We start from the raw sequence: 72,089 nt of genomic DNA, 5'->3' as shown, positions 1-72,089 counted from the left end.
TTGTTAACGTCTATATGCCTACAAGCGCCTATGATGATGATGAGGTAGAGTGTGTATACGAAGAGATTGATGTAGCAATTAAACACGTAAAAGGAGATGAAAATTTAATAATAGTTGGAGATTGGAATGCAAGCATTGGAAAAGGCAAGGAAGGAAATATAGTGGGTGAATACGGGCTGGGCAAAAGGAATGAAAGAGGGGACCGACTTATAGAGTGCTGCACGAAGTATAATTTAGTAATTGCCAACATCCAATTTAAAAATCATAATAGAAGAATATACACTTGGAAAAAGCCAGGCGATACTGCAAGGTATCAGATAGATTATATCATGGTTAAGCAAAGATTTAGAAATCAACTCGTTGACTGCAAAACTTACCCTGGAGCAGACATTGATAGCGACCATAATTTGGTGATAATGAAATGTAGATTGTGGTTTAAAAACCAGAAGAAAAGGTGTCAGATGAATCGGTGGAATTTAGAGAAGCTTGAGGAAGAGGAGGTAAAGAAGATTTTTGAGGAGGACATCGCAAGAGGTCTGAGTAAAAAAGATAAGGTAGAAAATGTAGAAGAAGATGGGAGAATGTAAATGATGATGAGATGGGAGACCGGAATAAAGAGAACCGGTAGAAAACCTTGGGTTTCAGACGATATATTGCAGCTGATGGATGAACGTAGAAAATATAAGAATGCTAGAAGAATCGGCAATTAAGAAATGCTATAAACAGGAAGTGCAAACTGGCGAAAGAAGAGTGGATTAAAGAAAAGTGTTCAGAAGTGGAAAGAGAAATGAACATTAGTAAAATAGACGGTGCATACAGGAAAGTTAAGGAAAATTTTGGGGTACATAAATTAAAATCTAATAATGTGTTAAACAAAGATGGTACACCAATATATAATACGAAAGGTAAAGTCGATAGATGGGTGGAATATATTGAAGAGTTATACGGAGGAAATGAATTAGAAAATGGTGTTATAGAGGAAGAAGAGGAAGTTGAGGAGGATGAAATGGGAGAAACAATACTGAGATCTGAATTTAAGAGAGCATTAAAAGATTTAAATGGCTGAAAGGCTCCTGGAATAGACGGAATACCTGTAGAATTACTGCGCAGTGCATGTGAGGAAGCGATTGATGGATTATACAAACTGGTGTGTAATATTTATGAAAAAGGGGAATTTCCGTCAGACTTCAAAAAAAGTGTTATAGTAATGATACCAAAAAAAGCAGGGGCAGATAAATGTGAAGAATACAGAACAATTAGTTTAACTAGTCATGCATCAAAAATCTTAACTAGAATTCTATACAGAAGAATTGAGAGGAGAGTGGAGGAAGTGTTAGGAGAAGACCAATTTGGTTTCAGGAAAAGTATAGGGACAAGGGAAACAATTTTAGGCCTCAGATTAATAGTAGAAGGAAGGTTAAAGAAAAACAAACCAACATACTCGGCGTTTATAGACCTAGAAAAGGCATTCGACAATGTAGACTGGAATAAAATGTTCAGCATTTTAAAAAAATTAGGGCTCAAATACAGAGATAGAAGAACAATTACTAACATGTACAGGAACCAAACAGCAACAGTAATAATGGAAGAACATAAGAAAGAAGCCGTAATAAGAAAGGGAGTCCGACAAGGATGTTCCCTATCTCCGTTACTTTTTAATCTTTACATGGAACTAGCAGTTAATGATGTTAAAGAACAATTTAGAGTCGGAGTAACAGTACAAGGTGAAAAGATAAAGATGCTACGATTTGCTGATGATATAGTAATTCTAGCCGAGAGTAAAAAGGATTTAGAAGAAACAATGAACGGCATAGATGAAGTCCTACGCAAGAACTATCGCATGAAAATAAACAAGAGCAAAACAAAAGTAATGAAATGTAGTAGAAATAACAAAGATGGACCGCTGAATGTGAAAATAGGAGGAGAAAAGATTATGGAGGTAGAAGAATTTTGTTATTTGGGAAGTAGAATTACTAAAGATGGACGAAGCAGGAGCGATATAAAATGCCGAATAGCACAAGCTAAACGAGCCTTCAGTAAGAAATATAATTTCTTTACATCAAAAATTAATTTAAATGTCAGGAAAAGATTTTTGAAAGTGTATATTTGGAGTGTCGCTTTATATGGAAGTGAAACTTGGACGATCGGAGTATCTGAGAAGAAAAGATTAGAAGCTTTTGAAATGCGGTGCTATAGGAGAATCTTAAAAATCAGATGGGTGGATAAAGTGACAAATGAAGAGATATTGCGGCAAATAGATGAAGAAAGAAGCATTTAGAAAAATATAGTTAAAAGAAGAGACAGACTTATAGGCCACATACTAAGGCATCCTGGAATAGTCGCTTTAATATTGGAAGGACAGGTAGAAGGGAAAAATTGTGTAGGCAGGCCACGTTTGGAATATGTAAAACAAATTGTTAGGGATGTAGGATGTAGAGGGTATACTGAAATGAAACGACTAGCACTAGATAGGGAATCTTGGAGAGCTGCATCAAACCAGTCAAATGACTGAAGACAAAAAAAAAAAAAATTTTCTACAGTATGTCTAGTACGGTACGTTGTTTGTTTTTCAGTATAAATTTGATACTTCGTTTAAGGCGGCCTTCAGCCATTGAAATATGGTAATCTATCTGCCTGACATTTTATACTATCTAACTATCCTGTATCACTCCTGAATTCATTACAGTTGCTTGTACTTTTACAAAAATTAACGGGTTAAATTGTACCAAGAGAATAATTTAATCAAGAGTGGTTTAAATTAACTGCTAGGATATTCTTTGGATCAAATTCCGTGCACATAGTCTATCTAAAACGCTTGTCACTGTATTGTTTGTTGCGCGTACATTATTGCTAAATTTTCTTCGTTGTCAATAATGTGTCTAGTGAAGTTCTGGATGCACATTTTTATCGAAAAATAGACTATCTATTGCGGAAAATCATAAACTTTTGTGAGATTTTTTGAAGTAACAGTAAAGATTAGATAACGGAATTAATATTATTTATTATTTTTTTTTGAGAAAAATGAATTCTATTCGTGATGGAAAATATAGGAGTTACCTACTCCACAATAGATCGCTTCACATTTTTTAATTATTTACCGTAAAAAAAATCGATTATTTGAAGATAATTATGAAAATTTTGAATTTTGAAATTCGAATATGTGCCAGGTGGATTCAAAAGAATGTTATCTGATTTACTCGAGATAAATTTTTTTGCTTCAACTCAAATAATTTTGTAGAGTTATCAAAATGAAGAAAATCATTTCTTTAGCTCTATTTTTCTTGGAATGAGACCTGCATAATATATTGAGACGTAGATCTAAAACAGCTGTCAATCCAACGGTCGTTCAATATTAATAAGAGATTCAGCAACAAGAATGTTTTTTCTAAAATGGAAATATGACTATTATTGAGACTCAAAATGGTTCTTTACTGTTGAATCTCTCGTTTATTGATCGATTACACGTGCCGTTACGTTTTAATAAAACTTACTTTGACGAGCTTCAAAGCGTACAATGTTTTTCGTAAAAGCATCTTGGAAAAAAATTCCCAGATATTGTTGCGTATATGCAGTCACTGATTACCATTTTTTTTTTTTTGCTTCTTAAATAATGGTTTACATCTTAGAAATTTGAAAATGATAAAAAATAAGACTTGGCATTAAAACTATTTTAAAATTATGGCCGGGAGAATATTTTTGAAGATAAAATAAAAAAAAAATCTGATGTGGACATCACATGACTTCCGTGTACACCTATTAAATTACACATACGGTTTTTTTTTAAATGAAAAGTACGTAAAATTTTATTTCATTAATATACAATCAGAGGCTAATAATTATTTATAAATCAATATATTAAAATTAAAAAAAAAAGTAAAAAAAAGGAGATGAAGTGGGATTTGAACCAATGTGCCTTCCCGTTGTAAGATCCAAATATTTCATTAATTAACATTTTATTTGGTTATAACTCTGGAACCGATGAATATAAGTACCACTTATGATATATCGTTGAAAGCCTCTCAATGAGGGCTTATTAGTGCAGTTAAGGAAAAGTTCTAATCAGATATTTTTGGAATTTGTTTTTTTTTTTGGACACTTGTGGTTCAGTCGATTGCAATCGAAAGAATAGATGTACAACAGTCTTAAATCCACAATTTTAACATCTTACGGCTATTCGTTTTTGAGTTATGCGATATACGTACGTACGTCATGCCGAAACTGATTAAAATGGATATTGCTGGTGAAATCTGAAAACCGAGATTTTTCGCGATCACAATACTTTCTTCACTCCGTACAAGGAAGTAAAAAAAGAGAAGAATAAGTTATTATCAAAAAAATGTTCAAGTTAATAGATAACTTGAAACAGTAACACATATATTTTTATTTTATGTTTCTATATGTATATAATCAAGTATTACTTATCTTCTTATTTTAAAACGATTTTATTTTTGAAAAGATTTTTTATCTATTTCATATAAACTATATATTAGATGTTACTTGCGGAAAGTAATTACTGCGAGAGTAATAAATTAAGATTCTACGTTTTATATTTAATAAATAGAAATGACAGTATTAAGTACGAAAGTGAAATTGATATTAAGTATTATTTATGATAGTTGTTATAAAAACATATGTTTTTCTTGAACACATAAAGGAAATGTGAAATATGAAAATATTTAGATTACTACAAAATGTAATTTACCATAATTTTCCTTAATTTATACTAATAATAAATGTAAACAAGTATACTGCACTACAACGGTAAGAGAAATGTCATGTTTTTAGAATGTTTGTTACGAAATGAGAGACGGGCAGTAATTGTAATGATAAACGAGTCCTGTAGGATTATCTTACTGAGAAGCAAATAGCAAAGAGCGACGAAGAGAATACCCCTGTATTCACTCAGCAGCAGTCTAACATTCACCGTAGAGGTCGTCCTGGGCAACTGAACACGAGTAACTAAAATGTGTTTCCTTGTTAATGCATTAGTCTCGATATCTTGCTGTCTCCTCTTTACCATAGACCTGCCTCCTTCTCCTCCTCCTCCACCTCTTAACATCTTCTCCCTTTTCATTTTGTTACTCTTACACCTTCTTGTTGTACTACTACTTTAACACCGTCTCTTCTCTTGTTATTACTGTTAGTAGAAACCTAGAACCCCAAGGGTGTTGCGGTATCTTAAAACAACCCTTCTCATCAATCTATCGGTGTATCTTAACTATTCAATGAAAACAGCTACACGCTATTCACGAATGTATTCCGTTCTATACCTATAGTTTTGTTTTACTAAGAATTTCACTCGGTTATTTAGAAACTTCTCTGTACAATACGACCGATAATTCCTTAACAATTTCAAACATAATTTCGTGTTTACAGGTTTTAAATATATGTATAATATGTTGATAAAATTGATCAGCATAGTACAGTAAGTATTTGACTTAGAGCAGGTATTATAATTCGTTGTACACCTTCAAGCCCGCTTTGGTGGTGAAGGAGAATGGATAAATAAAATATTTTAAAAGGAAATAAAAATATCTTCTTTAAAATTAATAATTTTATCCGTTAGGCAGATGAAATTAATTTTTGTTTGACGTAAATTATTGTTTTTCTTAATTAATTATTGTATTGATTATTAAAAACTCGATGATCCCAAATATGCAAATCCAATGTGGATAAAAATTGCTTTGATCTCCCGAGGAATTGTTATGATAAGCACACGATATTGTTTCAGTACTACTTGCTGTGCATTAAGTCGGTAATTTCTCACTGTCGTTTTTCTGAGGACAGGTCAACTTTCTTCTCTATCCATCTCGTTACCTTATCCTTGATTTCCTATTTACCTTTACTTTCTTCTGACTTTTTACCTGCAGGTTGCAGTCTGCTAGATTCATATTGAGGATACTTAAATCTATTGTCATTTCTTCTTTGGTGTGATATCATGGTATCGATACGGTTTTTCACGGATCCGTATAGGAAATGTGTTTCCATTCGGGTTTTGCAGAATAGTTTAGATTAGGTTAGATTTTATAGCGATTAGGAAGTCTGGATTCATCCAGTCAGCTGCTATTTTGGCTTCGGTCGATTCCTAGAAAAGAAACGGAGTCCTTAGGAAGTTCTTCAGGTAGAGAGCGTCTCACTAAAGGTAGAGAGTGTTCCACTAAACTTCAATAAAGAAGTATATGCCCGGCCAGCTATTAGAACGTAATTCCACAGAGCTAAACAATGCGGCAGGTGACCTAATTGCCGTGGAACTCGCTCAAATAAGTAGAAATAAAGGACATAAAAACGGGACGATCAACTCACAAAGGGAATGTCTTTGTTCAGGGTATTTTACCTTTAGCACCCGCTGCGTAATGAGCCCAGGGGCTGAAGTTTTGCAGTTTTAAATACATTTGAGAAAATAAAAATGCTAGATTTAGATAAAATAAATGTTTCACTTTTTGGGGATTTTTAAAAATTAGATTTAATGCAAAATTACCGTTTTTGAAAGAAAAGAAATACTTAGCGCAAGTATTTCTAGACGGTTGATATTCCTTTTGTACTGTAAAAAAAACCTCTCATGAATCTTTGCACTAGCACACCAACTTTTTTTCTTATAAAGGGTTTTTATAGTAGTAAATCAATAGCGCTTCAATATGATGGTGCTCTCATCTATATTATCAAAATAAATGTCAGTGTCAGTATTAGAAGGGATTTTTCTTTAAATTGGAAAAATTAATTTTCTAACTTTTGAAAATTGTACTTTCTGGCCCCAAAACTGTAGAAAAGCTGGAATATATTATCCAAGAATAAATATATTTAAAAATCAATAAAATATACATCCAAAATTTAAATGTTATAAATCGTTTTAGAATTTTAAAACTTTGCGCATATAAAACAATAATCTTTTGTAAAAATTTCTTGCTAGTTTTTAGAAGTATATAATATGTAGGAAATAAATTATTTTATAAAAATAAAAAATAATGTATTAATAATCCCAAAATTAATTAATGCAATTTGCATGTTTAAAAAGCCAGAATTTGAATTTTATATAAGATTAGAATATTTTAACAATCATTGTTTTAGTCTTATAAAAATGATTAAAAAATATGTAACTTAGATTAGTTCCAGTTAAGATATTTAAATTAGCCCCCTACTCTTTTCTAGTCGCCGCTTATCCGAAACGCTGAGCATAATTTATAACATTTAAAAAATATGTGCTCAAATTCAGACAATTATGTTGAAAAAAAACCTAAGCGTAATATTTTATTTGCAATTTATAAGAACTTTATGGGACATCCTATACAATTAAAAACCTCCAAATTTAATCGGTTAAAAAAAATCCTTTTAAATACCTTTAGGGATTGATCTAAAATTAAGTAAATGAAAATTTTAAAGTATTTTTATAAAAAATAAAATACACTATAAAAAAGAGCCGGTTACTAATTTAAATGCTAAAAAGATTTGAATATTATTTATCCTGTTGCTGGTTTAAATCACCATGTAAACTCTTGTAGTATTATTAATTTATTTTCGGATTAGTTATATAATTAAAGCGTATAGTTATTTAAATAACTGAACATTTAAATATTTTAAAGATATTCTATAGTATTATTTATGGGAAATTTGGTTTCTGTTAATTATTATAAAACTATTTTTTTTAAAAGTAATTATAGATTACTACAAGACAAACTCGTTTCTATCTGGGTTATTATTAAACCATAAAAGCGTATTTTAAGTTACGTATACATTTATGAAAAAAGATTAGATTTATGTTTTTAAAGGTGTACAAAGATACCGGAATAAGGTCACAGGGATTGGAATCCATGTAATTTGCGATTTTTTTGTTGAAATTGATTTTGATAATTAGATTTCAACCGTAGAAGACTTCTTCATTTTTTTAAAATTGTTTTAAGCATAAGATTATAGCTTTTGTAAAACCTTTTTGTAGGGTAACAGCCTATAAAAGGATCATCAGCCTACAGCAGGATCATCATCCTGCTTGCCTTTCAATATATTCTAATTATTTTTTAATATGCGACAGTTCCATCACATGTAGAAGTTGTTATATAGTTTCTTGTTCGCCCTTGGAATCCTTAGTATGTATGTTATCTTTCAAATTGCTAGGTTACATAATGACTTATTTATCGTTTAAATATTAAGCAGCTAAATCATTGTACCACCACTGCTCAAAGATTTATTTCCGAGTTGAATTTTTCGTTTGCATTTAAAAAAACCGACTATACAATTGTAGGACTTAACTACAAGTAAGGGGTTTTCAGATGCACGGCTAACACACACATATACACTCGACTTAATTTAAAATCTTTATCGTTTTATTTAAATATAATAATTTTCGTTTATTTAATTCAGTGATTCTTAAAGCGCGCACGCATACTGTAATCCCACAGGTGTAGCGGTGTTAGCGATGGTCGGCGTAAACTAAACTAATATAATTTCCCAACTTACATAAAACAAATTTCGCTGGTACGGTGGACTGGTGTAGCCGCGAGGCTTAACATACCAGATATCGAGTCAATTCCATCGAATTCGAGACCCAGCAAGACCGAATTACTTTTTTACGCATTTATTTAATTTTACCGCTCACATCTGACGTCACAACACAGCAGAGACTACAACAAATAGTTTTTAGCGGAGGTGTGATTTTTCAAAAATATTTTTTTGGAAATATTGTTATTTTTTAATAGTTAACAAATGTGCTTAAAAAATTATATATGACCTTAATTAGGCAAAATCTCGAGATACTGAAGGTGACCTTGCCCTAGAGCCTCACCCACTTGAACTTTTAAGTTGAAAATTTATTGAGGTCAATGCTCCATATATAGACGTAATCTGACAAAGTTTGGTCAAAATCGGTTCAGTAGTTCTGGAGATATAGGATGATTTAGGGTGCGACCTCTAACACCGCGCGCGCACGCACACACACACACACACACACACACACACACACACACACACACACACACACACACACACACATACACACACACACACACACACACACACACACACAAACACACACACACACACACACACACACACACACACACACACACACACACACAAACATCCGGAAAATTTCATCCGGTTTTTTGGGATTCCATAGTTGTCAAAACGACAAGATCCGGTAGAAACCGCATATGCCCAAATTGGACCGATTATTTTCTTTTCTATACGTATAACGCTAGTAGGGAAAGTAATAAACTCGATTTAAAAAGATACAAGAACTTTTACTGTTCTTTAAAATTGAAATGCGTGAAAAGATTCTACGTTAGGGGGTTAGTAAGTTGTGTTTAAATCAATTTAAAAAAGTCTACACTGAAAGCGTGAAACTATTGAAAAGCACGTTTTATTTTTGTTTTTTAATTCATGTAGTTTTTAAAATTCGGTTTCATTTTATTTTATTTTATTACGATTTATAAAGCGAGGATTTATAAAAGTGAAAAATGTCAAACAATATAGGTGTAAGTAGACAAGTTTTATAAAAACCGTTTCAAATTTTTAAACTTTTTTTAATTCTTACATCGCAGTAGAAGAGTGTTTTGTGTTCTATTTCGTGTCGTAGAAATATCATTAATAAAATGATTTCAGTGTCAATACAAAATTCGAATAAATAATATTCTAGGAATAATTTTTAAAAGGTTTTTTCTTAGGATTGTTTCCCTTCTGGATAATAGATAAAATGGATGGACATATACAGATTACCGTTGGAATGCCGAGTGATGTAGCTTGATTAAAGATATACTGATCTTCGTGGTAGATGGGTAACGTCGCAGCCTTTCCAAAGGTTCCGGGTTCGAATCGAGGTGTGAGGTGACATTTTTCACATAGTAAAATATTCATTATCATCCTCGAGCGACTGTTTTTTTGGTATCAGCTTCTTGTTACTGCATAAATAAATAAATTTTAATATATACAAATCAAATATAACAAGAGATTTTCGTGGTTTAGTTTTTTGTTGTAATTGAAATTCATTAAAAAAAAAAAAATAGTTCATTAATTCCTGCACATAATTACTATTAATAGTTATTACGGTGCTAATCTAGATAATATGTATTGTCGGTCAGTAACTGTGTTACGCAAACACTCTTATCGCTCCATTTGCATACTCATCGCTCGATACCGAGGTTTCTGTGTTAAAACTGGCTATTAAAATTGAAAATTAATTTTATAACAATTTTATGCATGAACTGTGCTGAGTTTTCAAAAACAAGAAGGTATGGGGAATTTTTAAAGCAAAACATTTTCTCGCATTATATTCAGCACATGCAATATTATTGTAGTGTGTTAATGCGTTCGTGATAATATTGCAAGTTTTGTAGTATGTTTTAAATTCGTAATTTTTTTTTAATATAATTTTTATTACATTTATACGGTTATAAAGTTAATAATAGCTTTTGTATTAATTCTCCGTTCATTAATTAATAATTCTACAGTTATTCAAGCAGTTGATCTTAATTTCGAATAAGTTTTTAATTACATTATGTACGCGTATAAATAAATTGAGTATAACTGTAACAAATCGATAGCGAGTAAACATCAATCCTGGTTGAATTAAACTTAGTTTGACAACGGTTAAATTAAATCACAGGATGATAGCTGTGTTACCGACGTACTTTGGTTTCAGATGAAAGAAATGTTTCATTTTACTTCCACAAAAAAAAAGAAGAAATTATTGTGTAGTATATTCATACGTTCAGAAAAGAAGAGATTAATTATCCAAAAAATAAAATTTATTTTATAGTGTATAAATGATATGCAATCATTTTTTTTTGTTTACTTTTGAATCTTTGCTTTAAACCTGCTTTTAATCACGTAAGTCGTATTTTTCAAAATTTTAATAACTGTATAATTGTCCTCTGTATGATATTGGTTAGTCTTTAGTTAATAATTTACATTTACTTAGTATTTGTAAATATATATTTATAATTTAAATAAAACAATTTTTTCTTTCTTTTTGCTATGAAAGAGCGGGCATCAACAGCTATCGTCAGTAGCCCGGTAGAAATTCGTATCTTTACAGCGTTGCATACCATGGCAAAGACTTACAAATTTCGAGCGAACAAGGTGGGAAACAACAAGAAAAGACAGTATAAGCGACTGAAATAATACAGTAAAGTCCCAGGAAATATGCGCCTTTAATACATTCAATTTTGTAAAACTGTTGTATTTTTTTATTTTTATTTTTTATTTTCAATCGGTTGCAATGATATTTTCATTTCCAACGTCGACATATTCTTTAAAATCACCATTTTTTTATTAAATATAAACTTTATGTTATTAATAACATTGCATTACATCGTAGAAACAGTACGAACAATATATGCTGTGATTCGATTGTAATATTCATTAATACATATTTCATTGCTTAATAAACAATAACACATGTTCAAACATATCTATTAACCTTCAAGCATTCGCGCCTTGGAGAGTTATAGAAGCGTTCGCGTGGCGGCAATTTGGCCACCCACCAATTCCTGCTTATATTTCACGTTTTACACACTTTTTCAATATGAGTAACGGAAACTTAAATAAAAATCAACATTTACACATATTTTAAATAAAAATGTTTAATACAAATAAATGAATGACGTTTGTTTACAAGCGTAATAAATAAATAATCCTAAATAAATGATGGCAACATATGAAAGGTATCACATAAATGAGAAAAAATGTAAATACAGTTAAACGTAATAAAAAAGCAATGACAATTAAAACTGTTTACGAAAAACAAGCAGAATTTGTAGCGTTTCTTGCACTGAACCAAGCAACATACACATCAATATCCTGCCTCTCTATTTACAGTTTGAGGAAGTATTTTATTGCACAGAATGTTTTTTACATACAAATCTTGGGCAGTTATGACAAGCTAATTTACTGTGATTATTTCCATCCACATTTATAAAACATTTGTCGGGTGTTTGATACAAATGTTTGTGCTGGTTGCAATCTGTAGTTTTAAAAGAAAACCTGAAGATTTTTTGGTCATCATTTTTGCCCTTCCTTGTAAGTAACATTCCATTAGTTTCATTTCCAATTTGAATGTGTATTTTCCTCTAAGAGGTTTTTGTTCAGGGTTGTTTGCATGAATAATGTTCATCGAATTTATTCCGGCGATATTTAGTAACCAAAAAGAAATAAGACATTGGTTTCCGCTGAGTCTTTCTAGAGGTCGAAATTCTTGAACACATTACATCGACAGAGTCCACACCCAATTTTGTGGAATTTTAATCCATTAAATGCAACGGCTTTCTAGTTTCCTCTTCTACATCATCAGCATCGTGCATTTTTGATGAAACCAACACCTTTTTTTTTCTTTGTCACCAAAGAAACCAAAGTTGTGTCTAGTTGACGCCCAAACTCCCTAATTGGGGCTAGTTTGTTGGTGTTAGTACATTGAAATCCAGTATTTATACCATAGAATATGTTAAGACTCAGGGTTATTCAAATTAATTATTTAATTTTTAAATATTCTTATAAATATCGACTTTTTTGTTGCCCCTGTTTAAATGTTGTTAGTTTAATTTTTATTTAGTATTGGACTATCTTCGGTTTCACTCGGATTCACTCGGCTCCTAACCAATCAGCGGCTCCAGCAACATTATACTCGTATAAGCAAACTATTCACCAAATTAGTGTCCAATCTTAGGCCGGTTCTACTCCAATTCGACGTCAGTTCTGTTCCACTTCTACAATTCAGTTAAAAAGGGTTTTCAATAACAATGAAACAATTATAATAATTAATGTTATATTTCATATTCAATAAATTAATGTTATATATATATATATATATATATAAAAATAAATAATATTTCAATCACAATAAAGTATTTATAATAACAAGAAATCAAGACTTAAGTTATTAAAAGAATCAGCGCCAACTTTCAACAGAATCTGAGGCTTCTCAATAAAAATCAAAAACGATTTTCACTGAAATTTTCCTGAAGAATTGTTAGCCCAGTGCCGTTTCCACTAAAAAATTCTGACAAGTTGGGCAATTGCCTCGTTTTATTGTAAAAAAATCATTTTCCACCTGAAAACCGATCACTATATTTTTTGTTTTATTTTTGACACTCTTGAAACAGGATCAGAGGCCGATAATGAGTAGCCGTCTTTACGTATGAAGAAGCGAAAGTCGGAAATTTGGTCGGCATCTTCATTACTGTCAGTGCCCAAATTGCCTTCAGAATTACTGTCGCGTTCAACCACTTTGATAATTTGCAGCTCAAAATCTATACCGCGCATTGTCTGTATCACATGGGTTTTTTTTTTCGTTTTCAAGGTCTGCCGGTTCATCAAAACTTAAAGAATTTCATATGGTTTATGGAATCGTTCCCTAAAGATACCAGAAAAAACTATTTTCACGTAAAACTGTTCTTAATAAAGTAGAATTAAAAACTAATATGTTTATACAAATTTTAATAAATGTAACTATGAACACATTGTAAAAAAAAGTAGAGTTATTTATTTACAATTTAGTTTAACAATAGCATACTAGATCGTGGATACCGGTGTTCTTTGGTGGTTGGGTTTCAATTAACCACACATCTCAGGAATGGTCGAACTGAGAATGTACAAGGCTACACTTCATTTACACTCATACATATCATCCTCATTCATCCTCTGAAGAATTATCTAAAAGGTAGTTACCTGAGGCTAAACAGGAAAAAGAAATAGTTTAACAATAGCAAGGAGTCATACTGGTAAGAGTGAACGCTCGGTTTATAACACAAGGGATCGCGTAGGCAGCAGGTTGGTCGCCCCCAGCCTCTTTTGAAATTACTTTTTGGTTCCACTCCTTCACTTGGTCAACAGTCAATAATGTAACGGGACCTTGTCTATGAATAGTTCATTTGAAAGGACCGAAAGGCTCAACTGGCGTATAAAATTCCTTAATAAAAAAATAAAAAGGCAGCCAATCTGCCGCCTACGCGAGTGCTTGGAGAATAACCTATGAAAACACACATTCTGCAATCAATATCGGTGACAACACTTAATATGCACCGCCTTCGTAGATTTCTTCTGTAACTATCCAGTTACAATAGCAAATCCGATAAAATTTAAACCAAAGATAACACACGTTCTTCATTCAACATCCCAGATTACACTTAAAAAATATACCGCCCTCGTAGATTACTTCAGTAATTATCCAATAATATTAAGAAAGCCGATAAAATTAAAACCAATGTAAACACACATTCTTCATTCAAGCTGTTTACACTTAATATGCAACGCCGACTTTAACAGTAGTTAACAACAATAATAAAGCCGATAAAAATCAAACCAATGAAAACACACAATATACATTCAATATTGCTGATTAAATTTAATATGCACTGCCCTCGCAGATTACTTCAGTAAGCATCCAATAACAACCGGAAAAACGTAAAAAATTAAACTACAGAAAACATACATTCTACATTCAATATCGAAGATTATTCTTAAAATGCATCGCCTTCCTAGATTAAATTAGTAACTTTCTAATAACAATAGGAAAGCCGATTAAATCTTCTTTATTTTCACCTTCTCCCTTAGAGCAGATCTATGTAAGCATAAAAAAGGCTCGCGGGAGTGTCCGTTACTGTAATGAGCTCACTCGTCTACCGGCTGTAGAGTATGTCTCATAGGTCTTTTGTTGTTTTTAATTACAAGAACTAAATAAAATATCCCTAAGAAAATTAGTTTTTTTAGTAGTAATTTTTTGAAGAAAAAAAAATAGGATAAAAAATAATTCCTCGGATATAAATTCGTACATGTAAAACAATTTGAAAACCATTTAAGAATGAAATCTAATCGCGTTAAGAGAATCTTTTCATAATTTGTAAACCGCGTTTTGTCGAAATCGCATTAATCGTTAAATATAATCGCATAGAGCTGTGATCATTTAAAAAATTTACCACATTTATTATTCATCAGCTATCAGTCCCATCGTATTTCTGTGTGCAGGCATGTATACCATTCAAGGGAGGAACCTTTTTAAAATTATTTTCAAAGGGCTGAAACTTTGGTGAAAAGAAAATTAAAATCTGCCCACCCCTTCGCTCAGTAGATTCGTAAAACCATTTGGGGTAGTACTTTTTTTAAATTTCAGTCCGACAAAAATAAGTATAAAATTACTTCTAAAATCCCTTTGAAATAATCATAATCTGCGGATTAAAACTGTGAAAGTTATTTTTTAAATTACCGCCGCAAACTTTCGCTCTTAAATGTTTTCTAATTTTTCGGGGGTTGACAACTTATTTTTTTTAAAAGAGGAGATGCTGCTTATGACATATCATTAGAAGGCCCTTTGAATGACAAGTAATTTGGTACAAATAAAATAAAAATTAGTTCACTGTTATTGAAGTTATGATTAAAAATGAGTTTTTTTTAAAGTTATGTTAGAATACAGTGTTACTGACCCAAAGCATTAGGTCTGAAATCGTCCGGTCTTGTTAAAAATATGGGTTTTAGGTTTTTCCAGTATTGTAAAAAACGTTTCATTAGATACAGCATTATAACATCAGTTAAATGTACGAAAATCCAATAATAAGGTACCGAATTTTTTAAGAGTTTAAGGATTTTTTATGGGGTACAACGGTGTACGGCGCGGTAGCTCAACCAACACTGTCACTGTACGACGCAACTGGTTGCACCTGCCTCCAGTTATTTAACTAAAAACATAAAATGAAAAAAAAAACCGTGGCGGGAAAAATAAATAAGCATACAGCGCGGGCAAAGCCGCAAAAATGAAAAAAAAAATAAGTTAGAAAACATAAATAAAAGAATATTAACAATAATTTTCAGTTCAACTGAAATGGAGTAATACATTATAAATACTTAAATTATAGTACTTTTTAGTTAACTTGAAAAAGAGTATTTTTATGTATATTTATAAACTTAGAAAATAATACAATTGTTCTTTTATAAATACTGACTACTTATTTATGGTTTTTACAGTCGCAATGGGCATGCAATTTCAAATTTTTATTTTTTGTATAAGTAGTTTTTTATACTTTGTCTATTTTTAATTTACAATAACCGTTTTTTTTAGTTTTTTTTTATTATTAATTTGTGTTATTAATATAGTTTAAAATTATTAAAGATTCTTTATGCCAAAAATTAATATTACATTATTCTTTACCGGTTTATTATATGTCACAAGATTTTTTTTTTTTTTTTTTTTTTTTTTTTTGAGAGAAATAATTGAATTTATCATTCAATAAAAAAATCAGAAACCTTCATTTCATATATTTGAAGAAAAATAATGAAAGTCAATATTAATGTTGTATCATAGGTGCCGGTTCGCAAAGTATAATAATAAATTAGTAACGAATTGATAGGCAAATTAATTTCCACGATCAAATTTCAATTTTGTTATCGAGATGAGAGCCCAACTTAAACGATATACATATATGTAGTTTGACTTTAAATGTAACCTAACATGATTAAAAAATAAGAACTGGTTTTATTAGAAACTAATGTTCTCACAAAAAAAAAAATATTAAAAAAAAAAAATTATTTAAATATTCATAAAAATAATCTGAATTTCTTTTTATAAATTCCGTTTCTTCATGTTAAAAGGATGACCTTGATAAAAATAAGTTTTATAAATTTCCTTCTTTTTTAAAATAGAAATTATTTATACGTTTCTAAGCTGCCGTATTTTCAATTTAACTTGGAATCCAATCTTTATTATAAAAGTTTATTAAAAATAAACTGCAGATAGATCGGTTTAAATAATTTATTTAATCGATTTTTTTCACGAACAGCTAAATTACGAGCTACTTACAAAAGAACTTAGCTTTGTTTATTCTTAGGTTAAAAGTAAAAAATTCCTTTCGTTATTAAATTTACGTTAAGTAATGCTAATTAAAGTAGGGTTGATTATATTAAACAGTCGACTATTTATCAGAGAAGTAATAAATTGTTCAGACGAATGAATGTCTTGCGGCTCCTTTAATTGTAGGGAAGATGTAAATTGTAAAGAGCGAGAGGGCGGCGCACGGCTCGGCATGCATTTCAGTTATGTTGAGTTGCAGGACTGATAGCTGTTGTTCTGTAGACGTTGACTTTTCACCGGAATATTTGCATGCCTACTCGTACACGCAAACGACAATCTACGTACTGGACCTTTGTTTTACCCACATATGGTTAAATTACCGGCTGTCTCTGATATAACGTTATTTCTGTCGTCAACCCGCTTTTCACTGTAAACTCATTAACGCGTCAAAGAATGATATAGAATATTAGGTGATCTTTCATTTATCGATTAAAATACTCTCACACCCGCACGCGTATCACACACACATACACGTACGAGTAAAATAAATTTTGTGTGTGTGTGTGTGTGTACATGTGTGCACGGTAAGAAATATAAAACGTTTTTATCCTGAAAATAAAAGGTAAAAAGAAACCGGGATAAATTAATACATTAAATTAACCGGCAGTATAATACATGAATATTACATTATAATATTATCTGAGGAGTATCTTAGTACAATAAAAAAAAATTTAAAAGTGCTATAAAATTGGTTTAGAAGTGAATAATATGTATTATACATTATACATTATTATCTAGCTTTATTTATGCATAAAATCTCTACGTCCAAATTGATTACACTTTTTAATTAAGACTAGGGAATAACTGCACGACTTAAAATAAAAAGTAAATGTCACTAATAAAAAAACCACGTTTTAACCGAAAAAAATAAAAGGATTTTTGTTTTAATGAAAACGATTATACAATGAGTTTTTGTAAACAAAAAGTTAAGTAAAATCTTCGTTTACTTCAACACTTAAATGTTGACCTTAATAATAATAATCGATTGAAGTTTAAATTCGACAAAATTTATAACGATAATAATTTATTTACAGTGTTACATTTTAATCTTATATCAGCACGTAAAGAAAAAGACCATAAATAACTAAAGAAAACAAGATGAACGCAATCCGGAACCGGGCATGACCAGTTGTCGTGTGCCACGTTGATTAGCCACACCCGTGCAGAAAAATAAATTAACTCATTCTTTTCAGTTATTTATAAAGAAAAGTAAAAAAAAATCATAACTTGTATATGTAACGTAAATTCCGATTTAAAACATGTTAATCGAAATTAATGTTGTCTAACGAAACACTACGATATCACCTCTAATGCTCACGCGTAAACTCAAAAAGTACATTTAAATTTTCGGTTGTTAAAATATCAATAAATTCAACAAAATTTTTCGGACTTTTATATGAGGAACGGTAGCGTCTCAGCCTTTCATCTGGAAGATTCCCGGGTTCGAATTACGGTAAGGCAAGCCATTTATACACTACAATATTCCATATCCTGTATTCTTTACGTTGTGAATTAATCATCTACCAAAAAAAAACAATTAATAAGATGAAAATACGTTTACCAAATCGTGCTTTTCTAATTTCACACATAACGGTACATTTTCCTGAAAAATGTATATCTTCCTCATGTCTTTCATTACACAGGAGACTCTGCCATTATGTTTTTTCTGTACCTGTCCTACCATTTTTTTTGCTTTTTTTTGTTTAACCTCAGGGACCACAGTTAGGTATTGCTTCACAGGATAAGAAGAATGATTTTTAGCGTATGTGAAAATGCCGTGCCTGACCGGGATGATTGTACCTGTCATACCATCCCTATCTGTAGGGATAGATATTCTATCCCTACGAGAATTTAAAAAAATTACACTTATAAAACTTGTAGGATATCTGCTGTTAATAGCTCTTAAACTAAAAGAAAAATGGCTATTATTTTCTGCGATAACCAATAATATCTATCCTCGCACCCATTTTCTCGTGTAACCCAACAACTTGTAAAACAATCGTTTAATTTGTTTCCTTCCTTCTGAAATAGTTACAACCGGGCAATGTATTTTACTGTTAATTCAAACCGTATTTTATATCAATCCTTACTGTGGGAAATTTCGATAGTTACTTTGGTAAATGAGTAACGGTAAATCTGATACGTGTAAAATATATATATATTAAATCGTCTTAATGAAACTTCCTGTATTAATGAAGTATTATTTTCCATATAATTATTATTATTATTAATTATTTTCATTCTTCCCTTCCTGTCGAACCCCGCTTACGGACTGTTCTGCATGCAGCATCAAAGAGAAATCTCTTTGCCGTTATAATTATAATCGTAATTAATAGTATAATAATAATAATAATAATAATTTAATACAACGTAATCGGTCAATTGGTTCTGCCTTCTGTTTCTTCTTTCACCTTCCTTTCCTAATGTTTATATTTTAACACTGAGCGACGGTACACTCTAGTAGCTAGGTAAACTTAGCCTTCCTTAATTCCTTGTGTAGTGTTCTGAGTATCTTTATTTTCGTGTTAAAACCATCCTTCACCGTTTTACCTCTGTTGTACAACACATATTCTCAGTCGCTGTGCTTCCTGTATGAGTCAGTGTCAGTGTTCTCTGTCTTCTTACACTTAATATTTTACCTTTTCGTTATTTCCTAATACTACTGTAATTTATTTACGTTCATTAAAACAATAAAAGTAATAAGACGTTTTATTATAGACGAATTATTACGGTTAGGACGTTTTATTATAGACCTATTATTAAGACCTATTATTATAATAGGTTAGAATCATTCAGAATAAAAGAACCCTTAAATTACGTATCGGTAACTACATTTTGGGTCAATTTTGGATGAAAGTTTTCAGGATTACGAAATAAAAATTGCAATAAAAGGTGTAAAGCAATGGTATTTTATTACAAAAATATTTTTAATTTTTGGAGGTGACTTTTTTACTTTATCGGAAAAGTTTCCTTCGTTTCCTATCTACAGAAAAATAATTGTTCCTGATATGCATGATATCTGTAATTCGTTAAACACAACAAACTGATATTTTTTTTTTCATTACGTATTATTTAAAAAGAATTCTTTTATGTATTTTCTTTGTTGATAATAGAACATCCTAATCGTTATTGTGGTTTAATGTACACCCATGTAGAACTATGCAGTTATAGGTTTTTTAATTGGAAAAATTGAAAAAAAAAATTGAGCGGGTAATAAATAACATTCTGTATATTTCTTAACATTTATTCCGATGAAAATTTTTCGGGATCAATGCTATAATTCTAAATCGGTTTACTGCATAAAAAAGTATTTCCAAAATATTGTCAAATTTGTTTTATTTTATGAAATTTGTTAACAGAACAATGTAACAATCGGTCAGTGAAATTTCATTTTCAGTCTAAATTTAAAGGTTACATCGTAAAATTATATAATTGGGTTGAATTTTATCATAGCCTATTTATTTTTTTGGAGATTTTAGAATAGTTTCATCATCTATCAAACAGACACGACAATCGATTTACTTGTCGACAATCGACAAGTCTTTGTCGGTTTACTTAGTTTATTAAAAATACGTAGATAACATTTAAGCGGGGTGTTGAATTACGTGAAAAACCTTTTAATTTTCTACGAAATTAAACGTGCAGTAACGATTTATAAATTTTGATTAATTCTGTAACTGTTCGTCCAAAATCGTATTTTGCATTTAATTTGATATTGACGAAAGGAAAAAAGTCCTTTTTCTAACTCTATTATTTTGAAAGCTGGTTCGAGGGATAATGAATTCTAAGGAACGCTTGATTTACAAACAGTCATTTGACTGAAAAATATAATTATAATAATAAAATAAATACAAAAAAATTATAATAATATGTAAGTATTATAATACAAAAAAAGCCGAAAAGCTTAGTTTACTTACCGGCTAACCAACATTATGTAATTTTAACATAAAAATTTATTTTTCAGAAATGGTAAATCGTACCAAGCTGAAATTTTATGGACTGCTAGGATACCTACAGATTTACTTGTATAAAAATAATGAATCTGATCTTTCATTTTTTTTCAAAATGCTAGCCGGCACCAGTATCAGTCTTCTGTAAACGTATGGGGTAGTACTGCGGGTGACTGCTTTTTTTTTTACGTGAAACGCTCAATACTGAAAAATATTTACATTTCTTGACGCATGATCTTCCACTTTTACTCGAAAAATTTTCACTAAATACACGCAAGAAAATGTAGTTGGCGCTGGGTGGGGATCTGACTTATTACAGATTATAAGGTCGAGGTCACCTAAATGAAGTATATCCAAACAGATAGATTGTTAGAAGAGGCGCAGTTTCATGACCTGCAAAGTCTCCCGAGCTAACTAGTCAGTTTGACTTTTTCTTATGGAACCATTTAAAGACATTTGTATATGATACCTCCGTGGATGCCGTAGAAAAATTGCGCACAAGAATTCTAAAATGGGATTTGGAGGAATCGTCTGACACCTGGCATGTTTGAAAGAGTCCGGCAGTCAGTGAAAAAATTCCTGGGTGCAGGTGTTTTAAATGAGAGCTGCCATTGTGGACAGTTTTTGTAGTTTCTTTTATTATCTGATGAAATCAGTTATTTTATAAAATAAATTTTAATTAAAAGAACGGTTTTTTTTTAATAACCAATGCCTGTTTATTAAACGAACAACGTAATGCAATTATTTTTCAATATTCATATTATTTACTATTATAATATTTTCACGATTTAAATAATATTTTATTTTATTGTAATATTTTCAATATTATTAAATTATTATAATGTATTACAAGCTAACATTAATAAAATTATTCCAATTTAGATCTTCTCGAGTTACTTATTTTATTAGGAGGGAAACGAAAACCTTTTTTTTTTTAATGTAGGGATTCATTTCAGAATCTTTTACTGTAACTTTGATGTTTATGAACGGATTTTAAAAATAACCTGTCATTTTTTTTATCGTAAAACGTTTAACATTTATTGTAATAAGATAACATTTAAATAAACCAGCGGTTTCAAAGATGTTAACAATTAAAATGTTTACAAGACTACCATTTTGAAATGGATTAAGAGATCGGGTTCATTACGTTTATACAAGTAAACTTCTAGATAAACCCTAGCGGTATACAAAAATTTCAGTTCGATACAATCGGTAGAATTTAGAAGTAGTGTGGACTGTATTTTTGATAAGACTGTAGATGATGAAATGAAGCAACGCTATGTTCTTCTTGAATCGTTATATTTAATTTCTTGTCACCCTTGACATTTTGAATTGCAATAGTTACATTAAACTAAAGAATGTATGACACGGTAGTCATAATTGAACTTCATCAGAGAGAAAACACACACACAGAAAAGAGTGAGAGACGGAGAGAGAATCTTTATGAAAATTGTTTCAAGAACTCAGTGGATGATCTCCCACATCAACATAAAGAGAATACTTCATATCAACATATCTCCGGAAACGCTTTGTTTACCGGCTCTCCACCATTTTGTATTTTAATATAAGAATCTTATTTTTTAAGAACGGTTAATTAAATAAATTAATAATTAATATAATCCATCTTACCAGCACGTTGATGTATTTTCCAGATCTTTCGGCTTACTTGGCAGCCAACATCAGGAGTAAAATTAACGCTTTTAAAATCAAAAGTTAAAAGATCATAGTTAACATTTTTACTATCATTTTTTAACATTTTACTTTAAACTCATTAATTTTAACTCCTGATGATGGTTTCTAAATAAGCCGAAAGATCAAGAGAATAAATCATCATGCTGATAAGGTGGATTATATTAATTATTAATTAATTTATTTAACATATCGTATCAAGAAATATGTAATTAATATGTAATATCATATCATATGTAATTAATTTACATAACATATTAAGAAACTATGAGTATTCTTTGACTGAAATGAAAACACGATCGCTCTGTGCGGGATTCTTACGTAGAATGGTCATATTAGATTAACTCGCCGGTCAGGCTATTAGATGCTAGATTGCAGCACCAACCGGCACAACATGGAACGGAACAACAATTAACCATTAATTTCTCAAACATGGTACCGCTGATATGTTAAATAAACAAATTAATAATTAATATAATCCACCTTACCGGCACGATGATGCATTCTCTTGATCTTTCGGCTTATTCGGAAGCCATCATCAGGAGTTAAAATTAATGAGTTTAAAGTCAAAAGTTAAAATTTAAAAACAGTCATGACTGTCCGGTCCTATAAGTATACTAGCAGGACCGGACAGTCATGACTGTTTTTAAATTTTAAGTATGTTCTTTTAACTTTTGATTTTAAATGCGTTAATTTTACTCCTGATGTTAGCTTCCAAGTAAGCCGAATGATCTAGAAAATACATCAACGTGCTGGTAAGGTGGATTATATTAATTATTAATTTATTTAATTAACCGTTTTTTAAAAATAGATTTTTATGTTAAAATAAAAAATGGCGGATAGCCGGTAAACTAAGCGTTTCCGGAGATATGAAGTATTCTCTTTATGTTGATGTGGGAGATCATCCACTGAGTTCTTGAAACAATTTTCATAAAGATTCTCTGTCCCTCTCTCTCTCTCTCTGTGTGTGTGTGTGTGTGTGTGTTTTCTCTGATGAAGTTTTGATGTACTGAAGCTGATTGAATTCTTTGAACTAGTCTCTAAATATTTCTCTCTCATTTTGGTAACGAAACACGTAATTTTGGTATGAATGAATGTCATTATTTTGTTTCTAAGATTTTTATTGTTATAGAATATAAATGCTATTTGAAATTATATCTTAATCTTGATCTGATTGAGGTTAATAATAATTGAGTTTGTTAATAATTCGAAATCGGGACTATTGTCACTCTATTACTAGAGCCTTCTCGTAGGTAATCAGGCTTGCATACTTTTAAATTAAATTTTACATCTTGCACGCTATGGAAATGAAGAATAGGAAGAAGAATATTATAAATAAAGTCATATTTTTCATTTTTCAATTATATTACTAAATAAAATTTGCAAAATTGCACGATTTTTAAAAACCCAGATATAAAAATTGAAAATGATATTCCTCAGATTGTCATATCTGTATTCTGTTAGAATTTAAAAGTTGATTGCCGGATAACAATTACTAATTATAAATTATTTTTCTGAATAATTCTCTGTGGTATTATTGGTCAGTTGATTGTCGTCAAAGAAGATTTGGCAGGTACTACGGTTTATTTTGATTGGATAGTGGTTGCGGGTTCTATTCTTTAAACATTACTGTTTAATTTCAGCTGAATTAATGAAAAATAATTAAGTGATTTTCTTCCTTGTTAGCATAAAACGAGAACACAAGTAAATATATATAATTTCGCTAACATTTTAAGCGAATAACAGAAACTCAATTTGTCATATCTGGTCTTTTTGAAACCGATCCCACCGATTGGCCGGATAAAATTAACGAATACTACGTTACGTTTATGAATAATCTCAATTTTTACGTGCTTTTCTTTAATTTACAAGGTTGAACAGTGTCCTCAAATCTGCAAACTTAATTTAACTCATTTTCCGACGTCATAAAATGGTAAAATTTTACTCGGCGACGGAAGTCGGGGGAAAATACAATATTCCATTGGTAATTTCATAAATTTCTATATTGTCTATGTAGAACGTTGAGGAAAGGAGCTGAATCGATAAGATGTAGCTATCAATCCGATTAATTTTGATTGTCGATTCAGTATGAGTAGATCAAGTGGCTGTTGAAGGGGATTAGGGGATTTTAATATGCATATGTAAATTTAGCTTTTAAACTTTATGTACGCTAATTATCCGATTTAATAACTAAATGATATCATTTATAATAATTGAAACTAATTCTCCAGGTTATAATGTAGAAGCAAACTGTATATAAATATTATTTTGTTTGCTAAAGAATTAAAACAACTAACAATATATATATATATATAATTGTATCAGGAAGTTCTCCCGAGGCATCATAACGTATTCTAATCGTGAAAATAATGGAAAAAGTTTATTTAAACTTCTAAAATACTTCATTTGCGAGTTACGGCTAGTGAAAGATTTCGCTCGGATTTCAGCTATCCCGCTGAAATGAGATCGTTCTAAAATTTGTAGGACGTTAATTAAGGGTCCTACCCTTAACGTTAATTAGTGATTTCGTATGGATTTTAACTTGAAAAAATTGAATAAATCTCAGAACGGTATTTACAGTATTTTTTTTTTAGAGAAATCTGGTGTGAAATTCAATAAATTGGGAAAAACACTGTTTTTTAACAGAATAAATGAAGTGATAAGCGGTCAAAGCCGGTTTTTTTATTTTTTTTTTGTATACGATTAAACTCTACTACTACTTTGTATACGATTAGGTACCTAATTATAATTTAAATAAAATGATTCCAAACAAATATTTTTAAGAAGCGCTCGTTAAAATTATTCATAATTATACAATAATTTATATATCTTTTATGTAGACGGTAATTTTATTATCTAGTTACCGATAATTGAGATAACTCAAATATTATTCTTTAGATTAACCGAAGGTCAAATATAACTACGTAATAGAAATTATGATATCTCTGCCCGTTATAAATTTTAAAACAAGATTTAAGACAGAAATATAACTAAAAAAAGCCGTTTTTATACATAAATTCCATCGAGTCGGAGGATTAGAATTATACTCCCGATGGAAATCAAAACTAGATCGCGTTATTTTAATGAGACTTTAATGAAATGTAACCTCCAACTATGTTAAACATATTCCGAGGAGGTTTGTATCTACCTCATTGTGTTGCCGTGTTCGCCTTATATTACATAAATTACACAAAGTTTCTTGAACCGAGGGAATTAATGAAAACTTATGCAAATGTGTTATATATTCATTATATAATTAATATAAATGGTCATACTTTGCTATCTGTAATTAAATTTTTGTCTATAAATAATAGTTATATTGTTACAAACATAAATAATAATATTTAATTTGTTTCGGTTAGTTTATTAAAATTATTCGAATTAAAGTCCTTAATTATATTTTACGCTGGAATAATAATCGGTAATTTAGTAATGTACAAATTAACAAAAGTATAATTAATATATAAGCATTTAAGAGCAGCTTTAGTATTTATATAAAACTAATCGTCAAAAATTTGTTTTATACGGAGTGATTCGAAAAACCTTAAAAATTTGTGAAATATTTTTGAAGCATATAAAAATATAAAAGCGTATAAAAATTTATTTAGATAAATTACATATTCGGTTGAGGTCTCTTTTCACACCAAAACATACCAAGTTTTGACTCGCGTATTACGTTAGAAACGAATTCGACCACCACTGCTGTCACAGTGTTTTTAAAAATCTATACATTTACTGGTGCGGAATGTGCTCGCTGTGTGTTTTGGTTTAACGACTTGCAGTCGGCAACTGCAGTTCAACGTATTTTCATAGAGAGTACGATATGAAGCCTCCTATTAGACGTACATTTACTCTTGGCACCAAACCTTCGTTGAGACAGGTTTGATTAAACATACAAAATCAACAGGACGCCCATGCAATCCTGAAGCTGCTGCGGAACGGTTCAGAGAAAGTAGTCCAAAGAAATCAACTCGACATGCTTCACGTAAGACTGGGTATTTCACAAACGACTATTTGGCGACTATTATGTAAACCGTTGCACTTAAAGCCATACAAACTAACCGTGGTTCAACACATTACACGAACGATAAAATTGCTCGGCTGCAGTTTATTTTTTTGGAAATGATGGGTAGAATGTCTTGTAGACAACGATACGTTTTTAGACGACGTAATTTTTATTGATGAGCAAACTTTTCACATCGGTGACAAGGTTAAAACCCATAACTGCCAAATATGGGGTAGTGAAAAACCCTTGTGAAACTTTGCAGCACATTCGTCGATAGCCCTAAGGTTAATGTTTTTTGTGCCTTAAGCAAACAAAGACTGTACGGCCCGTTTTTCTTCCAGGAGGCAACTGTAAATGGTGTACTTTATAGAGATAAAATACGAGATAAACACTTCTAGATAGACGTGCTTCAAAATTGTCTAATTCCTAAGTTAAACGATGATGACTAAGATGGACATCATTACTATCAGCAAGACGGAGCACAATCCCACTGCCGCCTAGAAGTTCAAGATCTTCTTTATACTCGATTCGAGGTTGTTGAATTAGTCGTAAAGATCCATTTGCACGGCTACGTCGCTGGATTTGACCCCGCTAGTTTTTTCTTTTAGGGTTTCATTAGTGATCGGGTTTATGTGCCGCCTTTGGCTGCCGATGTTGTTCAGCTAACTTCAAATTGGCCCCGCAGCTGCAGATGTAACGCCGACTTGCCGCCTACAGTCTGAAATATTCGACTTCAGGTGGGATGTACGGCGCATTACAAATGGAAGCCGTACGAACCAAAGGGAATGTCGGGTGACAAATCTCATGTGTTTTTCTATGAAATGTTACCTCAACCGAATCTGTAAATCATCTCAATAAATTTTTATACGCTTTAAAATTTGCGAAGTCTTTTTAGAATCACCCGGTATATTTAAGTATAGCTTTTCTTCTAGGAAAAATTTGATCGCTAAGTTATAGTTATGGTATAGTGCATTTCTTCAAGCGATTTGTCGGTAAGCTTTTGTTTAGAATTTGAATAAATTCGGTTTTGTTGTACGCGAAACGAGAACGTACTCGTATTTATTGCTATGTTACATGTCCCCTTCTGCTATTAATATTAGAACGTAACAAAAAACGGTGGCTGAGAATTACAAATAAGGAATCTGTAACGTTTATCATTTATCCTGAACATTTAAACGATAAGGGTTATCAAAACGTAAGCGAGTTTAATTTTTTGTCTTATTTTTCATATTTTCTTATAAAACCCTACCCTCTTTCAGTTTTTGCTGAAATATAATTTTTTGATCAAAAGGATCGGCCCTCTGTCTTATTTAAATTGTTACGTCTTTGTTGAAAAAAATTCATTCAGTTAAGTTTATTACGTCAGGTTTCGCCTATACTCAGTCCCTATAGTCATATACAAATCAAAATAATAGAGTTACACGATAATGGACATAAATTGTGATAGCGTCAGTTTCCTCAAATGATAAAAGTAACATTAAAAAACTCAGCTGTTTCTGACGTAACTATATTGCGGTGCAGTAACCGGTTTCTTGGCCTCTGTGGCGCGAGTGGTAGCGTCTCGGGTTCACCCAGAGGTCCCGGGTTCGAATCCCGGTCAGGCATGGCATTTTCACACACGCTACAAATCATTCATCTCGTCCTCTGAAGTAATGCTTAACTGTGGACTCGGAGGTTTATTGTATTCTTTTATCGGTTTCCTACGAAAATTTACATCACACGCTCGCTTTAAAAACGTTCCGTACACGAAAATTTTGTATCAAATCTCTAAAGGACAGATACCCAAAGAACAGTGAAGTAAAATTCAAATCTTTTTTTTTTGTAAATTTCATCTGCATGAAACCACGTACCTATTTCCTATTCTTTGCAGACCGTGATTAAGTAAGCGGCCTAAAATATTAAATGTTACTCTCTACGTAATATTAAAATACAAAAACCTGTCTGTTTAAGCTTTACTGTTCGTTATAAAGAAATCACGTAAAGAAATTATTCCCTAAAAACTATTTACTTGCTGTTTAATAAAATTAGCGGTTGGGATAATCCATGCAGTTCCTACAATATCGGTTGGTTTTGATTGTTTAAAAACAAATAAAAATTATGGTTTAACGTTTACATAAACTTTTTTAATATACATTAAGAAAGTAGCGATTGTTCATGTTACCCGTATTAAAGTAGTAATAATTTTGGATGGACTCGGATTAGCACTTAGTCTTATATAAGTAAACAGATTTTTAATTTTATAATATTTCTGCGCTTAGTATAAATTTTATAATATATTAAGTGTAATGACAAAATTTTATATTTTTTATAAATGTTTACTATTTTAGTTAACAATATACTACAATTCAAAAATACTAAGGCTTCAATAAATAGGCAAAATTTGGTCGTTCGATTACAACATTATTTAGATGTACGTATAACTACTGATTGTAAATTTTATTCGTCATTACAAATATTTTCGTTTACTTTTCTCAGTTGCTAACGGTGTTAAATGAGAATTGTTTTGCTTTCTTTTTTTTTTTTTATATCATTAAACAATTTTTACTGCATTTTTGTTAAGTGTCGGCAATTTAAGAGTTAGTGAATAAATTAATCATGTATTTCCTTCGTTTTAGATAAAAAAATAAAGTGATAAGAAATTATACTAAGTTAAATAAAAAAGGTCTTATGTAAATAAAATAATTAGTCAAAAGAGAGAGTATGCTTGACGTGGTAAAAAATTGTAATTTAATGTAAATTATACACATTTTTGTTTCTTGTATATATATGTTTTTGTTTTGTGTATGTGTGTGTGTGTGTGTGTGTGTGTGTGTGTGTGTGTATGTATGTATGTATGTATGTGTGTGTGTGTGTGTGTGTGTGTGTGTGTGTGTGTGTGTGTGTGTGTGTGTGTGTGTGTGTGTGTGTGTGTGTGTGTGTATGTGTGATTTAGTGCGTAACATCCATTTATATTAAATAATAATAGAGTTTAAGAGTTTTTATTATTCATTCATACAGAGGGTTAAATTTATTATCGCGAAAGAGGTAAGGGGAATTTGGGAGAGCTAATTTTCCAGCATCCCACATAACACAGTCATTCCAAGAAAATAGTTACTGTAGCAATGAACGAACGGCAGGAAGAAGAGGGAGGGGGTAAAAGCAGAGTAGAAAGTCTATAACTTACGTTCGTGCATTCATGGCAAATTTCCGGAACTTAAGCACACGTTGGTAGTATACGAAAGGGGTTTTCTAGTACGGCAACCCGAAAAGGAGGGGAAACCAAGACACGGATCGGGAGTCGGGAGTAGTGCGTGTATTTTAGTTTATAGGAGAGCCATTCAATAACCCTCAGTCCCCCTACCCGTACTTTTTCCCCATGTATGCCCCCCTTTACCCCTCTACCCGCTATCAACTTCTTCCGTTTCTCTTCCTCGCCGTAACACTTCTCCACCCGCCGTATACCCTATATGATTCGAGCTGCGGTAAACGCTTTATTGGAGTTGTGTCCTGAACAGGCCTAGAAAATGCTGAGTGCATAATTAATGGGTGTTTTATGACAGTGAGGGGGTTTATCCCGGCCTGAATTTTTTTGGTAAATAATAAATGCTGATAAAAATATAGGTGTCTTATATGTTCTAATTAATTAATTTTTTATCTATTTTAAACTATTTATCCAACAAATATACAAAGGCGGTTCTAGATAGACCTTTAGGATGTCCATATATGATAATACGGGTTTAAAATAAAGTCCCTTAATTTCATCGTTTAATAAAATCTTTAATCGGAATTGGGTGAATGAGTCCTTTTTTGGTATTAGTAAAGTTGGGTAGCCAGTTTTTTTTCTTCATTATTAAAAAATCGAAAAAGTATAGCGACAAATGAAATCGTGTGAAAGTATTTCTGAAATAAATGTTAAAAAATAAATTTAGTTGTTAAATATCCTACTGCGATGTTTAGCGGTGAACTTGTCGAAAATCACTTTTTTAGCGTCTGATTTTCGTAATCGAAGGTTCTGAGGTTCAAATCCTCGTAAAGGTCAGTTACTTTTATACGAATTTGAAGACTGGACAGTGGATACCGGTGTACTCCGGTGGTTGGGGTTCAATTAATCAAACGTCTCAGGATTGTCAGCCTGAGTCAGATTGCAACTAATTTACGTGTCATAATATCGTCCTCATCTCCTTGAGCCGTAGGGGAGATTGTTTATCGTTTGTATTTGAACAGATTGCAACGTACACATTAGCAATAATGCAAAAAATATGTTTAAACTGTGTTTCTCCCTCTTTTTTTGATGTATAAGTGTTTGTATTTATTTCTACTGTAATTTTATATACGTTATATATTGTATCAATCACGGTTGTTGTACGCTTGGTTATTTTGATTAGAACATGTTTTCCTTCTGAAGCGAGCTGTAGATAACCCGTTAAATAATAATCATTAAAATGCAAAAAATCTGTAAATACTGAATAGATAAAAAAATATAAAGCTATTTAAAAAAAAATTACATCATTTTTTTGCCTGTCTGTTAGCATTTACAATGTAAATACTACCTTTATGAGATATAAGGGATCAAAAGTAAATTTGAGTAACGAAAATCACGTGAAAAGAGGTCTCGCACGAAATCCCTCATTAAACCATACAAATGTTCAACACCTCATACATAGGAAAAATATTTGTATAAGCGGTCCGAGTAAAGTTCAATACTTAATGTTGAAATAAAAATAAATCGCGGGAAGAAAAAATACAAAAATAAAAATAAAGCGGTTTCATTAATTTCAATATATGAAAACAACACTATAAATAAAACAAACACTCGTCGGTAAATATAAATTACTATAGTCCGTAGATTACCGAAGTGACAGTTATACAGTTACAGAGTCATCCAGTGTTCTTACGTCTAGGTTTCTTCTCCAGGTCATTCTGTGTACATTTTCTAGGTTCAGCACATGGAAACTTTTCAACCCTTTAATATCATCGCTGTGATCCGATAGATTCACTGCCAGGTAATTTACATGTTTTTCCGAGCTCTGTTTGTATTACGAGCCAATTCTTTTGTATCTCTTCGTAAGCAGAAGTTAATCCTAGATAGTCACGAATTTCTCTACCTCTTAACAAACCACGGCGCTTCTGTTACGGTCCTCAACAGTTTATTTTGAAATCATTGAACTATCTCAATATTGCTGTCCTCATCGTACCCCGTAACTGGATCCCATATGTTCAGATAAGTTTAAGGATAACTCTGTAAGTCAGCAGTTCATGAGACTACGATAATTATGAGCTTCAATCCAGCAACCGGTTAAGTTCCTTATTGTATAAATTAAATTTCCACTTGCCGACAATTTAAAAAGTGTAAATCCTAGTACTTTTGCAGCTGTTAATTTAAAATGTTAATTTAAACTTACATCGATATTCGTTTTTAAATTAAACTGTTACGTTTATAGAATAAAATAAATCCGTACGTCAATAAGACTGTAACGTCATGTTTGTGAGATGTTTGCCACTATTATCTAGACGACCGACTATTATGCACATAACAGTTTAATTAAATAACGAATTGAATTTAAATTAACATGTTTTAGAAAATCCCTGAAGATGAAGTAACACCTGCAAAAGTACTAGGATGTACACCTTTTAAATTATTGGCGAAATTTTATTTATATAATTGTATTAATGCCAACGGTGCCAAACGCTTAATAAGTTAGTTCCTTATACATAATGTTAAGCTGTTTCCTCTTTCTATCACGTGCCAGGTTGTTTTTAAATATTATTCTTGGGGTTTTCATAAAATGTATTAATATTCACTATTACTGTTATTTAGTAAAAGCGATTTTGAAGTATTATTTTCTGGAATGGATTTTCGAAAAATTACAAAAACGTTTTAATAATTCTGAATATTTTTTAAACTATAATTTAAAAATAATCAGTTAAAAAAGAAACATTTTGTTTAGAAAATTTTCATTTTATTTTTGGCTTGCATATTTTTGCTTAATTTTAGCGTGAAAGCGATTTTAATAAAATTATTAAAAAAAGAATAAAAACGTTTTTTTAAGGTTAATATATTCCGTATTAAATATCAATAACAATTTTAGTAATGCTGATCTAAAAGGCATTTTACTAATAATGAGATTATATATAGAATGCGTGTACTGTTAAATCTGTTTAAAAAAAAATCAATATTATTATTATTATTAAGAAAATTAATGAAATTGAGATATATACTCATCGGGTAGAAATGTATTAATTTCCTATTAGTCCCTGAGAAAAGTTCTATATTATAAAAAATATCTTTTAATTTTATTATTTTCAAAGAAATTAGAAAGTCTTTCGAGAAAATACATTTTTTGACCTCCAAGGTAATGAATATCGATCTCATAACTAATAAAAAATAAAATATAGAAACCGAGCGTGCAATAAACTGAGCTACGTTAGACAGAAAATAATTAAATTATGTAATTACGGTCGAACTAATAATAACCTAATGGAAATAATCATTTTTATTTTCCATCAAACCAAAGAAGAAACGATTTACTTTCGTTATAAAACATTACATAGCTATTTAAAGAAAAATAACATATAAAAATAAATAACGCGTAAATTGATTTGATGGAAAAATGATGTATTCCATGGGATTTTTTGTATTATATATTACATAATTAATATTACACCTTTAATCTATAATGTACAATGTAGTTTATTATTTACTACATAAAAAACACTAAAAAAATTATCGGCTTATAACAAGCTAAAAATTCCGTTATAAAAAAAAGGAAATTCCAAACACAAAAACTTCTCGAATAATCTTTTTATAAATATCATTACCCAACTATCACAATCTCCTTAATTAAAAAAAAAAAATAATAATAACTTTTTAGTTAAACAAAAAACAACCTTACTAAACATTATTAATTTAATTGAAAATTTATTTTGAACATATAATGCGATAAAATAATATAGAACTTGGCGATTTTTTCTCCTAAATACGACAAACTAAATCGTGCATTTCTTTCAAATATAAATCACTTTTAAAAATTAAATGTAATCGGAAAGAATAGTTACAACAAAAATAATACTATTATAAAACTGCAAGAAAAAAACTTCCCGGTTCAGTTTTTGAAAATAATCTGAACGTAGCTCTTTCTTTCCTAGATTACTCCTAAGGCTGGTATTATATTACTAGTTCATAAAATGTTTTGAATATCTTCAGGTGTAATGCATTGACATGTTATTTAAAAATAATCCTTTTCGAGAGGAAAGCAATTTTCTTCTAAAACTCCTTCCTGGTATATCTGTAACTTAGAATTTTGAATAAAAATTCTCTTTTTATAAATACAAGTACATCTAATATCTTTAAAAATATGTAAATATCAAATTAAAAATATGTAAATATCAAATTAAAAATATTATTCTTAATTCTGTTATAAAAATATCTGATGTCGGTATTGATCTAAATTTCTTGCCAATGTTCATACTTTGTAATTCTTTAAGTACATTTTTTGCGCGATCATTAGTGATCTCACTGTTAAGACGTACGCTTTTACTCGGTAAAGTAAACCGTAGTTTAATGTATTCGGTGTAATTGCTGGTTACAATACTATTAGAAAGTAACTGGAATATAAGCATCTTAAAAAGTATTATTTCCGAATAAAATTATCCATACATATATATATATTTTAATAAATAATATGATTTTTCCGGATTAATTGATTATCAACAATAATTCCTAGGTACTTACCTAATTAAGTTTGATTATTTACTTCTCACGTACAGAATCGCTCTATTTATTAAATTTCATTAATTAAATTTACTAAAAGTTTAACGTGTGCAATACCTAAGTACTGTCAGCATTACCTAATAAAAATAATAATATTTTCCTGGATAATGATTTCAAGAAGACTGTTATCAGTCGTTCTACTAAGTTAACAAAACGTAAGTACAATGCATCTTTATCCTACGATTTGAAACGAACCGATGGTTACCATGCCAACATAACTGAGTTTCTTCGTTTGTATATATTCTTCACGGTCTTTTCCAATTTTCTCTATTTTCTGTATTTATTCTGATCTTTGTATCCTTATATTTTTTTTCACGTTTATATTTCTTCAAAACTTTTTTCTCAAGTTTTATTTTTTCATAAAACAAGATAATAAAATTTATTTTTTGATTTCAGAGCGATGCACGACCCAAAAACCTATTTTATATTAAATAAGTAAATAAATAAACGAAATAATAATAATACTGATAATAATGCATGATTGTAACAAGTATGAATTATACTATCCCGTCATAATATTTGTCTTCAACATACTTTCCTTTAGATATCTGTTCTATAAATACAGTCTAGAACTGTAGAATTTCGGTAAACTAAACCTGCCGTTGAAACCGATTTTAGTTTCAATTTTCAATAATTTCGTTGAGTTTTAAACAAAGAAAAAAAAATTTTGTCATTGATAGTAAGATATTGACTTATTCCTTTCCACCGTAAGTTACTACATAAATCTGGAAAGCATTGAAGCAGTGTTCTCGAAGCCAAATTTATCGGTAAAGATACCCATTTTTTTTCTTAATAAAAAATAATTAATTAATTATTGATATCCTCTCCAGATAATAACATAAAAATCATACAATCGTTATTTTCCATCGCGTCTAATTAATAAAAAGTATTCGCTCGGAGTTTATGTTCATTGGATAATAGAAAAATAATTCCTGAAGAAATTTACACCTTTAATTGGTATTGTTCTGTTATTTGCTGATGAATTATTTAGTTGAAATAAAAAATAAGAATCGAAATAAAATTAGATTATGAAAACTATTTTTTTCGTTTATTTTTTATTTTGGTTAGTAATAATTACAGATCCCTGCTTCTGTGTCAGTTTTTTAATAAACGATATAATTTTAAAAGAAATTAAATGTATTTTCTATATTAGTCACTGAAATAAAATTAAAAAAAAAACTGTAAGTAATTTTAGAAAAATAATAGTTAAATTTGTATTAAATAAATTAGGATTTGGTAATACTATTTGAAGATAATTTCTAAATAATAATTTTTCAAAAAATCCGTTCTGAAAAAGGTAACACAATGAGGTACGTAAAGCATCAGTCAGAAAATTTTCTTGGGAGTAATTATAATCAAATAAACATACGCCCTTCTGTTTTATCGAAAACAGAAATAAGATATCACCTTCAGAATTGAATGTCATCGGAATTTCGGTGGTCTTGTCACGCTGATGTGCAACAGTATTTTTATTAGTTTTATTTTAAAAAATGATCAAAAACTAAAAACTTTTATAAAATTAAATTCTTCATGATAAAAAATATTTTTGTAAAAGAATTTTCAACTTTATATATAAAAAGGTTAAGTTCGTTTGTGTACGCTTAAAAAACTCAAAATGTTCTGCACTGAATTAGCTCAAATTTTAGCACGATATATAACCCGCATCAAAGATTGTTTTTATCTATTTTTCGGATCAGTCACATACCCGCGACCGCGAGAAAACAGTTTTTTTAACGGTCAGCTGAACGCGACAGGGTGAGGATAGCTGAAACACGAACCCAAAGAACAGCTGATCTGAATCTGCAATACAATCTTCTTGCGTTCCGGTACAATCCAGCTGTTGATTATAGTTTAAGTCGGCATGTTGTCATCGGCCAGATGAGTCATGTCTGTACCTACTGCCAGGCTCTAAAGTTTAATAATGAAACGAAAGGGATGCGTTGCGCCGGCGGAAAAATCAAATTGCCTCAACTTGATGCACCACCAGAGCCATTGAAAACTCTACTTGCTGGATCTACCGCTGAATCAAAGCATTTCCTATTTAACATCAGGAAATATAACTCTTGCTTCCAAATGACGTCATTTGATGCGGAAATAGTGACGACTCAATTCATGCCAACTTTTAAAATCAAAGGACAAATATATCACAAATCTGGCTCCCTGCTCCCGTTCCCAGATAGTGACCATAAATTCCTTTAAATGTACTTCATCGGTGATGATAGAGATGAAGTCGATGCACGTTGTGGAATACATATCTCGCTAAGAAGATCCATTATTTCGCAGTTACATAAGCTCCTTCACGAAAGGAACAATTTGGTGCGTTTGTTCGAAACGGCAATTGATATGATGCCGTCGGATACCCACAACATTGTCATTCACTGAGACAAAACGCCCGCTGGAGAACATGTCCGGAGATATAATGCTCCAACTATAGACGAAGTAGCAATTGTCATAGTCGGAGATCAGTTCCAACCTAGAGATATTGTTCTCCATCGAAGAAACGATCAATTGATAAACGTCGCAGAAACTTCGCTGTGCGAAGTTATATTATAAATTGTTTTTTGCATATATATTTTTCATATGATAAAAAAATGAAGTTAGTTTTTCATTAATTCCATTCACCTTTGGTTGTTTTTTATTATTTTTCTTCTTCACCTTCAAAATGTACATTTTCTGCAATACTATCCACCCTCTTATCAGATTTTTCAAAATATTAATACTTAAAATCATTTATTATCTAATTCATATGTTGCCGTACTTAATGATTATATGTTCAGATGTTCCTCAGAATTAAAGGTAAAAGTCTACATGTTTGCGTTAGGTGAAAATCCAAGTAGAAAACTGGAATTTTGGTGACTTTACCAATTATATAAATCCGTTGATACCAGTATCATATCTTCCTGCAGTAGACAGGCCCCTTCAGAATGCTTTTGTAGTTGGTTTGTTTAGAGTTGTTCTGTTACATGTAAGTGTAATCTTATTACGGAATTAAAGCAAAATAGAATTTAGTAATCTGACCCGATAAAAAAATCATATTTGAATGGACCGCTTAAATAGAAAATAAATAATATTGATTTTGGTATTATTTGATGCGTAACAACGATTGTGGATTATAATTGAATGCATTCAGTAAAAACATGCGAACAACTCTTTATTAATGTAAACAGAACTAATGCTGCTTCCTTTTATTGATAAACGCTTCGTATTGTCGAGTTACGCGTTCAGACATCGACATATACAATATAATAATCAAATCTTTCAGTTTTCTGCTGTTACGGAATATAAAACGTGAAAAATACTAAGTCCAGCAAAATATATATACCTTTTTTTTTTAATAGTAATATTTTTATTCTGGTGCATAGTGTAGTAGAGAATATTGAAGATTATTCTAAATAATTCACGGACAGACTTTAGTTTTATAAGCGTAAATATGAAGAACAGTTTTAGAAATATAGAAACAAAATCTACTAAATATTATTACTTTAATTTACTTAATTTCAAACATTTATTCATTTGCAGTTAGAAAAAGTATCGTAAACAGAATTTGTTTTAAAACTTCCAATTTTATAATGTGAAGAAAGTTTACGTAATTCAGTTATTTTACGGTGTATAACAATCTACACCATATTTATTCAACTTTATTATAAAGAACTTTATATGAAACAATGCGATATTTTAAAAAACAAAAAAATAAAATATACTCGTATTTAAATTAGTACAACTACTGCTGCAGTAAATTTTAATTCATGAAATTAAAAAAGTACAACTCTGTAAAAGTGTATTCAAATCTAATAAATTAAAACAAAAGGGAAGTATAAATTTAATTAAATATTTATTAAAAAAATAAAATTAAATTTAATAAAATTAAACATAAATATTAAAGTAAAACGTACGGTTTTAATTTTTCAGTTCTTCATCAACAGAGTTTATTATGTAAATAAAAAAAATACTACTCCGTTTTAGTTTTTATTTCAAAGAATTCATGCTATTCGAAAATTAATTTAAAAAAAAATTTTTAATATTACTATTATTTATTCTTTTTAGAATTCTTTATTACTTTGTTGTTTCGTGACAAGGAGTAACCTCTTGTATGGATTTAACACGTAGTTTACCCTTACAAAACAATATATTTTAATAACTTGTTCAATAAATAAAAATTACGCTTTTTTCTGTGTTTGTTTTCTGGTTGTAACTATCAAAAAGGTTTTTAAAAATATTTACTCTAAATGTAAAATAATGGAATGTTAAATGAAATTTGATGTAGCTGTAAGTTATCGAGAATATTTTACTGATTTTAGGTGACTGGTAGAATAATTACGGCACATGTTTCTTTGTTTTCTTTTTCTTTTGTTGCTGATAAAATAAACAATATCTCTTTTGCCTGATCACGCTCGGTAGAAAATAATGTGTTTCGGTCATATTAGTATTTTTTTTAATCGCAATGTTTTGCTATATATTTGTACTATTGAAAGCATATTTGAAAACTATTTCAACAGTAACGGGTGTGACCAAAGCTAATATCTTGGTTGAAAGCCTTCCCGTGTTCGAACAAAGGATGATGTGCTGTGTTTTTCACCTATTAGGATAAAATTTACATTCACATAACCGGAAAAAATACAATTGTATGGGAAAAGAGGTAGACGGTACAAGGACAACTTATCATTTGAGGAACTGCATTAGGAGAAAAACAATCCGAATAGAGGAAAGCCTAAAGTTTGCCTCCAAGCAGTGGATACACTCTTCTATCTAAAACCTCTGTTATAGTGAAATAAAAGTAATGTTATGTTTAATTAAGATATGCTAAAGATTATATCGACTTTAAATTCCTACTTAATATATTAACCCAACGAATTGGTTTATTGGTAAACTCGTCGTCATAAATCAGCTGATTTTGAAGAAGTGGAGGAAACCCATTTACGGACGCCTAGCAGTGTCGGGCTTGCTAACAGGTTCCGCCCGTTATAACCAAGGGCGTATGTATACCTGCGCATTACCGATTAAACCTCCACCCCTGGCTTCCCCCTACCTGGGACTGCAACGGGGAACCGCCCACACACACAGTCATAACAATCACACAATGTCACACAAACAACACAACTGGAAGCACATACAGCAAGTAAAACACATACGTCGACAACAACAACAACAACACAAGAACCTGCAGAAAACAGGACACGCTACTAATATCCACAACGCCCACGCGTTATACACCCACACAGCCGTCAAGACAGAAATCTTAAATAGTCACACCACTTAACAGTAACCACCATCAGACGCACGAGCAGAGTGTTTCCGGCCTCATTGCACCTAGGCAACCCCCACACGTACGGTGGGGGAACCGTAGGCACTCAGCCGATGACCTGTCCGCCCCCGCGCCCTTCGGCGCCATTCTCCTCTGCGGGACTCCTCATATAATTGGAGCTTCCTCATGACCGTCCTCACGAATCTTTCCACAGTCTTCCACTGTGCCTCACCTTATAGTAGTACTCGTAGGGTATCATCAGGACGAAACATGTGCTCACGTCTCAGCATCTCTCCATCTGTGTTGCCGATCATAAGGCGAATCGCGGACACAAAAAGAAAACATGTTTAGGGGTCTCTTCCACCTCGCACTCCGGAAAATTACAGATTGATCGAGCTCGAATCTATACAGATAAGACCTGAATCCCCCATGACCCGCCAGGATTTGCGTTAACTCAAAATCAGCGTGCCACGGGTCCTCCGGCACCACGCCCTGGTGTCCCCAATAAGGCGGTGGGTCGACCTTGATTTTGAAGGCTAGAATTCTCAGATTAAATCCTAATAAAGAACTAGTTACTTTCATGCGGATTTGAATACTAGATCGTGGATATCGGTGTTGTTTGGTGGTTTTTTTTTCTATTTAGCCTCCGGTAACTACCGTTTAGATAATTCTTCAGAGGATGAATGAGGATGATATGTATGAGTGTAAATGAAGTGCAGCCTTGTACATTCTCAGTTCGACCATTCCTGAGATGTGTGGTAAATTGAAGCCCAACCACCAAAGAACACCGGTATCCACGATCTAGTATTCAAATCCGTGTAAAAATGGCTTTACTAGGACTTGAACGCTGTAACTCTCGACTTCTAAATCAGCTGATTTGGGAAGACGCGTTAACCACTAGACCAACCCGGTGGGTGTTGTTTGGTGGTTGGTTTCAATTAACCACACGTCTCAGGAGTAGTCGACCAGAGTTTGTTCAAAACTACAGATTTATCGGTACAGTTACATTTTACTAATGACTTTAATTGTTGATGCGACTATAAATAAAAATATCAAAAAAACCTTGCAAATATTTCGGAAAGAATACTTTTAAAAGTACGTTCTAAAAATATCGTTCTGAAACCCGAGCGAAATTTTTCAGTAGCCGTAACTCTCAAATGAAGCGTTTTAGGACATATGTTTATATGAAATTTTCCATTATTTTCACGAGTATAGTAGGTTTTGAAAGTCCGTACATAAAAGTAACGAACTTCGTGATACACTCTGTATATGAATTTGCGTTTTTATATCATAACACGTCTGCCACTCATCACCATATCGAATTTCTATACAGCTGATTTTGTAAAGTATATGGGGTTAAATGCAGAGTTTCATAAAATGGAATAATTTCTCGTAATTACAACGTTCGTTATTTTTTAATCATAAATAAGAAAGAATAACTAATAATCACAAGAAAACGTTTCGTAGTATGAATTTTAATTTTTTTTTTTTTTTTGAAGCTGACACAGTCGATCGATATCTGAAGAAAAAAAAAGTTAATGGGATTAAAAACAAAATCGTTTGCGAATATTTTTTGTTAAATTGTATTCGTAAATAACGATTGGTATTTTGATTATAGCAAAAATAATTTTAAACGGTGAAATATTTGATAAGTGTCAAATTTACGGTGTCCTTTATTAAAATAAAATATTTCTAGTTAAATTCGAACTTTGTAAGTATTAAGTAATTTGTATCTGCCTCGATGATCTTTTAACGTATCGAGCATCTTGTATCGTTTCTAGCATCTGTTACATTAAAGACAAATTACTTCCGTTAAAGAATTATCGTGATCGTCATTAAAGTAAATTACTTCGGCGACACATTTCAAAGAAGTTCTCTTTGTTTGTCGGCCCGTAAGTCAGTTTGATGTTACTGTTTTTAGTATAAAGGTATATATTGCTGACGGTCAAACGCTTGTATTTATTGTGTCAGTCGGACTGAAAAGTGAGCAGCTGTCTTTGGTATGCGGTTTAAAACTTTGCATGTCCATCACCCAGTGGACACTCTTCAGGTGACATTAACGAGGCGATTCTTCTGTGACTGATATATCACTTTTTTCTTATTTATTTATTTTTTTATTTTTTCTGCTTCGCAGTCTTTATTTTTATTTTTGTAATAATATATTGTCTTTTTCTTTATTCATTTTTTCAGTAGGTTTTATTTTCTGAATTAGCTATTCATTTTTTTCCGTTTTACTTCATTCGTGTTTATTTTGTATTGAATGCAAATAGATCCTTTTGTATAATTTTTCTTTCGTGAGTTTAATATCCTCTATCTACACTCTAACGTTTTTCCTTTTTTAAAGGATACTTGTATTACGAACAGCTGTTTAATTTTATTAATATTATAATACTAACGTTTCAGAAGTTTTATATTTCTCAACTTTTTTGACCCTGTCCACAAATATATATACGCGTATATGTGAAAATATTTTTTTCTTTATGCGTATTTATAGAGTTTTGGCCTCATTTTGATTAAACTTCGGTAATGATGTAGATTACGGTCATCAAAATTGATGTGGTAAATTGATTATTAGAATGTTTTTATTTAATTTCTAAAAAATAAATCGGATGCGGACGGGAAATGCTAAGGAATATTTGATGTTGTTTGATGAACATTTTTAAGGTTATTATTGTTATCTTAATGAAAATTTTATTTTTATAAAAAAACTTTATAAAAATAAATAAACCTTATTTTGTGTGTGTGTGCGTGTGCGCGCGCGTGTGTGTGTGTACGCGTGCACAAACAGAATGATTCTGAAAGTTTCTGTCATACTTTATAGACGTTATCCTTTCATAAAAATAATGAAATATGTTTTAAAAAATAAATCTGGAAACATTTTGTTTTCGAATTACGACTACTGAAAATTTTTTTATTTTAAATTGAACATTTATACAAAATCATGTTTTGCCTCCCAAGCAGTAAAAAAGACAGTCCAAAAATATTATAAAAGACAGTGTCCATAAGCGCGCTGAAATGTGCATTCTGGTGGACGTTTATTAATTTATTAATAACATTAATTATTATATTAATTTAGTTTAAATTAATAATTGTAAATATTAATAATTTTTTTTTTACCTCCGGGATTACCATTAGGTATTACTTCAGAGGATGAGATGAATGACAATTTTTGTAGCCATTTGTAGCCAACATTTTGTGAAAATGCCATACCTGACGGGATACGAACCCGGGACCTCCGGATGAAAGGCCGAGACGCTACCACTCGCGCCATGTAGGCCGGAAAATATTAATAATTTGGTTTTATTTTTATTTTTTATGAGAAGTAGACCACCACGTTTTAAATTATTATTTGTAATTTAAATTTTTCAATTTTTTTCCTGCTTTTCAATAAAAAAGGGGAAAAATAAAAAGATACATGAAAAAAGTATAAAATAATCAAAAAATCAAAAAATCGATGATAATTAATTCTTTTTCTTCAGTTATTTGACTGGTTTGATGCAACTCTCCAAGATTCCCTATGTAGTGCAAGTCGTTTCATTTCGGTATACCCCCTACATTACACGTCCCTAACAATTTGTTTTACATTTTCCAAACGCCTGCCTACACAGTTTTTTTCCTTCTACCTGACCCTCTAATATTAAAGCGACTATTCCAAGATGCTACTATTCCAAGATATGTGGCCTATGCCTATGTAGTCCTAGGCCTCTGTAGTCTATGCGACTATTCCAAGATATGTGGCCTATAAGTCTGTTTCTTCTTTTAACTATATTTTTCCAATTGCTTCTTTCTTCATCGATTTGCCGCAATACTTCATTTGTCACTTCCACCCACCTGATTTTTAACATTTTTCTGTAGCACCGCATTTCAAAGCTTCTAATCATTTCTTCTCAGGTACTCCGATCGTCCAAGTTTCACTTCCATATAAAGCGACGCTCCAAACATATACTCTCAAAACTCTTTTCCTGACGTTTAAATTAATGTTTGATGTAAACAAATTATATTTCTGACTGAAAGCTCGTTTCGCCTGTGCTATTCGGCATTTTATGTCTCCTGCTTCGTCCATCTTTAGTAATTCTACTTCCCAAATAACAGAATTTTTCTACCTCCATAATCTTTTCTCTTCCTATGTTCACATTCAGTGGTCCATCTTGCGTAAGATTTCATCCATGCCGTCATTGTTCCTTTTAAATCTTCTCTTTTTACTCTCGTTTAGAATTACTATATCATCGGCAAATCGTAGCATCTTTATTTTTTCACCTTGTACTGTTACTCCGGATCTAAATTGTTCTTTACCATCATTAATTGCTAGTTCTATGTAAAGATTAAAAAGTAACGGGAATAGGGAACATCCTTGTCGGACTCCCTTTCTTATTACGGCTTCTTTCTTATGTTCTTCCATTATTACTGTTGCTGTTTGGTTCCTGTAAATGTCAACAATCGTTCTTCCATCTCTGTATTTGAACCCTAATTTTTTTATAATGCTGAACATTTTATTCCGTTCTACGTTATCGAATGCCTTATAATAATTAATAATGGATAATAATAATAATAATTCAAAAGTGATTTTTGCGGAAAGGGGAAGAATTTGGGGCACTGATTTTTTTAAATGGTAACATAAGCGTATACGCAATTACTGAGCTTAATGTAAAATGGGATTTTGTTTGCAAAATTTTGTTAAAATTGGTTCCAGAGAAGTTATCTATTCCACTCCCTAGAGATATGACCCCAGACTTTAACAATAAATTGACCCATATACACTATACTATATCACCATACTTTTCTTCTTGCAGTAACGCTTTAGAACTATTACGCTATGAAAGTAATATATATTATAGTAATATAATATAAGAAGGAAAGTAATACATATTATATATAAGTATTACTTTTTTCTTTTTAATTTATCTTTCATTGTCATCATGGACATTTTTCTTGTACGTCTAGAAAAAAAAAATAGCATAGGATTCAATTTTTGCTATTTTTAAAACTACTTATTTCTATTATTGCGGCGTTTTACCGAATTCACCACCCATTGCACTCCAGAAGGCCATCATTCTCAATCGAATAGTACTTTTCTCCAAAGAATACGTTATGTTGTCTCATAACTTAGCCTAACGAGGTTACTCATAATTTATGTTTTTACATTAAACAACCATCTTCGTAAACTGATACGACTCAATTTCTTCGGGGTGTTCTGCCTGGCTCTGCAATCTACGATGAATATAACTTGAAAATTCTAGAATCTGGGTATTTATGTAGTCGGTCAGATCTTATCAGCTGCCTCTCTTCCTCTTTCTTCTTTCTTCTTCAGTAATTTCTCCACCGTTATCGTTTTTTCCAATTTCCTCTTTTGTAACCCTAAGAAGACAGGATAGCTCAACAGACCGAGAAATATTTTTATTAATAAAACATAATGAAGCATCTTGGTTATTTACCTTCCACTCCCGACCTTATTCAAGATATCTCTATCTTCTGATGATTCTTATGTAAGAGTGACACAGATACGTTAATTATTTGACGACTTTTGAATATAATATTATTTCTACCCCTTCGCCAAGTACCATATATCAAATTTTAGAACTTGATAACTTGATAGAATAGTATAACCGGTTTAAAACTTCATATGTAGCGTTATTTTATTATTATTTAGTTTAGCTAGAAGTAATTTAATTAATGAGTAAGAAGTAGGTCTGCAAGCGCAAGCGCAACCGCTTAATAATTAATGTATTACAGGGGGGAAGAGTTATATTCTATGATATATGGATCTGCGGTGAAAGTTGAATAACGTGAACTGCTGCGTTTTCTATTTTGCGCTATTTATATTTATTTTTCTTTTAGTTCTTATTGTATATGTGTTGGGCATGTATTTGCATGCGCGTGGTTGTGTGTTTTTTGATATTGAATTTTCAGTTTAAACAAAAAAGTTCAGTTTGACGGTCTCGTTCGCCTAGTAACTGTATTGCAGAGACTTAAATGAAAGATTTTTGAAGATGTTGATGATTTTTTAATTTATTTATCTTCATCATTGCTTAGCGGGATTTGTTCTTATGTAAGGTTTAATACGATATTATTTATGTTATACTAAGTATCTTTAAACAATACTTCAAGAAAACTTAGTTAAAATAATTTTAAATAAGTAAAACGATGATTTATTCAGGCTGATACATAATAATACATTACATAGATCACAACAGGAATGGATGGTATGCTACTTCACAAGCACAATTAGGAACTGCCCCGATATTTCTGTGGATTGATCGTTTGAATACCGTAGTAAAACATTAATTAGAGAAAAACATTTCTTTTTTTTTTGTATTACTTTATTTGTAGTCGGTTTCCTGAACAGTGGAATTATAAGTAAATTGTACAATGTAATAACAACATGAAAAGGAGGCGTACAGTAACCTCTCCGAAGACAAAATAAAAGTTTAAACGTAGTAGAACGATAAAAAATACAATGAAAAAATCATAAATAATAAAAATATAACAACAAAATTACGTATAAAAAATTTCAGTAACAAAAGGACAAATATTCAACGCAACAACCTCTAGATCCAATACATACAGCCTCTTTAATCGTTTCTCATCATCACTATTATCCAAACGTTTAACAGCTAGGCGGTTATCGAGCGCGTTAAGTTTAAGTATATACTTTGAAATTAGCCGGTTAATTTCTTCACGAATAGATGGCATGCCTAGGTAATTGTGGATCTCCTTGTTCCTCACAAACGCGGCGCCTCCGAAATAGTCCTTAGTACTATGTTCTGGAACCTTTGGGTAATGTCGGTATTATTGTTTGCCGTAAGCAAAAATTGTATCCATTAGGTCCTTATTAGCTTTAAAAACGCCTTGTTCAACAACAGTTTGTTATCAACGAACCGGTTCAACCGGCTAAGCTTGATATTTGTTTCCTGTTTTCTCTCGCGTGATTTTTCCTTGTTAGGCGGCGGTCCAGTCCTTGGTACCCTACGTTGTCCGAATTAGGGATGTGAACTTCATCTAGGAAGATTCGTGGGAAAACTCCTCTCCTCATCGCAAACGTCACGAGACTCGTCTTTGCAGTATTAACGTGTAACGTTTACTTGATTAGCCGTTCATTGAGAAGGTCTACCGCCGATTGTTGTTTCTCTGACGCTACTGTTCGGTCAACGTCAACCGCCATAATTGCCGTATCATCAGAAAAGGATGCAAGAGTGATATTTTCCGTGCTAGGAAGATCACTTGTGTACACTGAATACAAATCTGGGCCCGAGACTGAATCCTACGGAACCTCCGATTTCTTATTAGAAAAGGCCTCATGACTCTTGGCCATATTTTAAGAAATGAAAAATGAGAAGGATATATATATTGAATAAATTATCAAAAAAGTGCTAAATTTATAAAATAATTCACAAGGGATTAAATTCAACAATTTAATGAAAAGGCATTAATGAAAAGGTTATACACCTTGAATAGAACGTAGCAAATTTACAGTTGTATTTTAACTATTTATGCATTTTTTAATTAGTATCATTTAAAAATCCACTGATTGACTAATAAAGTTTTTGTGTAAAAGAAAATCTTTTAACGGTTTGGTAATTTATCAAAAATGCCAATAGAAGCTTAAAAATCTTTCTCTTAAAACTTCAAGTACTGTGACAATATGAAAACAGTAGTTCTGTTTGTTTTGATTTAGATGGATATTGTTATTTTTTAAGAATAATCAACTACTTTTTTTCACGAAAGATAGCACATTCAGATATATTAACACAAGAATAAGTTGATACATTAAATTTACTAAATATCGTCTACATGACATGTATTCATTAGCACCAGACAATGATCTTACACTCTAATTTTTATGTCTTAAAAAATCGTCTGTTGTTAACAGAACTCATAAATGTGGTATTAAAGTATACACAGGCATAATAAATATTTAATTATTATTGTGTTAAGTATCTATGATTAAACGATTATATTAAAGAACTTTTAAAAAAACTACATTTTATGAATTTACAGGTATAAACTATGCGTAAAAAAAATTCTAGCGCCCGTCCTAGATATTAATTAGTTTTTCTGTATTTACACTGTTTTTAAACGTTTTTTTTTATATAGGTAGGTTTTATATAAGAAGGCCTATACATAAATTTAATTAAAAAATAACGTAAAAATTACAGTAAAACTTGATTATAATAAAAAGGGATGCATTGTCAATTTTTCTTTAATTTTGACTTTTTCAAATTAGCGCTAAATTAAGAATGAATATATATTTATTTTAATGCTTTCTTCTTATTGTTTTTTATGAATATATATACAGTTTTTTCAGGTTAATAGTTTTATTTTAAATGCGCTCGAGTAATGGTAAAGCGGGAATAATTTATATCTTATTACTATATAAAAAATACCTATTTTTATTTGTTGATATGTGAATTTTTTTAACATTATACGTTGTATGTAATCCGTAATAAATGAAGTAGTATAAAGGTAGGTATTGCATTAAACCCTAATGAAAGTGCTGTGAAGTCCATTAATTTTAAAACAAAAATAAACACGTTATTATTTATTTAACTTTAATTTTACGCTTTATCCTTATTTATAAACATTGTCTTTTTAATATTTAAATATAATGTTTAGTCGGTAATAATATGATTAAATTACGAGGTTAATGGACGAAAGTAACGTAATAAAGGAAAGAAAAATATGAGCTTTGCATTTTGGAGAGGGGAAAAGGGATAGTACACGGCAGTAAAGTCGGTTACAGGAACGAGCATGTTGCGGTGGTAAAACTGTATATTTTAAGACGGTAGGATAGTACAGCGTGGTTATAAAACGAAGACGCTTTCGCGCTCCTGAGGGTACAACGTTAAGAACAACACCGCCGTACATTTATTTCTTGTTTTCTAGCACCGCAAAGAATACTGGAACCGATAGTAAAAACTAAAACAACCGAATTCGTTCCGTGTTAGCTCGTTTTATAACAATATTCTATTTTGTTTTATTATTTTTCTTTTTTCAAAACGTACGTTACTAATTATGGCTTTTATTATTTCTAAATAATTTCGCTGAATATTCGTTTTGTAATTAACATACATACAATACATGTATGATATAATATTTTTCTGAAAGTTTGAAAGTTATAAATCATACTTTACCGACTGATACCTGTAAAAATTTATTCTGTCGGTTATATTTAAAATATAAGTGAGTATTAACAGATTAATTTCGCTTTCCTTGCTCTTAAAATGTCGCCTGTAACTGATATTGATATGGATGAAAAATTGCTCATTTTTTTACTTCCTTGTACAATTATTGTATACGCAGAAAATTTTTATTTTCAAATTTCGACGGAAATATCCATTTCGACTAGTTTCGTTGTGACGTCTGTACGCACGTACGTACGTATGTATCTCGCATAACTCAAAAACGATCAACCGTAGAATGTTGAAATTTTGGATTTAGGACTGTTGTAACATCTAGTTGTGCACCTCCCATTTTAATTGTAATCGACTGGATCAAAAGTGTCCAAAAAGCCCAAAATCCCCAAAAAATCTGGATTTTGGACTGTTTCTTAACTGCAGTAATATGCCCCATTGACAGCTTTTCAACGATATATCGTAAGTGGTACTTATTTTCATTGGTTCTGGAGTCATAGCCAAATAAATACCATATTTATTCGAGTACCCCCGCCCCCAAATAAGCCCCGCACGTCGATTTTTCGGACCGAAAATCTAAAAAAAAAAAATCGAGTGTATACCGGTATTTTAAAGTGCAACAGATATAATAAAAAAAAAACACTAAATACGAAAATATTCAGAAAGTATAACATTTAATTCGTTCATTTAAATTACAGTATTAATATTACATTAATAATTAATAACCGTAAGTACTAGTTTAGTTCAGAATCAGTAGGCCAGTAAAACGAAACCCACCGGGTTGGTCTAGTGGTGAACGCGTCTTCCCAAATCAGCTGATTTGGAAGTCGAGAGTTCCAGCGTTCAAGTTCTAGTAAAGTCAGTTATTTTTACACGGATTTGAATACTAGATGGTGGATACCGGTGTTCTTTGGTGGTTGGGTTTCAATTAACCACACATCTCAGGAATGGTCGAACTGAGACTGTACAAGACTACAATTCATTTTAACTCATACATAACATCCTCATTCATTCTCTAAAGTATTATTTGAATGGTAGTTACCGGAGGCTAAACATGAAAAAGAAGTAAATAAAGAAGAAAGGCCAATAAAACGAAAAGAAAGTTTCATGTTGAAAAGGATCATTTTCATACGCTTTTTAATATGGGATTTTATTTTTAATTAATCACTGTCCCTGTCAATGTCTGTAGAAGAGTTACCGGTAATCTCCAAGTCGCTCTGCAAAAGGTGATCGTCTTCACTACGATAAAGTTCATTAGATACTCCGCTTCTTTTATAAACACAAATCTGGTTAAAATCTGGGCGTTTGATTCTTCCTGTAGGCGCGAGAAAGAAATTTTCATCAGCCATCCATTTACTGTATAGTTTTTTAATGCAGATTTTAACGGTTTATTAATGCAGATATTAGTAGTTGCAATAAAGATGTCAATTCGCCTGGAGTTATTACTTGGTCTGTCATACCCCTTTTTAAAATGTCTTTCACTTTATCAGTCGTATGCCCCCGATAACTATCCATTACTAGCATACCGGTATTTTTTTTATTAAGTAAATCTCCTGATCGCTTTTGCCATACACACCTGATCCGATCTAAAATTAAGGTTTCGTCCATCCAACCTGATTCCTGTGCTATGATAACTCCATATAGCTGTACGGTAGAAAGAGTTTTTCTTTTAAAAACAATGTACGGAGGTAATTTTGATCCATTAGAAGTAATGCAAAGCATAACACTACACCTTTGTTTTTCATTACCACCAGTGCGAATCGTAACACTTTTCACCTTTTTTGTTTACGGTTTTGTCAAATGGCATTTCAAAATATACGGGGGTTTGATCAGCGTTTGCTATTTGAGAAAGCAAATAGCCTTTATCTTTTCTAAGATTTATTATGTATTTGTGAAAATGTAATATTTTTTGTTGATAAGCGTCTGGAAGCGTGTTTGCATTTCGTGCAAAAAATCGTGTTATCCATCCACGGCTTGCTTTAAAATCAACTTTATTCAATGATTTAGCGATTTCACGAGCATATGATTGGCACATTTCTGTCGTGATAGCATAACCGCATTTCCTTTTTTCCATGACAAAGTCGTACAATTTTTTTTTTGTCTGTGTATTTTCGTTTTAAGCCTCGAAAAGCCCTTATATTACTAGCGCCTTTCACCAGAAGTTGTTTTTTCTTACGCCCATCTCGAATGCAGCTTTCATCTACGTCAAATTTTCTTCCTGCCGCTCAATTTCCAATTTTTTCAGCCTCTTCTATAACGCGCAATTTTTCATTTACTGTAAAAGATCGTAGACTCTGTCCTTTTGTACTCATTTTAATACCGTTATTAAAATAAATCACCGTATTAAACTTTACAAGATAAACTAAACAGATAAAATGCACATTACCGTCCGCATATACAAACAGTACAACGACTATGGCGAATACACAAGACGACGATGGGTAACTGATACTGTAACTGTATCGTCATTAGAACCGGATGCAGCCTATACAGAATGAATCGGTTTTATAAAACTACCGTAACTTCGTTCCTATGGATAATATGAACAGGATGTTTATAATTAAGGATGTATTCTGTATAAGCGGCATCCGGTATTGATAAACGAAAGCCTAATGTAACAATATTTATGCGATTGAATTTAGGTACTTCTAAGAAAACGTTTACTTTACGTAAATTATCCTGGCTAAAGGCTATGTTTCAAGTAAGCCCCGCACCCTTATTTTTTCTCTCCAATTTCAAGAAAAAAATCAGGGGTACTCGAATAAATACGGTATTTACTTATGAAATATTTGAATCTTACAAGGAGAAGGCATATCGATTCGAATCGACTTCCTTTTCTTTTTTAACTTTTTTTTTTAATATATTGATTTATTAATAATTTAACTTCTGATTTAAAAAAAATTACATTAAATGATATTCAATAGTAACAATAAAAAAAGAAATATGAAAAAAAATCAGAAGTTATTAGTGAAATAAATTTTATATAGTTTTAAAAATGTGTATATGTAATTTAATAGGCGTACAAGGAAGTCATGTGGTGTCTACATGAGTTTATTTTGTATTCCTGGACGTTTCGTAATCTACTGAGTTCTGCAGTATATTAATATAAGCTTTTATTATACAATTTTGTGACTATCGCTGAACTAATATAGGGCGGTCGGTCGTGTCGTTTTAAAATTACCATATTTGCTTTTTGAAATTGTTCACGCTTTAAATATAGCTTCATACGAATCAGAATTATAAGTATCAGGTTTAATTCAATGTCTTGTAGCATCTAATTTATTCCTTTACATCACAGTTTTCTACATATTCTTATATTATGTTTCAATAGCACTATTTAATCTATGGAGTAAAATTTTCACATGTCGCCTCATTCACAGGCCAATCTAAATTATTCCAATTTTATGTAATAGTTACGTACCGGTTCCTAATGGTTTTTATCTGGAAATCGGTTTAACTTTCAACAGTAAGTAAAGGAAGGGGAAAATGTTAAAATAATATAACTAAACGAAATAATAGAAAGACAGTTTTGAATTTTTTTTAAAAGACCTGTATAAATAAAATTTTTTAACGGTTCGGGTGTATGTTGGTTATTTTAGTAGAGCCACCTGATCTTTTTATGAACCAAATCTTACTAACTTTAGCAAAGTTTTTAACACTTCATCATCATCGTTTCTTCATCATAACTTCTTTTATCCTTTCTTTCTCTTTAATAGACAACATGGGTAGTTACCACATCGTGGTTCTCCACTTAATTCTTTTTCTCGCTTTTTGTTTCATCAGTATTCATCCTTGAAATGGTCTCATCTTTGAAAAGGTTTTCCTTTTTCCAGTTTAAGCGTATATTTTTTGGTCTTCTTTCTATTATGTATAGATTAAAATTTTATTTTTTCACTCTTCAACTTGTCATACTCTGTAACCACCCAAATCATGTTAATTTTCCATGTTCAGTTCTCTCCTATAACTTTGAACTTCCTTGTTGCTGCAATTCTTACTCGATTTTATCTCTTCTTTCTTATTTTGCTTCTTAAAAATCTCATCTCAGTTGTGCATTTTTTTTACTTTTTTTTCTGTTTTAATCTTCCAAAAGTCGAAACTGTATATTTGAGTAGAGACATAATAATTGTTTACATTTAATTAACAGAGGCTTATCCCACGGTTTTTTGGCATTTCTCCCGCCACCACCCTATTCGGTCACCCTAAAGTATAAGACCGAATGTCCGTGCCACAAACGGCTTTTGTGCCTCAAAACGGTTTAGCGACCAATATTCTAATTAGCTCCTAGAGCTTACATAACTGCGTGAGGAGAATAAGCGTGGTGCCCTACACTACTCGCCGCTGCTAGATGAACCGAAATAAATATTGGTTCAAATTCACGTGTTATGTATGCCTTATCTCTTACAGAAATTCTAATGTTCTCATAAATTCTAATGTTCTCTCCTGCCATCTGCAGTCTGTGGGAAAAGTTTTAAACATTTTTGAATTTTCATATATTGGACAACCTAATACTTAATCTAGTTTTTACTTGAGCTAGTTACATAATGCTAGCGTAATGTAGTGCTTATTTTATTTGCATGTCTTTATTTTATAGTAATCTTCGTCTTTATCAACGCTTATGTTTTGCCTATTTTTATCCTCCTTTTCTTTTATTCTGTCCCTATGTGAGGGTATGAAAGAGTTACGGTGATGCATCTTATTACAAAAAATAGGGAAGTTGTATTTTCTACCGACCGACCTGATAATTCGAAAATTGATTTTAAATTTTTTTCTTTACATATGTTGTTTACCGAAAAAAAAAACAATATCGAAACTTTTAAAATAAAATTTAATTTATTAAAATCTACCGGCTTCCATGGCGGGAACGGTAGCGTCTCGGCATTTCAATCCCGGTCAAGCATAGCATTTTCACCCGATACAAAATTGCCATTTCATCTCATCCTCTGAATCGATTACCTAAGTTAGTCTACCTAACGGTAGCAATACTTAACGCTATGTCTTTTCTCAAATTAGACAAGGTTATAATAATTTGTTTTTTTATTTTAATTTCTACTAATATTAGCTTAAAACGGTGCTTTTTGTATTAACTTCTGTAATTATTTCCTGTTTAATAAATCAAAATAGAAAATTTGTGAACTGTTTCCTGATGTAAGAAATATTAGCTTAAGCGTAATAATAATTTTTAATTTTATGTTCCGGGAAGGGTTGAACTGAGTAGGAAAATGCTAAGAAAGTTCAATGATTTACAAGTTTCTTCATTGTTTTCTGCTTAGATTAGTTATATTTAATAGTAGTTCCGTATTTTAAGTTATGTTTTGATGCAAAATTATAATGGAAAATTTGGTTTTAATAATTACACCCGTAAAAAAATTTATTGAATTAAATTATTTTTAGTTTTGTTAAACCCGTCTTTTTAAATAGAAAAATGAAAACCACCTTGTTTTATTCGCTGAAAATGTTACTGAAGAATGTTGTATTGGACTGATAATAACTATATTTACCAAATTTTTTAACATTAAGGAAAACCTTTTTCTTAAAGAGTTTCATTTATTGGATATCTACAATGAAATTAATATTTTTAATGCAGATAACGTTCTGTTACAATGAATTTAAAAAAAATGCTTCTTTATGAACCAAACGTTTTTGTTCAACGAAATCTAAATTACTACTTTTTTTTAATGAAACTTCATTGTTAAAAATTTTTACCTAGTAATTTTCAAAGAAAATTATGTAGTTTTGTTAAATCTTTTTAATAAAGAATTTGATCTCAATTGAAATTATTTAAAAAAAACAATTATTAGAAACCAAAAGAATTTGTAAATTATGTATATCTAAACGATTTGTATGTAATAATGTAAATTATTCTACGATTTGTAAATTATGTATATTGAATTAAACTAGTTTTATAAAAAAGAGGTGTATTTTTCATCGACAATAAATGAAAAACAAAAATTCATAGAAAATAATACATAACACCAACAAATACTAGAAAAATTATGTAATTAAATAATGAATTAAATTATAATTAATTACTTCAGTTTTATTATTAATGAAGTAAATTATATAAAAATTATATTATTTCGTTAAAATTCCGTTAAATTGTTTTTTACTGTAAAAATATAAAAAATCAACCCAGTAAATATCAGAAATTACCTTCATTAATAAAGCTAAATGTAATAAATGCTATTATACTGCTATTTATTATTATATATAACATTATAATTTATAATATTACATAAATTATCCATCTTTTATGTTAGCAGTTTACACAATCCGTAAATTTTTAATAATTGAAATTTTATCCATAAATTGCTAATAATTTATAAATATATATAAATTGAAACCGAAGAAAATGCGTGTATGTTTTCTGAATTTCACGGTTGAATTTTCAAATTTTTTCTAACATTAACTTTTTAAAAAAAAACTTCAATTAAAAGAGAGGATACTGTATTCGGTCTAAATGTATTTCTTTTAATTTATACTATGTATATTCAGTGTATAGTACAGGAAGCATGAACGCTATAAATAGTAGAAAAGTATTAAAAAAAAAAGTAGTAAAAGTATAAAAAGTAGAAAAGTATACACGTAGTATATACTACGTGTATTCAAGCGACATTCTTCGTCAAATAAAATAATTTCGAAGATATGTTTTTTTTTTGTGACAAATTCATCTGGTGGTCACCGTATAAGTTTATTCTACATTAAGTAAATAGGAAAATCTGTATAAATAAAAATGTAAATGTTCGTTTGTTGAAAATCCTAAATCTACGAATGTTCTTTACCGACTGCTTTGAAATTTTGGTACAACGTTGCATTCGAATACGCGCGTGTTTTTTTTATACCTCCTATTTATACACCTAAAGATACACCTCCTATCACGCCTGTGACAAGTAAAATATTCTTTTTTTGAAAAACAGCGCTGTTTGTTGGATGTAAAATCAACACTTGCTATACTAAATATTTTACGATTCTAATTCAGTGTTTCCGATATGTGTGTTCGCTGTAGACTTAAAAAACTGCTGGACCGATTTACGCGTGGGAGAAAATGAGAGAAAGGGAAGAAGGGGAAAATGAAAAAAGATATAAGAGGAAACGAGAAAAAATAAAAGGGGAAGGGAAAGAGAAATGGGCGAGGAAAAGAAAATGGGAGAAAAGGAAAGGGAATATTGTAAAAAGGAAAATGGTAAAAAAGAAAAGGGAAAAAAGGAAAGGGAAAAGGGTAAAAGGAAAAAAGGGAAATGTTAAATTTTGTGAAGTTCCGTAATGTTCATTTTGTTAACTTTCAGTTGTGTTTATTTAATTTATATATATATATATACGAGGTGTGATCAAAAAATACGGTGAATAAGTTTTATTAAAAAAAGTAATAAGGTTACATAAAATACGATTTAATCTCCTTCAAAGTACTGTTCTTGGCTAGCAATGCACTTATCCCAACGTTGACTCCATGACTGGAGGCTTTTCCGACTCCATGACTGGAGGCATTTCTGGAAGGCGTCTTTCAGAAGGGCTTTCAGCTGCTCGGTCGTGGCCCTCTTAATGTCAGCAATGGTGTCAAAACGTATCCCTTTAAGCACAGTTTCAATTTTTGGGAAGAGCCAAAAGTCGCATGGTGGTAAATCCGGTGAGTATGGCGGATGTGGACAGATAGGAACACTTTTTTCGGCCAAAAATTCGCGAATGAGAAGTGAGGTGTGACACGGCGCGTTGTCGTGGTGAAGAAGGAAGCCATCGGCCCATTTTTCTGGTCGCTTTCTTCGTACGTCGTTTCGCAAACGTTGCAGTACACCCTTATAAAATTCAGTTGTTCCCCTTGGAACGAACTCTGATCGCACTATGCCCTCACTATTAAAAAAAACAACGAGTATGACCTTGATGTTGGATTTTGACTGACGTGCCTTTTTAGGGCGAGGAGATGAACTGGTTTTCCATTGGGAACTCTGCATTTTGGTCTCAGGGTCATAGCCATAGACCCAACTTTCATCTCTAGTTACAATTTTGGCCGTGAAGTCCGGATCTGCATGAAGACGACCCTTCAACTCCGCGCAAATTGACACTTGATTTTCATGTTGCGCGACAGACACGATAAACACAACCTCACTCTAGTGGCTCTGGCAGCTGACTGGCAAGTTCAAACGTGTTACAACTTGTCCATACCTGTCTCAGTTGATCACGCTATTGGACAAATTACAGCTATGGATGTAGCGTCGGCAGTTGCCGCTATAAAAATTCATTCACCATATTTTTTGATCACACCTCGTATACATGTATTCAAATCTAACAATAGGGAAGCATTGCCGAATCTGCTAGTAATAAAAAAAAAAAATTTTATTACCTAATTATCTATGCCGACGATTTGTAAATGTTTTTTTCTTTAGCTCTGTTTATTGTTAATTTTACGTTATGATTTAAGCCTGAAATTATTTTTTTTATTTAAAAAACTTTCATGTAGAAATTTACGCAAATTATTTTTCGTTAATAAAGTTATGCGTACAGGTTATATCGTGTCACAAAGTTCTCCCGGATCTTTCATAACTACTTTACTTGTGAAAATAATGGAAAAAGTTCATATGAAGATACTGCCTAAAATGCTTCGTTGCGAGTTACGGCTACTGAAAGACTTCGCTCGTATTTCAGCTACTCCGATAAAACGAAGTCGTACTGAAATTTTTAGGGTGTTAATTAAGAAGCAGAATTAGTGATTTCTTATGATATATCATAAGATAATAGATAAGTAGTTTTCTGACAAATATAATAATGTACTGTTTCTAAACAAAATTCGAGATTATCTAACTTTTATTTGTTTTATTTGACTTATTTTTACATAATTTTGTTCTTAACTAAATTCTGAAACAGTTTTGTTGAAAAGTTTTACATGTTTATTACTCATTTAACAAAGTTATTGTAGTCAAGACATAGAAAAACAGGGATTTTTACCCCACTTTATTGAATTTCACCCCAGATTTCTCAAAAACCGCTGCAGGTATGGTTCTGGGACCTATTTTGTTCGATTTTTCAGGTTAACCACCGTAGGAAGTCACTAATTTTGCTCCTTAATTAACGTCCTAAGAATTTTAGTACGATCTCATTTCACGGGGTAGTTGAAATCCGAGCGAAATCTTTCGCTTGCAGTAACTCTCAAACGAAGGATTTTATATCGTATGTTTGTACGAATTTTTTCCATTATTTTCACGAGTAGAAGGTTATGAAAGTCCTGGATGAACTTGAGATACAACCCTGCATGTTCCTGCATTCCACAGAAGCTTTACTGATTTATTATAGTGGACTTTTCGTTGTTTATGTGCATCCTCTTTCTTACGGTATTTTTTTTATCGATTTGCAAGTTTGTCACCATTACGTTTCTTTTCTTTTTACTGTTTAGCCTCCGGTAATTACCGTTCAGATAATACTTCAGAGGATGAGTAAGGATGATGTGTATGAGTGTAAGTGAAGTGTAGTCTTGTACAGTCTCAGTTGGACCGTTCCTGAGACGTGTGGTTAATTGAAACCCAACCACCAAAGAACACCGGTATCCACGATCTAGTACCCAAATCCGTATAGAAGTAACTGCCTTTACTAGGACTTGAACGCTCGAACTCTCGACTTCCAAATCGGCTGATTTGGGAAGACGCGTTCACCACTAGACCAACCCGGTGGGTTACCATTACGTTTCTAGCGAAACAAAATTTTAAAAAATTCTCTTTTCTAGTAACGAAATTTTTATTTTTTGACTTGTCCAAGATTTAAGAAAAATAGAAGTGTAAAATGAAGAAAAAACCGCTAAAAATTAAAAAAAAAATTAACTCGTTGCTAAATTTTCTCTTTTTTGAGGCAGATGTAATTCAAGTTCAATTGGTTGTTAATACTAGTTGTTCTAAATTACATTTTAAATTCAAAAACTCGAATTTGAAGAAGAATTGAAAAAATAACTTTTTTCGACTTTTTGAAGCAATTTTTTTTTTATTTGCTTTTATCATTTACTCGTTCAAAATATATTTGACTTCCACTGTGTTAATAAAAAACAAAAATTAATTAAAAACCAAAAATATAATTTAAAAAAATGGAAGTATATTATTTGCAATAATTTTTCCTTTTATATTTGATGCTGTAGATCTTTTGATTATTTATTCGTTCAGATGGATTATTTACTTTTTTGATAGATTATTTAAAATATTATTGTTAAGCTAGTAATTAATATTACCTTTTCTGCTTAGATCATTGAGTACCGCTTACCTTTCTTAGCTTCATTATTTTATCAGTAGTTGACGCGGTTCGGATCAACTCCATTGTCAAAATTAATTATACTAAAGGTTTTATTATAATAAGCACTATTAATACTAGTTTTGCAGTACAATAAGTTTTGACAATGGAGTTGTTCCGAACCGCGCCAACAACCGATAAAAGAATGAAGCTAAGAAAGGTAAGCGGTATTCAACATAGAAACTATTTAAAATATATCTGGCAAAAAGATTAAGTGTTGCTTGTTTTAAATTTTGAACGGGGACAACGCTTTTGTGACTTTCTATATAAACAAAATAATTTAAGCAATAACAGACAAAGCAAACAAAATTTACATAACCTTTTTTGAAAAAAAAACAGTTTATGTAGTTTTATTTGATACCCCCCTCCGGATATAAATAACTGTTGATTACTGGAGGAACACACCTAATTAGCTAACACTAGTAATTCACTTAATTAGCAATAAAAGTCACCGGTGAATAAAATTAGTAACATTTATTGCTGACATCAGTAATTAAAAGCGGTGCTACGAGCAACAGCTCGTGGAACCATGGTATGTTTACCATGGTTAAATAAATTAAATTTTAGTGGCTGAAATAATTTTAGCTGTTTGTCATTAAAAGAGATAGATTATATTATATTTCATCTAATCTAAATTCATAACGCTAAGTTGTCTTATTGTAATTATTTTTTATTTGAACATATTATTTACTTCATAATTAAACTGACTATTTATTATATTTTCTGTTTTATTTACAGCTGAACGTATATATTTGAAAAAATTCTGAAAACAATTACTTTCCTTTATCCGGTTTTTTTCTCAATTACCAACTGTTTTTTTTTCTTTCATTTTTAAGGTATAAGTAGTGTTCTCTATCGGTCCTTAAAAACATACTTCGTAAATTAAGCTAAATTTATTTTATCTAAATTACTATTACTCCAAAAATTACCGTGGATCAGCACGGATTCAGTAAACAATTAACTAAAACCTGTGGATCACCGCCACGGACGAAGTTATCAAGTATAAGGTAAAAGGATAGATAGTGAGAAACAGATATTGACCAAAAGACGGATTGCAAAACAAAATATTACATTTCTGTGAAGTGAATGCTTTTAGGTCCCGTATCGCAAAATACATCCATCCCGTTTACAATCTCTAGATCAAGGTATCGATACTCAGCAAGGTAATAGCACTTTCTCGATGGCTATATGAATATATTGATCGACTCAAATGTATGCTACAACGTTCAGATATTCATTCAAAACCATCTCTCTTTTCCTATGTAGCCACCGGAACCGTTGTACGGTATTACTTCAGAGAATGAATGAGAATGATATGTATGAATGTAAATAAAGTGTAGACTTGTACAGTATCGGATCGGACATTCCTGAGATGTGTGGTTAATTAAAACCCAACCGCCAAAGAACACCGGTATCCACAATCTAGTATTCAAATCCGTGTGTAAAAATTAACTGCTTTTTCTAGGATTTGAACCTTAGAAATGTACGAGCAGCTCTAAAGAAAATCCGTAATCGATTTTCAAAATTCCTGTTGCATGTGGAAATAACAATTTGATTAACAGATCCGCCAGAGGTTTTATCATTGAAAGGTTGTTTCTGTTGTTATAACCGAATTTTAATTAAAACTGTCATTTGAGTATTTTAAATATATATCGAATTCGTAACGAGTGATGATTCAAACTCCTTTTGCGATGCAATAATGCGTATCAATTTACTCTAGTTTTAACGCGTTTATAAGAAAATATGAGTTCTTAAAGTGAATAGAAACGGTGAAATTTATGGCACAATTTTGCAAAGATAAACAAGGTCGACTATGAACTTGTACTAAGCCATCCAGGTTTGGTACTAAAGAGACGTGTAAAGGTTAAATACTCTAGAGGAATGTGAAGATGAGAATATACAAAACAGATAACGGAGGATGTAAGGTGTAATAAATAAACCGATGTTAAAAAATAAGCGCAGAACAGAAATGAATGGGATATCACTCATTTAACTAAATGGATTGGCCGATGAATAAAAAACATAATTTAAGGGTAAAAATAAACTGTAAAACCAGTAAACATTTTTCAATTATTATTTTTAATTTTTTTTATGAAACGGCCAAGTTAGGACCATACAAATATCACATCTTTTCAAGCTTCTTTCTCTTCTTCCACGTTTCTCATTTTTCGGGTAGGCTCGTTCTTACTCGTTTGTAAGTTTTCTTCCTGTCCTTTTTTAAAACAAGAATTTTTAGGTTGTAACTTATTCTTCGGAAACCTTTCTTTATCGCAACAATCCTCTTTTCTCAAGTCTATCCTTTGGAGGTCCTCTTCCATCTGTTTCAGGTAATTTGATTTGCTTTTCACGTTCCACAGCTCGTCAAAAATCTGTTTCTCCATCCAGATGATATGTCTCAAGAAATTTAACCTTTTTTTCCTTATCACTGTTTCTGGATCCTCTTGATTTCGGTAGATCTTGTTAAATGCCAGTTTATATCCTTCCTGTGTTACTTCTGGACTTTTTTTTTCGAAACGTAGATCGGCTGAAGGTGTTTAAACGGAGTAGGATCCCGAGTGGCGTGGGTTTCGGCGAGAAATTTAATTGGCCGGGCGTTGGCGTTTTGGCAACAAGCCTTAGTTAATTCAAAAGCATTGGTTGTTCAAGTCGAGTAGTGGTGTCGCTGTCGGCGTGGGGTGATGGCACTACCAAGGGCACGGTAGTCCATGCAGCGGTGAGGTGTGGCACTGACTTGCCGAGGCCAGGCTTCAGGTATGATGTTTATGGGTGATGGGATGTAGGTTCGAATTTCATTGTTACGTTTATCATACTTTGAACGCGATGAGTTTAGTATCGTATTGACTCGTTACTTAGTCGACGGTTGAGGCATTTACAGTCACAAGCGTCGGTATTAAAATTGGAGTAGGCGCGGGTTTCGCGCTTCCGCGGACTCTGTTAACTAGTTTAGAAGGTGATATTGTAGGAAAAAAAGAGTAAAGATGTTCGAAAAAGCCTAAAACGAAGGCGTTGGCTAAGATGATAACTTTTACTGATGTAAATGTCTGCCGAGGCATTTGCATCGTTGGCATCGCGACTGAGACCTGGCTGACGACTGTAAGATGTAATCAGTTAGAAGTTCTGAAGACGACCTCCGGTAAAGCCCCTCAGGGCTCGATACGGAGAGGGTGGTGTGGCGACCGGGATCGCCACAAAGTGGGTGTCTTCCCGTATGGGGTTGGGATGAGAAGGTCTAACTCCATTGTAGTCCATATTTGTCATCTATCAGTAAAGTTCGCAAGAGTGATATAGTCCCTGCTAGGAAGATCAGCAGTGTAGATTGAATTCAAAACCGGGATAGAAATCTAAAACAAATATTCTAAGTATTATTATTTTTTTTTTAGTTGTAATTGAGTTTCCTATTTTAGTTAGTTTTGTTTTTTAATTTATACTGTTTCATTATTACTCTTAAAATCAGTTTTTTCTTTTTTTAAAATACTTCTGACGTCTTGTAAGTAGATATTACTTTGATTTTAGATATGTAATTTCACGCGGTTTTTTTGGGGTAATTTGATTTATTACAGAATTTGAGTATTCTATTGAACTGGGACCATAAAACACTTACATGAGCATTAATATTTAAATACCTAAGAATTGTGACCTGTTTTGACATTATTATTCACAATAGGATAATACCGTATAATACCTAATATTATGAAGAATAAAATACTTATAAATGACTTAAAGGTGATTACATTCCATTTTTCTTCTTAATTTGAAATAATAAAGTTGAAATGTTGGTCACGCAAAATGTAAAAATAATATCTAAAACATGTTCTTCGATTGTGTAGTTCTCGATTCATTCTCTTATTACTGTTCTTGTCTATTATAAATAAAAAATGTTAATTCCGTCTATGTCTAGATTTTACCACGTGTTTCACATCCTAAATCCTACAACACCTTAAAAATCTCATTTTTTTTACCCTTTGGAACCACCGTTAGGTATTGCTTCAGAGGAGATGAATGATTTGTAGCATGTGAAAATGTCATGCCTGACCGTGATTCGAACCCGGGACCTCCGGATGAAAGGCCGAGACGTTACCACTCGCACACGGAGACCGGCATTTTTTTTTTTGAAGTTGGTCGAAATCATATTCTCCTCTCGTTTTTCTTTTTTGCTAATGAGTAGTTTACTATTAAGTATGCTAGCAAGAATAAAATTAAAACGTTTTAATAACTCATTGTAACTATAATGCGTTTTAATTGTATATTCATGAGGGCTTTTTTACCGACTGCCTCTTCTTCAAATGAGTTTAATATTAAATAAATAATTTTAAAAATCATAATCTTACTAAACGATTGAAGGAATATATATATAATATACTAGTATATTTTTTCCTAAATTTAAAAATTAACTTTTTTTAATATTATTTATTAACTTTTTACTATGTTTAATAATGTATAATATACAACTTAACTGTTGAAATAACGATCACTGTGAGAGCGCTTATAAATATACATAGACATTAAAAACGCATTAAGGTAAGTTATTTGAAATAATTTAATAATGAGTGTAGTTTAAAATAAAATTATACATATATATTAAATTTATTTTTATATTTAAATTCTGTGTGTATGTGTGTGCATACACATATACACGTATGTATAATGAGTTTACTGCATTATTGGTCAATAATAAACTGATTATAAGGGAAAAAGCGACACGATTCAGCAATTTCTAATTGCAATCGTTAATTATTTTAAATTAATTACTTATTTTGTATAAAAAGAAATAAGATTGTCGGTATAATACTGATTAAATTTTTCAATGAAAATTTATCTGTTACCATTACTGAGATTTTTAGTTATCAATACAACGATTCGAAGCGGTCGATACAATTGTCAGTAGACTAGTTAGTGTACTAACAATTTTAGAATCTCGTGCAAATTATTTATAATCGTTGTCGATCAATACCAATTTTCAATCTTTCATTAATATTTTTGAATTGCTTATTTTTCTTGTTGCAGGTGAGAATAAATATGTCGCATTGTTATAAAAACATTACGTACTTTCCTGAAATCGTGAGTAAAATTTGAACAATTTTAAATCAATTTTTGTGTAACTTATTACACTGTATTAATTTATAAGTCTATATTTTTTATAAGGTACAAAAAAAAAATTTTTTTTTGGAGAATGGTTTATTACCTATTATATAGGTAATAAGGAAAATCGAAATATATGTTCCAGTTGCCGTATGATTATTTTCGTGAATTCGGGATCCTGTTGTAACAATTTTTTTATTTCATCTCATTTTAAAAGTAGGTTATATCTTTATAACTCTTTAATATTCATGAATTTTCATGAAATTAATGGCAAAATCCGCTAAATATCGGTATAGCATGAAAATTATATAAAATAAACTATCGAAATAAGGGAAAAAGTTTTAATAATCTTAAAATTGAACCTATATTTTCACAGTGATATATGCCCTAAAAACCGTAAAAATAATAATGATAATCTAGTCGTGTTTATTCGAAAGATATGTATCGTATTGAATTTAGAGCTCTTTCTTTATCGTTATATTTAACGCTGAATTTTGGTTTTTGGATCAATGCCAAAGTAAAAGCACATGTTTTTTTTTGTTTTAGAAATTCAAATTCACATAATTGAATTTTTTTTTTCTTCAGAAAACCTATAGGTGGTACAAAATTCAGGGATGTGGGCAGGAGCGTATGAAAGTTTAAGCTTGTTCTCTGGTGAATTTTTAATATCTGTAAAAAATAAATTATTGCAAAATGCATTTAAGCCGATCATTTTTAAACCGTTGATCAGTTACGTTTTGCCACGTAATTGAATAACGATATCATTATCTGCCGATGAACTGGAGATGGAGCGATGCGGGACTGGAGTAGAGAATATTGAGATATTGCTGAAGATTTTTTTTCGATTCGTGGTTTTCCTTAGGGAAAGATAATTTCTTTTAATCTTTTACTTTACGTTTCATTCCCTTTTTGACTGTGGCGTACCTATGGGATTTCATTAAATTTCTAGTAAAATCGTGCTAAGAATATTTTATAATTGTTATGATTTGGCAGAATGTTCACCGTTGTTGAACCTATCTGTGAAATTTGTTTCCTACCTCAAAATTGTACGTATATTATGTCCGATTTGAGAGAGTTTTGCTTATACTATTTCCTGATGCTAAATATGTTCAAAACTTTTTATATATTGAGCCGCTAATGGATGCGAATAATTCTCAAACGCTCCGTAACTATTATTTGAATGGCGTAAATACGAATCTCCTGCCTCCTTTTTATTTTATTTTCCCTTAGTATTAGCATCGTCCGCCCTGTCTTCGCCCGCGCTGTTTGCGTATAGAATTTCGAAAATTGAAAATAGCTTTTCGGTAATTATATGTGGTCTGTAGCTCTCAGCGTTATCACATAGGGATAAGTCTGACAGCTACAGCCTATACATAACTTATCCAATGAAACAGGTTAATTTGGATGAATAAAACCTTTCAAATGTTAAATACGCAAATAGTCGTCATGCCCTTTAATTTTATTATCAGACTAAATTGTTTTTAGGTATTTAAGATAAAAAAAAAAACATAACCGATCTTTTGTAGGCAATGGCATTAAATTGTGTATATCACTTAGCAACTGTCTGAAGAAGTCGATATTAACATAGACAATGATCGATGTAGACAATACGTATCGATATAAACAATGAAATTATATTTACTGAAAGAAGTTAGGCTATTTATACAACCAATTTTACTTCCTTGTACGAAGTATTGTGACCGCGAAAAATTTCGGTCCTCGGATTTCAACAGAAATATCAATTTTGACCATTCCTGAATCCATTTTGACTACATTCGACGTGACGTATATACGCACGTACGTATGTATCTCGCATAACTCAAAAAAGATTACCCGTAGCATGTTAAAATTTTGGATTTAGGATTGTTGTAACATCTAGCTGTGCACGTCCCCTTTTGACTGCAATCGACTGAACCAAAAGTGTTCAAAGAGCCCAAACTCCAAAAAAAAAGGATATTGGACTTTTTCTTAACTACAGTAAATAAGCCCTCATTGAGAGCTTTTCTACGGTATATCATAAAAGGTGCTTATTTTCAACGGTTCCAGAGTTAAAGCCAAATAAAATTTTAATTAATGAAATATTTGGATCTTACAAGGGTAGGCATACCGCTTCGATTAGACTTTATCTCCTTTTTTGTAACTTTTTTTAATTTATAATATTGATTTATTAATAATTGTTAACCTTCGATTGAAAAAAAAAGTACGATAAATAATAATTCCATAATAACAATAAAAAAAATCATAAATTATTAATGAAATAACATTTTATGTAGTTTTCATTTTAAAAAAAAAAGAAGTGTTTATGTAATTTATCAGGCGTACAAGGAAGTCGTGTGGTATCCACATCATTTTTTTTTTTATTTATGTCCTATGCAGATTGATGAGGTTTGAACCGTGGTAAACATTCCGAGGGTCATGAGAAAGTAAATTAAAAATTTTGTAATGATTGGTTCAGTAGCTTTCCGGTTATCAGAAACAACGGAAAAAGACGTTGTCTCTTTATATAGTAGGGAAATTTTCGTTTTAAGTTGCTTTATAGATGTAGGAAACCTTGAATTATTACGTTTAACTGGAGATTTTTGTTTAGATTCAGTGGTGGAGCGAATAATGGCTTACACAAAAGAGTTGAAAATCTTTTAATGTATTCCAGTTAAAAGTGTTCTACATATCAAAATTATTAATACAATCAAGTTGATACACAAACAGTGCATAATTCATACGAAACTTATCAAACTGGTTAATGAGATTATGCTATACGGATCTATATCCATTTTATTTTTATTTTTTGAAGAAATGAGTTTATTTAATTAAACACATTTTTCGTTTTGTTTTAAGAAATTTCTTTTAATTTTAGAATAACGAAAAATGTTTTTCATTAAATTTATTAAGTGGACGTTAAATTATTTTCTTTTTAATTCTTCAATTTTATTTATTTTTGAACAAATTCGTATTAATTACGTAATTAATTTTGGGTGGTAATTCTGTTTACTAAATATACATTTAGAAAAAGAATTCTTTTGCTTCGGTTAAATTTTTTTATTAACTGTGTTATCATTTTATCGGTAACCGCATGCAGCTCCAATGTAATACTTGACTCCGACACTCTCTAACCGAGCTTATCTGAATTTCCTCCCTCATTTTATACGGTCCGGTTCTATTGAAAGCGGAAGGTCAATATGCTTTTGCCAATTTGAGATAAGAATTCAGGTCAGGAATATTCTCTTGCGAGATATACCAGGTTCGTTAGCTTTTCATAATACTGTAAATAGTAAGCGTTAAAACGGTGTACTTATAACGGTGTGAAATTTTCAAAACTTAATAATCGAAGAATTCGGTAATGCTATTTAAAACGGTGAATCGGTGCGTTCAGATGATATCTCTTGCGATATGGTTTCACATATGAAAAGAAACTATCAAATACTGAACCGATAATGGTGGCGTAATGTAAAAATTGTATTTTTCCTGAAATTAGTATATTTTTGTTAGAATAAAATTTAAATCAGAAATACGAGAAAGTATTGTTGAAAAACTTAAAACCGTAAAGCCGATAATCCTTGATTCTTTACCAAACATTTTATTGAAATTTGATCGTGTTTCTAGGCGTAACTTGACTATTAGGAGAGAATTAAATCTTTAATATATAACGTTATTTTTCTCATAAAAATAACTTGAGCCGCTGACTGTATCACTTTCTGCTAAAATGGCTTGGCTTTATAATAACTCTATATACGTTTGTAAAAATAAGTACTGCATTTTATTTTGTTATTTATTTTAAGTTAAATTTTTTCTAGACATAGGTTACTTAATAATAAAAAAGGTTATTGTACCATGATTTTCATTGGTAGACGATATTACGATAAATATTTATAGCGATGGTAAGACAGTTCGTTAATTTCTTCTGTAAATAATTGCAAAAATACCTTTTATTTTACTTAAAAATACAGAAAATCAAAACAGATTTTGTTTAACGGCTTTGGTATTTTCTCTATTAATATGTAATCCGATGTTTATAAGGGAGTTCATGCGAACAACATTGTTTTTAACAGAACTTGCTGAAATCACTTATTTAAAATAACCCAGCGGTTTACATGAATAAAATCTTAGTAATTTGTGCGTTTTTTACAAATGGGGAATTATTGTAACATGGAAAAATAATTTTTGCAAGATCAAGATGGACATTAAACACAACTTAAATGCGGAAAAAATGTTTAGCATGTATTTCAGCAACAGAATTTCAAACGGCGAAAATTAGACGCAACATAATATTTCAAACAGAGTTTCTAACTCCTATTGATGAGGGTTTTATTGCAGTTTATTTCCTTTGAATCAACCTCGAAAAAAATTTCAGGAAAGAAAAATTAAATCAAATTAAATTTGAAACATGGACAACTACTTTTTGGTAACAATTTTAACTGATTATTACGTCCAGGTAATAACTAAGATGTGATTCCCGAAAGTTCAGTTTGTGTTCGACTAAGAGTTTTATTTCGTAATTTTATTTCACTTAATTATATTTAGTTTGTTAGTTACCTTAACCAAAGGTCCAGGATGTAATGCGGTGTGTTAAAAAATACACTCCTAAAAACGCGTAAACGTTTTTAAAACAAGTATTATATATTATAATGTTACGTGGGAAAGTGAAGTCTTTTCCTGTTAACAGTATTCTCTACTTAAAATTATGGGTAATTAACAACGTTATTCTCAAAGAATGCTATTCCAATCGGCGTTAACTTTGATAATTTATATAAGACCCGACAAATTAAAGGCCGGTACAGAATTTTCAAAGCGTGACAACCGTTGTAAAATTGCATTATATGCATTGACATTATAGACAGCTACAGAAGAATTATACATTGCAAGTAGTAATAAATTTGCTCGTACTAAATTTACCTAAATTTAGAATCGCGTTATTTTTGCTTATGATTTATTTTTATTGGTTACTTTAGAAATAGCTTTGTACATTATATTTGAAATTCTGCAAACATTTCTGTCTTTTTTTTCTACCCTACATTACCGTTTATGTATTTTAGCGAGAGTGAAAGTGGAACCAACCTTAATTCGGTCATTTTTGATTTTGTTTTAATCAATTTTTTTCTATTCTACGCTTATCTTCTAACCTTACCTCAATTACTATTTCCTAATTCATTTTTATTTTTAAAATATTCTAGGTGTTGATCCCTGTATATTTTACTTCTGTTTAGCCTTAGATTGTTAAATTTATCAAACCTGGTTCCTTTTACCTTTTTATTTTCTGTGTAGGTTCTTTCATGATACTCTCTCTTTTTCATTTCGACTTTAAGGCCTCTTCATTTCGTTTTTTATCGACGCATCTAATTTCAATGTATTTTTAAAGTAGGTTTTCTTATCTTTTCATTTCACATTTCCTGATTGTTCTGCTATCATAAAGTCCTAAGTTATATTATTCGTATTTATATATTAAGATATTTTCTGTACCTATGTACGTCCTACTTGTTAAAATGCATATATATCCGAGTGCAGTTACCGGAAATCCACAACATACAGACAAAAAAATACGGCACAGCATAAGAAAGACTTTCTTAAAAGAATATTAATAATACCGCTAACTACATAATATAGAAATGAAGACCCTAATATTATTTACCGAAGAGTTCAAGCAAATATCATTTCCATTCTATATTTCTAAGCAGAAGCTTTGATTTTAGTAATGAAAGTTCATCGGCTAAAAATTACAAAAAAGCTTTTGAAATTAAATAAAACAAGTATAAGCCAACAATAACAATAATTACTGCGCATTGCCTTTGGGTTAAAATAAACAAAGTAACGAATATATTTTAAAAAAAGCAAAAAAAAAGTATTATTTAAAAGTACAAATAAATCAAGCAATAATTTAAAAAATAAATACACGAACAAAATATTACATATTAAATCAACTGGAATATATATGATTAAAAAATACATTGTTCGATTAACGCAACCCGTTAACATTATATAACGGTAATTGAAAGAATCACGTATTTCCAGTTACAAATAAAATATAAAAACACACTTATCTAATAAAGAATATTAAATTCTCACACAATTAATAATTGAAGTTAATAAAACTTGTCGACAATAAAAATAATACACGTGTAGGAAAATTAAGGGATTATTTTCCCAGATACAACAAATCTCTGACCTCCGTAGCAGAGTGGTAGCGTTTGTGCCTTTCATCCGAAAAGTGCCGCGCTCGAATCCCAGTTAGACTTGGAATCTTTCACATGTTAAAAAAAATCATCTCGTCAGTGGCTGTATCGAACGGATAGCTTGTAGTCATTTACGAATGGAAGTAAGTGAACAGTTATAATAACAATTAATAGTAGTAGTAACTTAATCGAAGAAGAAAAAAGCTGAAACAAAGTATTAATACTTTCCTGGCATTGGTTATTTATTCTTAAACTGTGGAAAAATAATGCTACGTGAAAATAAACCAAAGAAAGTATTTAATAAAAAAATCTATATTTTTAATCTTTGATCGGCTATTCCGTCCTAAAATGTTGCCCACAAAATATTTTATTTGGTCACTTGCACTACTATCCTAGGAAGAGATTTTAAAAAAAAAATCGTTAAAATATATGCAGTAAACGAAAAGATAATTTTTTCGATTTTTGGGGAAGGGGAAATTATTGGGCAAAATTGTTTTATAAATGGTAAGATAAGCATGCACGCGTGTACTACTGAGCTTAATATAAAGTGGGGTCATGTTCACGAACTTTGGAAGAAATAGACCCTCCCAAAATTCCCTCCCTCACACCCTGAAGATATTGACCCCAAAATTTTACCGACAAATTTCCTCATGTGCACGAGTCTCTTTACAAAATTTCAACAAAATCGTTTCATTCAATCAAAAGTTATTAAACGTTTAAAAATGCAGAAAAGCCCGTATCTTTTTTTTTGACTGATTACCATAATTTCATACGTGTAGCAAAACTCTAAAGCTATGACGGCAAGAAAGTAAAAACATATTTAAAGCGTGCAAAAATGGTATTTTAAATAATTTAAATGTCCCGCAAATAGAGAATAATAATTTCAAACTAAACTATACGCATAAACACACACGTATTAACGCAACCGAGATTATATCCGAAAGCATCAAAAATAGTTATCGAATTAGCAGAAGTAACGTTACATCACCATGACCGATAATATAATAGAAGGACTTCGGTACAACCCTATCCAAGGAAACCGTTTATCTGACAGAGGTTCCATGAGAAGAAGAAATGAAACGGTAAAGATAATAATTTTCTAAATTTTAGCCGTATTAAATTGTAGGCGAAAACCAATTGTACAAATCGCAGTAAAAAAAAAAAAAAAAACATGTACATATATAGTGGAAGGTTCTGGCTGCAGTTTTCGCTACTAAAATTCATTTACGATTAAAAAATTGTTATTGGACGACGGTCTTCAGTTTCAAATTTGTTTTTCTTGATAAAAACATACGTGTTTATTTGGATAAATATTTTATTCAAATGACTTAAGTCCTTCGCTCTCCTTAATAATCATTTATATTTTTCACATACAGTAATCATTTATATTTTTTGGTTGTAATTTTTTAAAGTAAATTAAGAGCTGTTTATGAATTGAACAAGATATAAATTATTTGTAGGATATAATTATAAAAATTATTATAAATATAAAGTATAAAATTTTTCACGTTAGTAAATCCTTTAAAAGTATATAAATATATATTTTTTTTTATTTCTAATCACGGTACTGAGAAACTATGATTGGTGTTATTCTTGTTTTAGAAATTAAAAATAAATATTAAGCCATTAAAAAAAAAAAATTAATTCAGCGATAGTTTATATAATAAAACAATAAATAGTAGTTTCTATTAGATTAAATAACCGAAATAAAGTTTTTAACAAGTTAAAAATTAGTTTAAAAATCAAATAAAACTTTAAAAAAAGGAAAATACTGTTAAAACTGTTTAATAAAACCTTTACGTACAATATAAAGTTAGATTCATACTTCCACTGTTAAACAATCAAAAAAGTTATTAGCTTGTTAAATAATTATAAACGTAGTTTTTTTACGCTTGTAAAATACAAACAATGTAAATGTAATTAAAATATATAAAAAATGAATATAAGTATTAATTTTATTGAGAAATAACGTCCAATTATACGTTTTAATCCCAAAATTGAA

Source organism: Lycorma delicatula, chromosome 8, assembly GCF_047948215.1.
Source record: "Lycorma delicatula isolate Av1 chromosome 8, ASM4794821v1, whole genome shotgun sequence".
Classification (NCBI taxonomy): Eukaryota; Metazoa; Arthropoda; class Insecta; order Hemiptera; family Fulgoridae; genus Lycorma; species Lycorma delicatula.
Note: the sequence above shows the minus strand (reverse complement) of the source record.